At 38.0% G+C, this 72,089-nt stretch overlaps 2 protein-coding genes, 1 non-coding gene and 1 pseudogene across 3 annotated transcripts in view; 1 reads left to right on the plus strand and 3 right to left on the minus strand.

Moving 5' to 3' along the window:
* Positions 1-43,816: 43,816 nt before the first annotated feature.
* LOC129072458 (polyadenylate-binding protein 1-like) lies at positions 43,817-45,900 on the minus strand. Its single transcript, XM_054575938.1, has one exon. The coding sequence runs from the start codon at positions 45,871-45,873 to the stop codon at positions 44,050-44,052; it is 1,824 nt and encodes a 607-aa protein (XP_054431913.1). The 5' UTR covers positions 45,874-45,900; the 3' UTR covers positions 43,817-44,049.
* A 2,335-nt stretch (positions 45,901-48,235) lies between these two features.
* On the plus strand, positions 48,236-55,055 carry LOC129072502 (translationally-controlled tumor protein-like; annotated as a pseudogene).
* Positions 54,219-54,381, minus strand: LOC129072615 (U1 spliceosomal RNA). The gene has a single exon (XR_008529372.1). It is a non-coding gene; the product is annotated as a U1 spliceosomal RNA (small nuclear RNA).
* Positions 55,056-68,375: 13,320 nt separating the features above from the next.
* Positions 68,376-72,089, minus strand: part of CEP44 (centrosomal protein 44) — an 18,429-nt gene continuing 14,715 nt past the window's right edge. The window contains exons 9-12 of the mRNA XM_054575939.1: positions 71,509-71,584; positions 70,170-70,291; positions 69,875-69,912; positions 68,376-69,131 (exon numbers count right to left, since the gene is read on the minus strand). Of these exons, the coding sequence (XP_054431914.1) occupies positions 69,089-69,131; positions 69,875-69,912; positions 70,170-70,291; positions 71,509-71,584 (279 nt within the window). The 3' untranslated portion in view covers positions 68,376-69,088. The remainder of the gene's footprint in view (positions 69,132-69,874; positions 69,913-70,169; positions 70,292-71,508; positions 71,585-72,089) is intronic.

Here is a 72,089-nt window from a genome sequence, read left to right on the forward strand (position 1 = left end):
TCTCTAAAAATAAATAAAGTCGTCTTTTTTTTTTTTTAATTGATGAATAAAAGACAAAGAACTGAAATACAAGATGCCTGGGAAGATAGGCACCTACTGTTTTCACATCAGGAATTGAAAAATTGGGCTGCTGCAACCACATTTTAAAATGCCTCTTATGAAACAGAATAAAAGAAAAGCTAGCTCTGTACACAGAAGCTATACTAAAATTTTGTTAATTAAAACATTTTAAATCTATTGAAAAAAAGAGAAAATCTGGCTTGCACGACCTATCATTTTAACCATTTTAATTATGTAATACATAAGTAACCAGTTTCTAATTAACTTGTACCATGTTGAAGTCATTGAATCCCTTAAAAAGGGATTAATTTTCCTGATTAATTCTTCCTGGCCATGTGGTATGACTAAAGTAACTAGTATGAGAGAAAACATTTGATGATTTGGAAGATTAGCTGCCTTTGTCTTCAATATCCACTTAAGGCAAACATGGGATTGCATAACTTTCACCCATGTGGTGGCCCAGAGTTGTTTGTTGCTTGGGTGTAGCAGCTGATGACTAAAGGACCAGATTATTTAAAGATGCCATTTCATCAGCAATAGATTCCCAACATCAGAGACCATTCCTAACTAAAGCATTCTAGATACCTCTAGAATGTAAAGCTCCTTCTACCTCCTTGGAAATTCAAAGTCACTTAGATAAGAATCCTTCCCATTTCTCCCCTGAGATCCTCTTTAGGTAAATGAATGCACTATTCTTCCCGATCTCTATACTGTCCACCTGCTCATCCGTAGCACCACAGTCCAAGGTCTACACAAGGGGGAAGTTATAAGTGAATTCTTTCTTCCCTCATTCAATGGTAGGGGATGTCTTTTTACCACCTACATGGCCTATGTTGGAAAGGTTTCTCTCCTGAATATCCAGTATTCGAGGTGGCAGTTATGTTGGGTTTTGTAGTCTCCCTTAATGAAGTAGTTCGGCTTAAGACATTTTTAATATCTTCTTTTCTCCTGATTCACAGGGAAGCAGCAAACACATTAGACTGCTAAACTGTCATCCTGACTGATAGAGCAGATGAGTAAGAATTAGACACTTTCTTTCAGGAGTTGAAAGCCCTTGCATTACTCAGAGCCATGCTGACCATTCTTGATAACCCCCTGGAATAGTCCCTAGTTAGTAGAAATCAGATTCTGACCACTAACAATATGGCCTGGAAAATTATAGTGTCAATTCCTAATTATGTCTGGGCAGGAGCTCATCTTAGACAATGTGGTCTTTATGTTGTTTATAAAAACATCTTGGAAAGATAACTCTGCTTTGATAAATTAAACTTTCTACACTGAGGTTTTATAAGTAAATAAGAATACAACTACAGAAATACCAGGGAGCTTTATCAAATGTTATTCATACCCTGGCATCTGAGCTTTGTCCTTATCTTTGATTATAAATTGCTTCAATCTCTATTTCAAAGTATTTATTTGTTAGAATGATAAATTAAGTGGGGCTTTTCCTGTAATGAATGTAATTTTATAACTTGTTCCTGAGGTTGTTGATTAACCAGCTTGTTGTAATCTTAGGAAGTCCTTTTTTGTGTCATTATTATAGATACTCAGGAAGCATATATCAAAGAGTTCTTGCGCTTTAGAAATAATTCTAGGTCAGGTTTGAAGATGTCAACAATACTTAATAGGATGTGTACAATCTCATAATTAACAACCAGTGTTAACAATATCCTTTCCACCTTCAGCTCTACCCGTAACTCCCATGTAGCCCAGACCCAAGCTAAGGTCATCCTGACTCCTAAAGAAATAACAATCTTCATTCAAACTCCCAATTTCATAGCCTCACAGTCCAAGTCTTCTTCAAAACCTATGAACTCTCAAGGACTCATCCAGCCAGACATTTTCCCTTAGAAAGCTGGATTTCTCCCTTAGAAGAATTCTCTTCTCAGCTACTGGGGATACAATGTTCCTGCGATCGTTCAGATGACTCTATTACTCATAAGCCCCTATGTGCCACACTGACTATCCAATAAAGACTTAAAATCCTAGTGAAACATTTTAATAGATAGAGATATAACTGAAATTTATGTATATGTGCATATATAATATTTACATGTATATATATGCACATTTAACATTTATATAGGTATGAACCCATCCTCATTGAATTTTGAAATTCTAAAGGGGTGAAGTTCATAACTGAGTTCAGACCTTTAGTTTAAGGTCAGGTAGAGTAAAATTTTTCTGCAGCCACAACTTTTACAGCTACTGCCTGCTGGTAACGCACAAAAGTGACCAAGTGGGTACTTCTACTACATAGAAGGAAGGAATTCAGAGAGCATGCCAGCCCTGTCTCTGGCCGTGCCATAAAAGCCGAATTTTGCAGTTCTACAGCTCAGAAAACACAGAGGTCCAGCAGCGCAATGTAGCACACATGTGGCCAGCCCCCTGCTCCTCCTCATGGGCTCCAGGCGCCCACCTAGAGCCTTTGCTTTAGTTCTGACCCTGGATCTCTTCTTGGATCCCTTTCACCTCCATCAGTCTTTACCCAAACCTCACTTTGTCAATGACCACAACCCTAACCCCACTGCGAAAACTGACGGTCCCTCCTACCCTCCCCCTGCAGTTCCACTTTCCCTACTATGCTGATCCATCTCTTTTTTATTCTATTAAGTAATCTGCTCATTCACTATGGTTATGATTCATGGATTGTCTCCCCTGCTAGCGTGTGAGCTTCACAAGGGCAGGGATCTGTTATCTACAGAAACCATTCTCTTGGCTTCCTCTTTTAGCTTAACTATTTCCCTCTCTAATCACGACTTCCCGACCTAGCATTTCCTACTCTCTCAGATTACTGACCTGGCTCTTCCTCTAGCGACCAGTCCCTTGATCCCTTTATGCTATCCAGCTCCGTAATACCCTATGGCTTCATCCCCTAACATTCAGCCTGAAACACTGATCAGCAACTTTAAACTGCCTTAATTAGAATCCCAGACACCTTCTATTCTTTCATTTTCAGTTCTGCCCATCCCTAGCCTTGGGAAATTTATTTTCCACAATTCTCCCTTTGGCCCTAAAACACTAAAATAAAAGGCATAAAATTGTGCCTACGAGAGCCACGGAAACATTGGCTGTTTATACTTACCTAGTTGTTAAAACAGTGCCCTCATAGCAGCTCAACCTTCCCATTATTAACTCTGATGACTCTCTCTTCAGCACTTGCTTGGATCCTTTTCCTCAGTCCTCAGCCACTCAGTCTAAGCATCCAGCCTGGGTCTTGCCTGCACATTGACTTGGATAATACATCCTTTGTCATGAGCTCCTCATCTACTTTCACCCACCCTCCACCTCAACCCCTCTCTGAAGACCTCCACCTATAAGGTTCTCTTTGTTTTCAGGTGCCTACTCTTCCTTCACTCCTTATTCAGAGAAAAAGTTTACTCCCTGTCAAAAGATGTCTTTCTTCTGGAATCTCATTCCTTCATATAAATCCCCTTCCTCAAATCTTCAGTGTTTTGCTATTCTCTTCTGCCTACAACCATGCTAACACCACCCTAATTCTACAAACTTTATCTCTTACCCTAATATATCTTTGAACTACCCACACTCCTTGTTTTCTCCTCTTTTCTATCCATTTTCTTATATATAATTTACTCCCCAAGATTTGCCTGCTATACTTTAAGTCTTTCACATAAAAGGATTCATATTGCCAAGTCTCATGGTCTTTTCTCAATACTCACCTGATGCCTATGGCATTTGCCAATTTTAATCAGTCCTTTCTCACCCCGCCTCTTGCTTCAACCTCAGGGACTTCCCTGTTCACCTACTTCACTACCCACTTCATCTTCATGGGTTTTCTTCATGGTTTATCTTCTTCTTCCCATGCCATAAATCAAGATATCTCGTGGAGCTTAATCATCAACCTCCTGTTCTCTGGATTTTTCTCATCCTGGTGAATGGTTCCATCCTTCTCTTGGGAACTGATTATTTCAGACCCAGTTTTGTACTTTCCCAAATCCACTGGTGCATAGTTTTCTGATGTCCTTTCAAGATGAGCTTCCACCATCAACGTATTTTTGTAACCACAGAGATGGGGCGTTGATCTTAGGAATCTTAAACATTTGCAGAGCTTACAAATCTATTCCTTGAGCCATGTTGCTCTCCTAAGTGCATCAGTGGAAGAGATGCTAGGGGTTATCTTATCCAACATTCCCATGTGAAAGGTTGAGAGGTGGAACCCACTGTCACCAGACAATCAGACATGAGAACTCAGGATCCCTAGTGTATTCCATGGTGCTTGGTCAAAAGAGCCTGGGTGAAAGGAATTTATTTTCTCATCCCACTTTTATGACTAACTTATATTGTGACATATGTGCAAATCATTAATTTTTTTTAAGATTTTATTTATTCATTTTTAGAGGGAGGGGAAGAGAGAAAGAAAGAGAGGGAGAGAAACATCAATGTGTGGTTGCCTCTCATGTGTCCCTAATGGGGACCTGGCCTGTAACCCAGGCATGTACCTTGACTAGGAATCGAACCGGCGACACTTTGCTTCACAGGCCGGCACTCAATCCACTGAGCCACATCAGCCAGAGCTCATTAAATTTCTTTGAATCTTATCTTCTACTCTCTCTCAAATAAGAAATGTTAGCACAGTGGTCTCTAAAGTCTCATCAAACACTACTTTTTCACTTTTTTATGATTCCTTTGACACCTACTGCAGGTTATCACCTCAGGATCACTGTCAACAGTGTAAAGCGAAATGATTCATTTTCCTTTTTTGGGAAATGCCAGTTTCTCCTTGGGATTTTCTTGTCCTGGTCGATGGTACCATCATTCTCTCAGGAATTAGCCATTCCAGACCCAGCTTTACACTTCCCCAGATTCACAGCCCATAGTTTTCTGATGTCTCTCCAGGACAAGCACCTGACACCAGCATGTTCTTGTAACTACAGAGGAGACTTGGATCTTCCTTAGAAAAGGGCTCATTAAATGTTATTTCCTTCAGAGCACAGACCAGTCAGTCCATAGAGCACCGTCTGCTTGACCAGTCCCCAGGTTGCTTGAGAGGCACTCTGGACACACCTTGTCCAGTGCCTCTTGCTGTACACCACTAACCTCTCACCTGGGCTCTCTCTCTTTTTGCTGCTCAAGCGTGAGAAGGGATGAGACTGCATGTGAAGTCCAAGCACTTGCACTGGTTTATCCAACCAGGCCCTGAAGCAGAGGAGCAGGCAAGGAGCAGGCTCTGTAACACCAGCTGGCTGGCTCACCCAGAGCCCTAGACATGACCTCGGCTGTCCTGGGACCTAGCTTCCCAAAATGCTGCCTGAGTGTTAGGGAATTAATGGCCTGTGGGATGTGCTTGAATTAATAAGAGGCAGAAGACAGCAAGTGTCTGACAGATAAAACCAACTTTATTCTCCCCTTCCTCCATCAAATAGCTGGAAGTCAAAGTGATCCCATACAGTCTTTCCAGAAAAGTCCATGTGGCTGAGCAATCATCTGTGTTGGTTGTAAAGCAGTGGCCATTTGGTATTTGATGTCCCCCTTGGTCTATCTTTCCATTGTTCTTTCTCTGAGAATTTACATCCAAATAAAATGTTACCAAGTAAGTTTTGCCTCGGGTCTCTACTTTTTAGGAAAACCAGGCTAAAACAGGTACCCAGAAATCCACAACCCCTCTGTTACTTTCAACCCAGTCAATTATAAAAATCACTAAAGTTCTGGTTACTTGTCCTTAAAATGTTTTTATTTCTTCTTTCCTTTGCCTTTTGAAGTCACCACCTTAGTCCCTGCCTTTGTCACCTGACACCTGGAAGACTAGAAAAAAATCTCTTAACTAGTTGTGTTAGTCAGAGTTCTCCAGAGAAGCAAAACTGACAGCATCCCAGTCTACAGGCTGGCAGGCTCAAGACACAGGAGAGTCAGTGTTTCTGTTGGAATAGGAAAGCAGGAAAAATTGATGTCCTAGCTAAATAAAGGCAGTCAGACTGCAGGAAATTTCCTCTTACTTATGGGAGGGTTGGCTTTTTTGTTGTTGTTATTCTCTTCGGGCCTTCAGTTGATTGGGTGATGCCCACCCACATTAGGGAGGGCTTCTGCTTTATTTAGTCAGTCGGCCAATTCAAATGTTAATCGCATCTAGAAAACACCCTCACAGACACACCCAGAATAGTGTTTGACCAAATGTCTGGGCACCTCAGGGTCTGGCCAAGTTAATACATAAAATTCACCATCACAATCATGTTTTCCCCTTTGGTCTCTGACTCTCCAAATCCACTGCACACTATAGGTAGTTTAATCTTCTCAAAATTGGCATTTCCATTTTCTCCAATAGACTTTAACAACTCATTATTACTTATAGTATAATGTCCCAATATCTTTCCGTGGAATACAATATTCTTCGTTTTATTTCTCCTACTAGCTGACACAGCCTAACACTTTATCATTCCTGTACATTTATTCTCTATTCCAGAGATTCTTATTAGATGCTCGTTTTTATTTCGTGAACGAGCTACCCCTCTACATCACTGTACATGTCAACCTTCCTTCTTGACATTGTTTCCCACAGCCTGTGTAAACTCCATAAGGGCAGAAACCTTATTTGTCTTCTGCTCCCCCATGCAATGCGAGGCATTAGTTGTGCATTGTATAATGACCAGACCCCCTGCCTCGAAATCTGTGGACCCAAAGCAGTGGGAAATTAGACACAGAGAAGTGTAACTGCGGCTCAGCACTGACGTCCTCATGCCGTAATGGGGTAGGCCCTGAAGTGCTGCTATGACTCCTTACAACCCATGGCATTGCAGAAGTGTTCGCCTGACTTAGTGGATGCCTTCTTCCCTGTGAGCTGAAAGTCAGGCCTTCCCATGGAGGAGCGAAAGAGGCATAAGGGAGATTCGACTACTCACTTCCACTCTTGATCTCGTGCCATCTCGGACCGTGTGTTTGCTCATAAAGTAGCGATCTGAGGTGAAGGCAACCTAAACCAAGTCTAAACAGTCTTTCTCACCAGTCTTCAAACCTGAACCAAACTACATGGTCTGCAATATTTTCTGTAAGTAATAAATAAGGTTCTGTTAAATAAAGGAGGGAAAATGAATGAATAAAGCCCTTCTCTTCTCTGAAGGAACAAATAACAAATCAAATCACACCTTTTTGATAAAACTTCTTCAACTGCCTTTCTGCTGTAAACCAAAGTGAGCTCTCCATTTCTTTGGCAGTGTTTTATGTACCCTTTACATGGTCCTTAATGATTACAATCCTTTTTTTGAAATTAGTTCTGGAAATATATGTTTTGCCTATGCAACCATATTACAAGCTCATTGAAGATAAATTCATATTTTATACCTCTTTGTTTTCCCAGAGTTAACACAATGTTTGCAAAAAATAAGTTGTCAAACATCTTCCTCCCTCCCCCTCCTCCCTTCCTTCCTTCCTTCCTTTCTTCCCTTCTTCTCTCTTCCTCTCTTTCTTTCATTCAAATAATATCATATAGTTTAAGACAGTGTACGTATTCATCTACAAATTTCACCACACCTGTTCAGGACAGGGGACATGATTTATTTGTCTTTGTATCCTCAACAACTGTTTCGCAGAAGTTAAGTAAACTGGTAATCTTATGCTCACCTTATACGGCACTCATGTGCTATCAGTCAGATGACAACCAGGAACAGCTCCATCCTTACCATTCTGGACAATCTGTACAGCAGAATTCCAGTGTAATAATTCATCTCAAGCATTACTTCATTTCTCTTTGGGTTTTACTCCAGTCATAAAATATTAGAGATGGACAATATTAAATTGTGTCTACTGCCCTCCTTTTAGATTAGGGAACTGAAGCACAGGTTGTTAAATTATTTTGTCCACCATTGGCAAATACAGCAAAATGTTGACTCTATGCATTCAGACTTGTCTTGATTGGCAAGTGACAGAACATTAACGATATTTCATGTCTTGACAGCAAACTATTATGGGGACCTAATGAATATTAATAAAAGCACAATCCTTTTATCAAAAGTGAGCAGTCCCTTGGTTGTGGGGGTTGAGGGGGGAGTCTTATAAATATGACACAGCCAAGTACCACTTGTCTATAATAAGGATTTATATAGAGAAGGAGTAAAAAAAATATTATCTATAATTTGATTATACATAAAAAAAATCATCCTCCTGGCGATTTGATTTTTAAAAATATTTATTTTCAAAACGAAACTACTTTTTCTGATTCAGCCTTCCAGCTGTAGAAAAACAGAAATTATCTTCAAACGTCTGGCTGTGTACCAGTGAACTATTTGGAAAAAGACAACAGGCTATCTAAGCTTGCCACCAGAAAAATACCTTTACGATAAGACATGTTCTGCTACAGTAAACATCAAATAGAACTTTCGGATATTGGGTATTTGTTGTCAATCTTGAATTCAATTTTCTGTCTGAGGTTGGGTCAGAGAGAACAAAACACATTCACTAGGTGTTTCGCAAAGTCAAACACTCTTTTTTAAAAAATAAAATAAAAGTCTTCAGCTGGCCTTCGAATATTTTATCAACTTGAAATTTAGAGACATTTTTCCTCTTTTTTTCCCCTTTTCAACTTCAGATCCTTGCTCTTCTCTACCGGCTACTTCTGCCTCTTCTCAATGACCTTTTCTCTTTTCCATTACTGACAAAGTCTGAAGATGGCTGAACTGACAAATGTTGTTAACAAAAACCTTTAGTAGTTAACAAGTACCAAAAAAGTAATTTGACCCTGAAGCATGGTGACGTGGTTTGAGAAGTTGTTTTTATTTAGCTCAATGGAGGGAGATTGGTTTTGTTTTTGGTTTTTAATAAAATATCTTGAGACATTTTTCCCCATTCCTCCACATCAGAATGTCCAGGCTTTACTATGTAGAGCTAGTTGTCTTATATTTTATTGTTTTTATTTTTTATTTTTATTTATTATTTTATTATTCTTGTTTTTGGGCTTTCCTATAATTATTAACTGGCACATAGTACTGATGACTTCTCTTTTAAATGTAGTGAGCAATATTTTACTATAATATTTTAATTATGCCTATTTATTGCCATAGTTGGATTACCTTAAAAGTAAAACAAGTTCCATCGAATGTCAGATAGGCAGCAAATATACACCTTATGTAAAAATCAAAGAATTCGGAGTCATCTCAACAAGGCAAGAAGCAATCCTCAGTAAGGGAAAGTGAGAGTAGCATTCTTTGCGGTTACAGGTGACCAACAAGGTCATCTAGTGGAACTACACTAGTTTGTAACTTTTAAACCCGAGGCCCATAAAGTTTAAAAGTGGAACTTAAACCTACAAAGTTACTTGCAGGCTGACACAGGGCTGAACTCTGTCCCCTTTACCCTCAGACTGGTAGAATGTTAATCATGACATACCACCCATGACCCTTGCCGCAGTGAGGAAGAAGCAAGCGCCCTGGGTCCCACAGAGAGCGCGGGGACTGGGAAGGTAGCATTCCAGTCCCCCAGAGGAAACTCCAGAGGAACAGTATGTGTCATGATACTGTTGCAGTTTCACTTAGCTTCCAATGTCACAGTAATCCAGTAGATTCCCTTTGAGTAATCTTATGGGCATGCAAATTCCAGCCTCAATTGTGGGAATAAGCTGGGGAAAAAAACCCAACAAAACATTATTATCTACATGGCTTCCAAACATACCCAAATATGGCCTGGCTGTTTGAAAAACATAATAACCAAAAGAAATGTTGGCCAAATAGGAAGTCCATAGAGCTGGTATTTAGCAAAATTCAGTTGGTCCCACATAGGAAATGGGCTTCTTAATTTTTCAGTCCACCCATGCTCAAGCGCTCGTATATATACGCCAGACTACATTTGGGGATTTCTCTGTGCTTCCTCATCTAAAATATCAGAAAATATTAGAGATGGTTATTCAAGCCATGTTCTTATCTACACAGAGATCAGAAGGGAGGCCATTTGTAAGCATTTCCTACAAACAAAAGAACAGAAGTTAGCCATTCCTGGCTCTGACCCCAGGTGACCCCAGTACAGGATTCTCTCTAAAAGTGGCATAAAGCAGGGAGCATGATTTTTTTTTTCTGTAAAAGATCAGATAATAAATATTCTAGGCTTTCAGGGCTATACTGACTCTATTGAAACTACTTAATTTTGCCTGAAAGTGGCCTTAAATACTAAGTAAATCAATGAGCATGGCTGTGTTCCAATTAAACTTTATTCATGGACCCAAAACTTGAATTTCAGATAATTTTCATGAGTCATAAAATGTTATTCTTTTTTAGAATTATTTCAACCATTTAAATATATAAAAACAACTCAGCTCAGTAGCCAGTAAAAATAGGCAGCAGTTACATTTGGCTCATAGGCCATAGTTTGCCAACCCCTTGTTATGGGGACATTTTGTAAAATATTTGGTAATCATTTTCTGTGACATAACCCAAATATCACTAATTGGTATTTTAACAATTCAAATAATCTTAAGCCCCTTTGTGGTTTGAACATACTCAGCCACTTGTATGAGGTTTACAAATTTGTTTTCTAGAGTAATATATAGTAAGAATCAGAGAGTAACCCGCTGGGCCTAGACCTCTGAAATTTGGTGGTTATATTCCACTCTCAGTTCGGAGTTTGTTGATGTACTATGACAATTAAACACATGTAGAGGGCATTCTGAAGAATCAAGCTAATGGTGCATTTTATGGCTCCAGCCAAGCCCTTCTCTCAACAAAACACCCATTTAAAGTCACTTCTATAGTAAATCCTTATCATACATTGTGTGTGGAAGACTAGAAAGAATATAAATGGGGGTATGGTGATGCTAAAGTTAACATATTATCATTTATAAGTTTCTAAATAGGCCAACAGACCATGGATTAATCATTTATAAATCTATTGTTAGCATATAGAACTATAACATAGAACTTAAAATAGCAATCCCCCCAAAATTTTGTTTGAGAATCTTAGAATATAGATATTTATTTTATTTTATATTTTATTTTATTTTTTTACCAATGACTAACACAAGTGGGAAAATGAAAATAAAATCCACCTCTCCAATTTCTGTTCATTCTTTGAACATCTGAAGTGTGGGCTATAAGTGTTTTTTGTTTTTTTTTTAATTCAGATTTGATTGAGCACATATTCTGTCAAGAATCTACTCACTGCAGATACAAAGGTAGATACAGCTTCTTTTCACTCTTCAAGCTGTTCAGAATCTACCTGGAATTCAGTCAGTCCTATGTGAAGTGAGGTCACCAACTGCCCCAAACATCTCCATTTCTCCTGTCCCTCTCTGGTTTAACTGGTCCCACCCCCTATTCCCCCAGCATTTCCCCAGTGCTCTATGAATTCTTTTCCCCAGTGTCTACTACTTGCTATGAATCTCTTACAAATTCCCAAAGCCAATCTTGCAAGGAGGAAGACTCAGCTGGGAAGGATCCGAAGGAACCTAGAGCCAGTTCTAAACCAATGATTAGCATGCACTTCCCATATCCATCCTGAGCACCAAAATAACACCCTAAGGGGAGAAAACACAGAGCAGGTGTTAAGATGCCAAATAAACATTGCTAGCACGTGACTGGTATTTGAAATTGCATATTGATGCAAGTAAGGAATGGGTTTGGCAGATTTAACTCATTTCAAGGTAGGCAAACCTTTACTATAGTTCTAATATAATTCCCACTGGAATGACACCCTAGACTGAAACACATAAAGGATAAAACCCTAGGCATCTTCTTAGGCTTTTCCAAGCCAGGAGTCTATTGTAATTTTGCTCTGATAGCAGCTCCATGCTGGTCCCAGCAGGAGCCTAAGGACTCAACTTTTGAAGTGTCATAAAAGGACTTTTCCTTGCTATGAAGAAATACATAGTTTTCCAGCAGCTATAGAAGGGAAACTTCCCCCCTCTTACTTCCCCTGGAGAACACTTGCACAGAAAACTCTGAACGTCAAAGGGAAAAACAACCCATTATTTTCTAAGTCAACAGTGGGTTTGCTTCTTATTACTAAGGCATCAATGAATGCTTGGGAGAAAAGACGTTACTTTATTTTACTAAAACTGTGGGTAAGGTCAGGTTTAAGTAGAACTGTAAAGTGGAAATTTGCCTTCAGCATCGCCCACCCTCCTCTCTGGGCTTCCCTCCTCCTTTTTGGCACTTAGCACTTGCTGCCCTTCTCCTACCCGACAAAGGACTTTCAGCCGTTAAGAAAGGGATGGCCACTGACGGAGTCCATGCAACTGAAAGTCAAGGTTGACTCTGTCTCTGACAATATTGTACTTAACTTATTCTGGAAAGAAAGAAAAAATGTTTCAAATATATAGAAATGCAGAATAAAATATAACAATCATCCTTTGAAAAAATATAAAAAGATTATTCAACTAAACATAATCTTACCACAGGATTCAGCAATTGTTCTGTACCGTTTGCTGTTTATCTAAAGGAGTTGCAAACCTCTATCCATGTAAAAACCTCTCCATGGATAATTATTGCAATTTATTCATAACTGCCAAAATGTTGACGCAACAAGATACCCTGCAGTAAGTGAATGAAAAATAAGCTGTGGCACATCCTGACAACCAATGTCTAAAAAGAAATAAGCTATGGAAAACATAGAGGAACCTTAAATGCATATTACTAAATGAATCTGAAAAGGCTATATATTATATGATTCCAGCTATATGACACTCTGGGAATAGCAAACCTATGGAGAAAGTAAAAAAAAAAAAAGCAAAACAAAAACAATCAGTTCATGCCAGGGGCTGAGTGTAAGAATGAATAGGTGGAGTTCAGATAATTGGTAGAGTTGTGAAAATACTCTGTGTGGTATTATAATGATGGATACATGTTATACTAGCCATTTGCCCAAACCCATAAAATGTACAATGCCAAGCATAAATTCTAATGTAAACCATGGACTTTGGGTGATTATAATAAGGCAGTACGTTTGTCCGTTGTAACAAATGTACTGCTCTGGCGAGTGATGTTGATAACGTAGGAAGCACGTGTGTAGGTAAACTGTATATGGGAAATCTCCATGCCTTCTGCTCAATTTTGCTGTGAACTTAACACTGCTCTAAAAAATAATAACATAAAGTCTTTTTTAAAAAAGATATATTCAGGGGGTAGGAAGTATAAGGGGACTACATGGTAATGGGAAAAATACAATAAAGGTTAAATTAAAAAAATTTAAAAAGAAAAAATAAATAAAGATAAAGATATATCCCATCTAGGAACCAAAAGTACAAATTACAGCCACTATAACATTTCACACTCATCAGAATGGCAAATGTTAAAAAAGTTGACAAAGCAAGTGTTACCAAGAATGTGGAAAAACAGAGCTCTTACCCACCGCTGCTTGGAGTGTACCTTGGAAAAAAACACTTTAATTCCAATTTTCAAACTCCATTTAGGTTGGAGAGGCACACACTGTCACTCAGGAATTCCACCCTGGAAAAATCTCCCAGAAACCCTGTCAGGCTTGTGCACAAGAGCCATGGTTAGAAAAACTTACATCAGCAGTGGGTGTAATAGCAAGGAATTGGAGACAGGCTAAATGTTCATCAACAAGAGAATGAATAAATATTTTGTGTGTGTGATCTGCTTCAACAATAAAACAAATGACCTAATCCTCCAGGTATTAATATGGTTGATTCTTACAAACATAATAGCAAGTTATAAAAATATGCAGCATAATTTTGTTTATATGAAGTTTAAAGATGTACAAAATTGTTACGTATTTTTAGCAATACTTTTATACATCACAATGCAGTTAGGTAGGAAAAAAATAATTATCAACAGTGTGGATACCTATTTTTCCTAAGGGGAATGATCTGAGTATGCGTAGTCATTGTATTATTTTTATACTGTTTGACATGTTTTGTTTCACGTTATTAATTTTCTCTATTTTGTATATAGGTATGTGTGAAATATATGTGTTTATATATTATTTTCATGATATAGTATTTAAACAATGAATAAATATTTCAAATGTTGGCATTTTGATATGTTTTAAAAACCATTACTATATTTTTAAACCAGAGAAGCTTTTGGCAATAGAATCTGGAAATAAAACCTCCCTTGCCTTTAAATAATACTGTTCATTTTCTCTATCTTTCTGACTTGTAATCAGAGACAAATCTGGACATGTGAATCTTAGTTTTCCACTATGCATTTATAATTACCACCAAACCACTTACACTCTCTCATGGGCTGTAAATGCATTGCCTAAAGCTTATTGCTTAGTGAGTTTACTTTTTAAATTGCTTGTTCTAACTGATCTTCTAAGAGTCAAGGATGCATGAATCTAAAAATGAAATAACCAGATATTCTGTGCTTGAACACTTTCAGGGTGAAGCCAATCCTTCCAATTTTTCACTCATCTTTTCCTTCCCTCCCTCCCCCTCCCCCTCCCTCTCTCTCTCTCTCTCTCTCTCTCTCTCTCTCTCTCTCTCTCTCTCTCTCGCCTTCAGATGGAAAAAGGAATGAAGAAAAGGAAACTAGGCAGCCCTGATCTCCGTCCAGTCCTTCTCCACAATTTCAGTCATTAGCTCATCCACTTTGTATTTGACTGTTGGAGCAAGCTGATTACTAGGTGATTTCGCTTGTTCAGCTCAGAATCTAGCCCCTCAAGTCAACCACAATTCACTGCTAATATACAGGAATTGAAGTTATCTTTCTTATGAAATGTCCCATAAATAATAATCTGTCTTCCCTATAAAGTTATACAAGTTGAAGCTACTTATTATTTTGCTAGATGGTTCATACATCTTATGTTTCCATGAGTCATTTGGTCATTAGCAGTCCATACCTTCTGAACCAAACCGCATGGTGAAACAGGCCCTGGAAACCTAATTAGTGCCACCAGGAGTCTGAAGGTGCATAGTGACCCTCTCCGGATGTCTCGCTGAAGCATTATATTTTTCTATGCTGGAGGTAGGAAAGGAGCTTATACATTTTACTCTTTTATATGATCAGAAGAATGGCAACTGAAGCCAATTCTGTGAAGACACCTAAATTTCTTACAAGTTTCCCAGTTAATCTGAAAGAAGCAGTTCACAATATGTGCAAACATTTAGCTGTTTTTGTAATCCTGTTTACAACTGTGCTGCTGAGTTTGCAACATTTTAAAAAATGAAAAGAATTGGAATATAAAGGGCTTTGAACATAGGGGCTTGCGAAGTGCAGAACGACACATTGATATAATGGGATATTATGCATCCATTTCACATAATGTTTGAGCCCTAACCAACGTGGCTCAGCTGGTTGAGTGTCATCCAGCAAAGAGAAGGTCATGGGTTTGATTTCTGGTCAGGGCACATGCTGGGTTGTGGGCCTGGTCCCCAGTTGGGGCTCATGAGAAAGGCAACAAATAATGTTTCTCCCTCTCTTTCTCCCTCTCTTCCTCTCTCTCTTTTTTTACTAAAAAAAAGTAAAATATTTTTTAAAAAGAGAGAAAGAATGGTGATATGTCTTATTTTAGAATTATTTTGGTGGATTTTCACTTCCTTAAGAGTACATGGCCTTAGACAATGTACTCTGATGCATGTGGTAAACATATTTATCATTTGGATGTTTTTCCATTTCTTTGAATAGATGATTCTCTCACTGAAAAGAGAGGAAAAAAATTTTTTTTAAATAGTGGTTTGATGTCAAAATGGCTTAGCATGTGTGAAAAGTTAGGTCTGTCTTTCCACTAACATTAATTTATTAGTAGCACAGTCATCTCGGCACCTAAGTAATAAAATATATTAGAAATAGAAATTTTTTATCTTTATTTTATTGAAATCTAATTTTTGGGATTCCTTTGCTGTTTTCTTTTTGCTCTAATAACCTTATGTCTCTTCCTTAATCACCCTCTTTTAGTCACACTCATGTTTCTGATTCCCTGCATTTACAAGTACTTCAGGGTTAAAAATAAGATATTCTTCATTTTAAGATATTCTTCATGTTCAAGTATAAACCAATAGCTTAATACTGCACAGGGCCAGGGCACCTTATTTTCTTTGGATCTGTGATGCTCAGCCAGTCCTGTCTCAGAGGCCTGTCAGCCGGTGAGGATGTGGCTCCTGCAGAGAAGATGAGCTGAGAAGGCTCCAGAGGATCGCGTGTCCCTGCCTTTCATGGCCCTGGGGGCTGTGTTACAGCTTCTCTCTCATTGTGTTCTGTGTAGGACAGACTTGGGGAGACCCAGGAAATCTAAAAATGAAGTCATATGGTAGAAAGAATGCGTGGTGGGAAAGAGTGTAGTTAATGTGAAGAAAACAACAGCCTTGTTCTAAACCTCTCTGAACAAGATAATGTGTATATCGGATGTCAAACTGGATACAAGCCACATGAGTATCAGAATCATAGAAGGAAGCCATATATATGTAATGTATGCAGGAGAGCTTTCAGCTATCTCTAGTGTTTTAAAAAACATGAGAGAAATTATGATAGAAAACAGAGAAACTCCATCAATGTAAACAATATGGCAAAGTCTATAGATACTATTAAACTCTTCAAACACATGAAAGGACTCACACAAGCAAAAAACTCTATAAATGTAAACAATGTGGTAAAACTTGGAGTTGTCATCTAGGTTTCCAAATACATGAAAGAACTCACACTGGAGAGAAGCCCTATACACATAATGAATGTGGAAAAACCTTCACATGTTATCCAAAGTTTTGAAGATATGAAAGAAAATTCACTGGAGAGAAGCCCCATAAATGTAAGGAATGTGGTAAAGCCTTCAGGTGGTCTCAGTTTTCAAACACATGAAAGAAATCCCACTAGACAGAAACCCTATGAATGTGAGGAATGTGGGATAGCCTACAGCAGTGATTTTTAACTGGTATGCTGCAAGAATTTTTAAAACACGCAGTACCATGCCCTAGCTGGCGTGGCTCAGTGGATTGAGCGCCGGCCTACAAACTGAAGGATCACCGGTTCGATTCCTGGTCAGGGCACATGCCTCAGTTGCAGACCTGGTCCCTGGTTGGGGGAAAGAGGCAACCAAATCCCTCTCACACTGATGTTTCTCCCCCTCTCTTTCTCCCTCCTTCCCCCTCCCTAAAAGTAAATAAATAAAAATTTAAAAAATACTTTAAAAAACATGCAATACCTGACTCTTTAGTCCAGGGCACTGACCTCTTTTCTCTTATATTGTCACATTAAAAAATGTCAATAGCCAACACAATACCCATCTGGTGTGAATGCTTGAACCATAAATAAAACAGAATTGCTCATATAACAGAATTGCATTTCATTGGTCACATCACATAATAAGTTTATATCTGATTGGTTAATTCTGGGTACCAGGAATCCTTATATACAAGTATAGGCACCTGATTTTTTTAAAAAGGCATTTTGGAGAAAAAAGAGTAGGTAATTACTACTATTTTTTTTGTAAATCAATCAAAATTGTACCTATTTTTTGTCAGATCAGAAAAAATATAATTTTTGATGTGTCACAGAATTTTAGTAATTAGTTTATGTGGGCCATGACATGAAAAAGGTTGAAAGTTGCTGGCCTACAGATATTTAGTGTCTTACAAAGAAACAGAAGGACTCACCCTGGAAAGAAATCCTATGGATGTAAGCAATGTGGGGAAGCCTACAGAGATCACAGTTCCTTAAAAACACAAAATAATGCATACTGTAGAGAGAAGCCTTATTATGTAAACAATGCAGAGAAGCATTTAGTTGTCTCAGTTATCTTGAAAAACATAAAAGAAATCACACTGGAAAGAAATTCTATGAATGTAAAAACTGTAGTGAAGCATTTAGGTATCCCAGAGCTTCAAAATATGAAAAAAATCTCACTGGAGAGAAACCAGTTGAACGTAAACAATGTGGTAAAACCTGCGGTGAGATCCCAGTTCCTTACAAACACGTGAAAGAATACATATTGGAGAGAAACCCTATGAAAGTAAGAAAGGTGGAAGAGCCCTCATTTATCACAAATTTTTAAAGACATGTGAGAATGTCCTCTAGAGAGGAAGCATATATTCGATAGAATTATAGAATTCGGGAAAGGCTTCAATTACTCCAGTTCCTTTACAACACATGAAAGGACTCACTGGATGAAAACTCTGGAATGTACACAGTGTGAAAAAGACCCACACCATTACATGTGAAGACTCTCGTGGAAAAGAAATGGAAATGTAATAACAGGAGAAAGCTTGATAGAAATTAGTCCATGTGTAATGTGCCAGAAAACTTTCAACATAAAAGTGTTCCTATTAATGTTGCATATACATTTTATGTATTGAACCTCTGTTTATAATACATGATTAGACTGTGATTTCTACCAATTTCAGAAGTGAATTTTCATGTAAGATAATTCTGAGAGTTGTCTTTCAACAATGGTACATAGATTAATAAGGTAGTGTTTTTTCCTTAAAACATTTCATAATATTTTCTCTCCATTTTGAAGCCTGTTAGGTTAATGGGTGAATTGAAGTCTATTTTTAAATGCAGTTAGGTTAAATAACTCTTTATAAAGTTTTATTTGTTCTGTGTTAAGGGGCCATTGAAAAAGGGCAATTTGCTATTTGGATTTTCCTAGTGGCCTTGTGGCAGAGGAATAAAATATATCCCCCTGACAAAGCTCCTTTTGGAGGGTAATGGGAATAGGAGCTTTTTTCTCTTTTATAAACTCATAAATAGAATAAATTTTATGTATGGCAAAAAAAAAAAAAAAAAAACTCTTCAAGGACTTTGAAAAAGATTTCATGACCAGCTGCTTCTCAGACTTTCTCCCAACACAGGGAGGGGAAGGAGCGGGAAAGAGAGAGAAACAAAATGAACAAACATGTGAGGGGCAGAGAGAATGAGTTCTGTGTGCAGTAAATTTGGTTAGGACTAAATGTTTTCATAGGGTCTCTAAATATATTCTAGAAGGAAAACAGAAATGAAATTACCTCTTCCCAGCCTCCCCTGCTCCTTTAAGACTAAGTAATATAGAATAGGTATGATAGGCTCTTTGTTACTAGACCTCATATCTAGAGATTAGAGATAAGCCTCATGAATTCCTTCTTTTAACCAATGTGAGGAATGAAGATGAACTTGAATAGAATTCATTATAGTCAGGATAGAAGTAGTTTACTAAAAACAGCCAATTAGGATTCCTCCAGGTAACTTGGACCTGATTTGAAAGAGAAAGGCTTAGCAATTGCAGGGAGGTCTAGAAAAGACTAGACCTCCAGGCTGAGCTGCACCCTTCCTCACCCATTACCAGTTTACTTTGGTTCTCTACTCTCACTTCATACACATAGGTTTTTCCATGCGGGATAAACATGACAGTTTGTGTCTGGGTAGGCTGGAAGCTGGACTTTTTAGAGGTCTTTAAGTTCACAGGTCTTATTTAATAAAACTGAAGAACACCCACCCAAAATGATAGTTTCTCAATAACAGTAAATTAAATTAAGATTTTCCAAACCAGTACTGTTATGCGTTGACTTGTGTAACTCCCCAAGTTCACATATTGAAGTCATTACGCCCAGTCCTCAGAATGCATCCTATTTGAAAATAGTCATTGCAGATGTAATTAGTTGAGGTCATACCGGTGAAAGATGAGCTGCATATCCAATTATCCTGCTGTGTTGTCTGTAAAAGGGGGAAATCTGAACATAGACACACACACAGGAAGAACAGCAGGTAAAAATAAAGACAGAGATTGGCGTGATGCTTTTACAGCTAAGGAATGCCAATGATTGCCAGCAAACCCCGAAAGCTAGGTGAGATGCACGAAATGGATTCTTTCTCACAGCCTCAGGAAGAACCAACTCTATTGACACCAGGGTCTTGGACTTTCAGCCTCCAGAAACTGTGAGACAATAAGTTTCTGTTGTTTTGGTCCCCCAGTCAGTATTGTTTTGTTGTATCAGCTCTAGTACACAAATGCAAGCACTGAAAACAAATAGGCTATTTGGCTGCCTTTACCTTATGTTGTCTACAATACAATCTACATCACAGAGCACAACTACAGATGCTAACAGCTGATAAGAAACATACCCACTGGGTTTCTTTAATTTTGTAATATCTCTTACTGAAATATATGCACCTCTAGCCGCAACATATCCTAGAGACATAAAATGTTGTGGGGTGGGGGGGGGAGTGGGGGAATGGATTTCTAGAATCCTTGCAGGTTAAAAAAGGCAACTTTTTGAGATATTATTAAAATGAAAAACACTTAAGGAAAGAAAAGGTGAAAGGGTTTGAGGAGAGCAGAGTCTGTCTCCATGGTTACTTCACGGTATTTTCACTCTTCCATGCATTTTCCTCCATAGTTTAGGCAAACCCTTTCTTTTAGCTCCTCATCCATCCACTTTTACTCTGCCATTATCATACTCTCACCAGCCTTCTACATCTCCTTTCTTCTCATACTCCCTTCATCTTTCTCCCACTCCTCTCTTACACACTTTTCAACGAATCTCTTTCCAGTGCTGCAGATATAGGTGCCATTAACTTCCATGGGGGCGAAAGTGTGTGCAGAAGTGGATGTGGGGCTAGTTTTGCTGTTCCCATTAAGCTACTGGATTTCAAGTGTGTCAAGAATGTGATGAAGGAGATTTAGGGCTCGGCAGCAAATTTTAACACTCTCACTTTTGCTGGATTTAGGGAAGTAAGAGCAGCAGGAAACCTTAAGCCAGGCTTGAATCAAGCCAAGGAAGATTGGATTAAACCAAGAAGGAAGTGAATGATAGTAGGAATTGAAAAGGATGAGGACTAGAAAGTATCAATTTCAATAATAATTATGATGATAATTAAAATGCACTGAACAGTCATATGCTTAGTATATTGTCTTCCTAAGGACCCAGAACATCAATAAATATTTTTAAAACAATGTTATCATATTTTTAAGATACATATCTGCAACTTCCAGAAAATGATTTGAATGCAGACAATAGATTAGTTTATTTTCTTAATTGCTTTCTAAAATATTTTTAAAATTTTTTATTTATTGATTTTTTAGAGAGAGAAAGAGAGAGAGGAATGTCAATTTGTAGTTCCACTCAATGTTGCATTCATTGGTTGTTTCTTGTATGTGCCCTGACTGGTGAGGGAACCTGCAACCTTGGTGTATCAGGACAACACTCTAACCAGCTGAGCTACCTGGCCAGGGCCTATTTTCCTGGTTGTTCAATAGGCATTTGCTAAAATGTTTTTAAGGAATTGAATCTCCCTAGAGATATTTCTTGTAGAAAACTATTCTACTCATCAGACAAAATGATTTAAAATTCCAGGAATTTTTTCACATGAAATACTTTATGTGCTTTCTCATGCTGATAAACAGGATATTGAACCCATGGCTTCATTTTCAAAATCCATTTCAAAAGTATTTAAGCAGAGAATGATGAACTTAGTGCTAAGTCTTCTGGAACTCATTGACCTCCACCTCCATGTTATCAACTTCTGCCTGGCTACAGCAAGTCACCCACTACAGCCACATTGTGGTTGAGTAGCCATAGTCATAGGGATTTGGGCGGGGCTGTCTGGGAGAGGGGGCTTTTGACCAAGCTGGGAATTCCAGGAAAATTACCAAAAAAGAATAATGTAAATGCCCATTGATTCAACCAATATTTTATAGACACCAACTTTCTGGCAGATTCTCTATAGTGTTTTAAGGATTAAAATGAGTAATATATGCCCCGCTCCAACCTTGCCCTTGAGTAACTGATACTCTAGTTGGAGAATTACAGCCTAGAGAAGAACTAAGAACCTTATAGCACACTCTAAATCAGTCTTCAAAAGTACTTCCAAAAAAACAAAATGTTGAATTTTCTACTCAGGAGCACTGTTTTACATTTCAATTTCTCCTAATTGAAAAATGGCCATTAGAAAGTATGTAGAAAAAGTAAGTTTATTTCTCTGAACATATTAACCCTTTTTAGTTTTTGCTTAGCAAATCTCTAGCCCTTATTATGTACCAAATTTTACTGTAGTCACTTTTTAAAAATTAACCCATTACTTATAATAACAACCCTGTGAAGTATGTATTATTATTTGAATCATTTTATAGATGAGGAAACTGAGTACCAAAACCAGTAAGAAACCTACTCAGGTTTACATAGCCAGCAAGTAGATTACCTTTAAGTAAGGTAATAAAATAAAAGATAAAAATAAATGAACAGTATTAAAACAAAAAGAAAAATCATATTCCATGTTCAGGGTTTAAATTAGATCAGAACAAGAAAAAATTTTAATGCCATGCTAATTAAGATAAAATGTTCTGTCCTTGACATCTTAGAATGTGTGAGAGAGAATAAAATGTGGGAAAATGAAATATTTCCTAAGAAAACAAGGTTATTCTATAATTACCTTCAAACAGGGTAAAGAGCAATCAATTAAACTATGTGAATTTTTCTTGGATTCTTGGATTTCTATTTAAATGTTTGGCCTATGCATCCTCTATAAGGTAAAATATTTAATCACTAGTTTAAGTGGTAAAAATCATTAACCTATATTTATTCATCAGAAAAAAATGGAGATAAAAACAATACCTACATCATACGATTATGAAAGAGTTTATAATGTAATAGTATGACATCCAGGTAGGATACCAGGGTACTAGGAAATTATATTCATCAATTGGTACACTCCTCAAAATAGCCCTCATGCTTTGCTATGAACAAAATACAGCTATAAAAAGAAAGGAAACCTTAACATCTGCACAATTCAAAAGTAAGAGCCAGCATGTAGATAAGTCAATAAACCACTATGTAGTTAGGGACAGCTTCCCAAACTTCCTCAGCCCACCAAAAAAAGGGGGGGGAGGGGTTACTTTTCTCGGATTAGAAAATTGGCTTCCTGATCTTTTTGACATTAGAGGGTTTTTTGTTTATTTTTTTTAATCATGCTTCAAAGCAATATGAAACAAAATCCTCGGGAACTCTGTCTTTTTAGAAAACCTTATGGAATTCATTTATGTACGTCTGACTTCTTGGTGAAATGATTAAATCATTACTACTGGGACCAGAGAGAGGTTGGGCTGTAGAAAAGCAATTGAACAATCGTACCTACAAGGAAAGATCAAGTTTTTAGCTTTATTTCATCTTGTAACAGGAAAAGAAAGCTCTCCACAAGTCTGTCTGATTATGATGTCTCAATAAATAAGCTTTAATTAACAGGCTTTAAGAGTTCTTAATTTCACTGGCCTAGTGCAGGTTTGGAGTCAGGATACAGACTGAGTCTTCTGTTGAAAGAATTTGTGGTTCCCTTGAGCTCATCATCAAAGCAAACTTAATCTAAACCAAGATGCTTCAGGAATTGTTGAGTCACTTGATTCAACCGATAACCATCAGACTCACAGGATTCCCCAAGCAGGGAAATGTATTTTTAATTTCATAAGGCTTAGACTGCTCACCAGATCTTACCATTGGCTATGCAGAAAGATCAATTCATAAATTCAAGTGGCATGTCTACCTTCTTGCTTGCAAACCCTCCTGCCACCTATTTCTGATTCAACCTTCAGCCCTCAGAGGAACGCTGCTGTTGTTCATGGTGTTTCTCTTTCAGGGATTTCAAGTTCCAGGAGAGCAAAGACCATTTTGTTCACTACAGAACCCTTAATTCCCATCATACTGCCCAAGTACCATTTATGTATGTGCATGCTGTGTGTGTGTGGAAATACAGAGCGTTGGTAATATGGATAGAAAGGAAGGAAGTAAACAGAACTACCAATTCTAGAAGACAATAATGATGAGAAAATACTCTCACGTTTGAGTGCTTCTCACATTTTCATGTGCATTAAAAAATCATGTGACAATGCAGGTTCCCTTTGGAACCCGGGGTTTGGGGCTGGGGCTTGTGGGTGGGATTCTATATAGCTAGTGAAAAGTACCAGTACATGCCTCCCCTGAAAATGTCACTTCGGCATAAGGATTATTTTGAGTTAAAGGAATTAAGAATCAAGAGACATAGGAAAATCTCATTACTTCCCCTTAACTGCCTAAAATTCAAGTATAAAGTTTTCCTTTTGTAAAGGAAATTTCCATTTGTAATAATGTTGCTGAACCAAGCAGGAGGAGAGTTACCCCAGGAGACAACCCTTACCATCTGAGATAGTTTTACCTGCTTACTGAAACAATGCTTATTCACCACACGCTTCTTCTCCTCACTTTCCCATGGGTAACAACTCCCCGTACCCAGAAGCCCCAAACCCATTTTCTCAGGATGGTGTATAAGCCTCACTCATCTGGCTGCCTCCTTGAGTCACACACTTTCTTTTCTGAACTCCAGGAAAGAAAGTTGTACGTTCAAACTGTTTTTTCTCTTGTTAATCTGTCCTTATCAGTTTGATTGAGGGCCAGACATTGAATTTAGGAGAGTAGAGGGGAGCTGACTGCTCCCCGACTATACTGACTAGCTCCTTGGTGAGGCCGGTGCTACTGGTCCTCTGACCACACTGAATAGCCTCAGATGCTACCTATACATGGGTAATATAGCAACAAATACCTCAAAACCAGTGCACTATGTAAAAGACAGTAATTTTACTTCATGATAAATGCTGTACTAAGTACATCAGAGAGCTTTTCTCATTTAATCCTCTCCACAACCTAGTAAATATTATTTCATAAATTTAATAATGTAGAGATGAGAAAACTGAGACTCAGAGAAGCCTTGTGGTTTACTCAGGGTCCCACAGCTAGTAGATCTGCCTAACTCGAAGCCTGTATTGGCTCCGAAAGAGAGACTGGGTTCTGAAATGCCAGCATTGTCACACTGCAAAGAGAAAACAGAAAAGAGAAAACAGGGAAAGGCTTTTATGACCCGTTTTTATGACTGTGGTCATATCTCTGGGTCAGAAGGAGATTTTCACTTGGGCTCATTTCTTAATTCAAAGGGCAGTGCTCTCAATGACAAGGGTCAGTTGTGTTTTTTTTTTCTTTTACTATAAATTATTTTATTGTATTAATAAAAATTATATATAGTTAAGGTATATGGCATGATGATTTGATATACATATACATAGTTAAATGATTGCTATTATCAAGCTAATTAACATATCCATTTCCTCACCCCAAAATAGTTACCATTTTTTTCTTTTTTGTGGTAAGACCACCTTAAATCTAACCTCATAGCAAATTCTCATTATTCAATGCAGCATTATTTACTATAGTCACCTGTACATTATCTCTCTAGATTCATTCATCCCACACAACTGCAACCTTGTACCCTTTGACCAGTATGTCCCCATCTCCCCAACCTCCATGCCCCTGGCAACCACCGTTCCACTCTCTGGTTCTCTAAGTTTGATTCCACATATGAGTGAGGTCATGAAGTTTTTTCCTCTGTGTGTCTGCCTTATTTTACTTGGCATAATGTTCTCCAGGTTGATCCATCCATATTGATGCAAATGGCAACATATCTTTCTTTTTTAAGATTGAAGTATATATATATATACTTGAAGTGTGTGTGTGTGTATATATATATATATATATATATATATAGCAATTTCTTTATTCATTCATCTGTCAACAGACACTTAGGTTATTGCTGTATCTTGGTGTTGTGAGTAATGCTGCAATAACATGGGAGTGTAGCTATCTCTTTAAGGTACTAGTTTAATTTCCTTTCAATATATATCCAGAACAGGGATTGCTAAATCATTGGGTAGTTGTAATTTTGTGCTTTTGAGGAACCTCCATAGTGTTTCCCATAATGGCTGTACCAATTTACCTTCCCACCAACAATGTACAGGGTTCCAAAAAGGACTAGGCCTTGAAACGGACAAGTGAGGGCTTAAACCTATGTTCTACCTGCTCCAAGCTGTATGAATTAAGCCATTTCAACTTTCTGAATTTTAGTTTCCCTGTGTATGTAACCATAGAACCAGCTCAGAATGATCCTATCCTGTTTAACGAGACACTGAGTTTCTTTTCAGAGACAACAAACTAAAACTGCAAGTCATGCAGCTGAAGCATGCACAGAGGAGAGAACTTTGATCTTCAGCTGCGCCTGAAACTAAGTCTCGCCCCTCACCGGCCATGGAACCAAAGGACTGGGACATACCCAGAACCTTGAACACTGGAACACTAAGGGAAGCAGAGGGTCCGTTGTCCAGGAAGACCCTGTGTTGAACCCCCTTACCAAAAATGGCCAAGCTTCAAGTTCCTCCAATTAAAGCCTGACCCGCCAGCACTTCCGCATACCTGTTCCCTCTCTATGCTTAAACACCCGCCATCCTTAGCCCTGAATCAGGGAGTCTGGGCTTTTGAGCATTAGTTTCCCGGTCTCAATAAAATAGCCAGTCTTCCTCTGCTGCAATTCTTGATAATTAGTGTTTGTCTCTGCTAGCACCAGGTGGACAAACTGTTCTGTGACATGTGTAAAAGAGATTGCCATCATAGGATTTGAAGATTTGTGATAAAACCCTTTTATAGTGTCTAGTATAGTATCGATCATGTACAAGTTATTGAAACAATTTTGGATCTCTCTTTTTTTCTTGTTACCTTCCCTGATTTCCACTCAGTTGTGAATTTGGTAGCTCAGGAAAGTAACTAGGACTTCAGTATGTGAAACCTAATGCTTCTCAAACGGTTTGGAAACAATCTACTCCTGCATATTCTGTCGCTTTAATGTTGTCCTTAATAAAAATGGATTAATTACCTCTGGCTACTTTGCTGAGAGGGCCAAGATGAGGTTCAATGCCATGTTGTTTAAGACCCAACCTGAGCATTTAAAGATAGTTACTATGTAAACAGCAAGTCATGCCATCAAGTTACTTCTGTATAAAGGAGAACGTTCTGACTTTATTATTATTTTAAAACATTAAGTGCTGAAATTTGCAGCAAAGTTAGTTCCAAAAGGCCTCTCCTTTATGACGCAGTAGATAATTTAGTTTGTGCAAAGATTCAGGCAATTTTTCAGGAATGTGCTGCTTTGGGGTACAGATGCTGAGCACATGAATCAAATTAACTCCTATAGTAAAACATTAATCTAGTCCCCTGGTGCTTTTCCTAAAAGTATTAAAAGGGAGTCACTTAAAAATTGTTGCTAGGAGATTCTGGAGACCAACTTCAAGAAACAAAATGCAACTTCTAGTCATCTGGGTAACGTCAAAGCTTTATTTAAATATGATATTCAACCCTGAAAGTTTTAGTATTTTTCATCTTCATAAAAAGTAACACCTAGATTCTGAGTCCCTGGGCCAAATTCTCTGAATGCCCATCTGTGGCTGTCTCTGTTACATATACTCTCCAAAACATTCACTGGAACCAAGATTTTTTAAGTGGACACATCACAAGCCAAGAACAAAATCAGAAAAAAGTGAGAAGTTGAAAGGGTAAGAATAAAGGGAGGAGAAATGAAAAATACAGTGTATGCAAGATTATCAATGCCTTAATATGTGTCAAGTTTTTGAGAAAAATTAAACTAAGGGGAGACATGGTGAAAAGTATATACCCCAGTGGATTTTTAAGAGTCACTTAATTACTGATCTCTCATCATTAGCCTTGGTAGCCCCCAAGAATTTTCTTCAGGAAACTTTTCAATTTCAAAATCCAAGATCATGTTGGATCAAATTGGTAAACAATCATCCACAAAACCACAAGGGTAAACTGACACTCAACAGTGTTTTCACTGTGTTAAATGATTTTGCCCAGCTGTAGGCTAATGTAAGTATTCTGAACGATTGTGGGTAGGCTAGGCTAAGCCTGAGGTTCGCTAGAGTAGGCATAGGACGTGCATTTTTGGCTTAACAATATTTTCGAGTTACGATGGGTTTACCAGGATGTGACCCCATCTTAAGGATAATGAAAGAAAAATAAAATGGCATAAGCATCACTAAGAGACTCACTTAAAATAGAGTAAGGAGGCTATTAGGCAAGTGGAGCCTGTGCACAGCTTATGCCTCAGTTCTTAGAGTTGCTATTAAATTGCTAAACCTGTTGCTAAATTCATCTCCAGATTGAGCCATAAACATCCAGGACAGCAACTGCTGTGTGGACACATGTGGACTTGACTTCCTTGTCCACATTTGCCTCCCTCATTTGCATTGTGCCTCCCTCATTTGCATTTTGGAACTAACCAATCCCTACTAACCTAGCAAGCAGAACTTCATTTGCATAAAAGAATTACATTTATGATTTTGCCTGTATGAGCCCTGCTTTTCTTTGTTCTGTCCAGTGCAATTTGGGTTTTACTTGAATCTGCAACTCTGAAGTTGCAACTATTTTTGCTCAAATAAAATGTTTTTATTCTTTATCACAGCCTAAGCTTTTTCGGTTAACAGTAAGCTGAGGAGCATCTGAATTTGATTACCATCCCAACCTCACCGTGGATGTCTCATTATGAACATTTCACTCCTCCTTCATGTTTAGCATCCATTAGGTTTAGATGCCATTGTAGAAGGCAGATAAAAAAATGGACTAATTTTTTGTAACAATTATGATACCTGAGTCATGTGGAAATTTGCTTTAAACTATTTTGAGTATTCAAATAAGATTTTGAATGTGCCTCTCCTACATAAGAGTCCCAGACCTAATATTCATTGTTTTATTCCATCTGACATTAGGATGACACAAAAGAGTAACATGAAAACAAACACTTCAGAAATACTCTTGATAACTGACGATGTATAGTTAGAACAAGATACATGAATGTGTTAACCTCACTAACCTCTGTGAAGCATAGGATCTCTTGAACCTTGGTACTAAAGTTTCACTGTACCCCTAGCAAGTAGATTTTATAGAGAATCCAGCAAGTGATGTGGAAATTGTCTTTTGGTTTTATCAAGATGAAAAGATACTGAGTATTTTGAAACTCAGTATCAGAAAAAGAGCAGAATTTTGTTCCTCTGCCTCATATAGTGGATTGCTGTAATCTATATATCCAAGAGAAAGGCTTTTTGCAGACAAGAAATGAGGAACAGCTGAATTTTGTGTGATTATTAGTAGAAGGAAGCAGAAATAAAGGAGTTGCTTGGAATTTCTGAAAGCCATTAAGATTTTGAACCAGAAAATTCCAAATGCCATCACAGAGCTCAGTGCCATTCCTCTAAATTGTTCTTTTCCTCTAAAATTGTTCATTTTCATCCCAGACTGTTAGCCCACAATTTATTTTACAAAGTTTTACTCTGTGCATGGTCTTTCACAATGTGTAATATTGTAGGTGTTATATAAATTTACACCAACACTGACTTTTTTAATGATTGGATTTGCAGTTTAAAAGATCACCAATACCTATCATTACAGATTTTTATTTGCTAAGACTAAAATTACATTTTGGCCTTATTTTCTCAGCTTGACCCCAAGACGCCAAGTGAACAAAAACCCAAACCTCTACCGCCACCCAGTGGTTCCTCTGAATTTTTTCAAATAAAAACAGCTCTGCTGCAGCAAGCTGACTAGCATTTTAAAAATATTTTCTTCTCTTAAATTGCCAGAAAGTTTTAGGTATTTTAATCTGAAACAAATAGAGAGAAAGACTTAAAAAATAAAAAATTATACAGCCCTAGCTGTGGCTCAGTGGATTGAGTGCTGGCCTGAGAACCAAAAAGTTGTTGGTTCAATTCCCAGCCAGGGTTTTGGACCAGGTCCCCAGTTGGGGGTGAGAGGCAACTGATTGATGTATCTCTTGCGCATCCATGTTTCTCTCCCTTTCTTTTTCCCTCCCTTCCCCTCTCTCTAAAAATAAATATTTTTTTAAAAATAAATCATACATGTCTCTTATATGTACATTATCAATGTCATTTTTATTAGAGTAACAAAACGATGAAAGCAATAACAGCCCACTCCCATCTTACTGTGTTTGACATGTGAGTGCATGAACTTTTTATTATGAAATAGATTCATACGGTTGCAAAAAAAAAAAAAAAAGATTCCCATGGAAACACTTCTAAACTGTTTTGAGTGGTTGTACCATTTTGGTTTCCCACCAGGAATGTATGAGAAATACAATTTTTTAGTGTTCTTACCAGCCTTTGGTCTTATCACTGTTTTTTCCATTTCAGCCATCCTGATAGGTGTATAGTGATAGCTCACTGCTTTAACATGCATTTCCCCAATGGCTAATCATGCTGCATATTTTTTCATGTGCTCATTTGCCATCCACATCTTCTCTTTGGGAAGTACCTGTGCATATCTTTTGCCCATTTTCTACCTTTTTTTTACTATTGACTTTTGAGAGTTCCTTAGTCAGCTGAGAGAAGGGGCTTTCCAACGACCTTCATGGTGTAAATCCCAGACAGGCCCTCACTAGCTACAGGAACTTGGAGACTTAGCTACTGAGCATTCCAATTTCTGCATTTTTTAATTTTCAAAATAGAAGTAACAATCCACTTATTACCTTGTGTTGTTGTGAGGCTGAGTAAATTTAAAACACTTAGAACAGCTCTTGGCCATATTAAGAATGCAATAAATGCAGCTATCATTAATCAAACCTGATCCAAAAAGTCTGATAATTCCAGTGACAGCTTGAGCCAAGTCTATCTTTTAAGATAAAATATATTTATCCTAAATCTGGAGCAAGTTCCTTACCTATCTTTATTTCTGTATTGTAAAATAAGATTAGTATGAGGAAAAAATGAGCTAAAGTCTTAGGTTAGGGGCAATGCTCAGTTACATAGTAAATTCTCCTTTAGTAAATACTACTTTTCTAAAATTTAAAATACTATTTATCATAATTTACCATTGTCAACTACAGCGAATGTTTCTGGAGACCTAAAGTATATATAAAGTACTGTGTTAGCTAATAGAGTTAAAAAGCAATTAAGGCAGCTCTCAAGCTGGAATGCATCTTATAGTCTACCAGCAAAATGAGGCCATCCAAAATAGAAGAGGAGGGAAGCTATTGCTCCCAGAGGCTTATGAGACTAACTAGATTCAATATCCCTAATGCCCAAATGTAGCCTGAGTGCTGGCGGATTTCAACCCCAACAACTCTATTGACCCAGTTTTTTAAATCAGGGACAACATTGAGCAAACACATGAAAATTAAGTTTCTCTGATACCCTCAGAGAAAGAAGTGCAGATTAAGGAAATTTTTTTTTTTGCTACAGAAGAACAGAGTTTGATCAACTTAATTATCATACTTAGGCACTGATTATTGACAAAGAAAATTTCATGTGGTGCATTAAAGCACTGTGGTAACACTTCTTATAAAGATAATGATCAAATTTATAATTTTTTTTAATATATGATTATTTTGAAAGAAAAGTAAAAGAGGCTGCTTGTCTACTAAGCTCCTAAAGTCTCTCTTCCCATCCCGGGCTGAAACACATCAGTGGCCCCCACATCCTGCTCCTGCTGACAGCTCACCAGTTTCAGCAGATGGAAAATGACAGCTTGTTAATCCAACCCTCCTCACCTGCAGCAAATACCTCATGTGTCCAGAGAAGCAAGGTGACTCAAAGAAGCCATCTGAGCCCATTATAAGCAAAATCAAAGGCCACACAGAAAGTAGTCACTGGAACAAATCAATAAGTGGCTTAGCAAGTTAAAGATTTTGTTTTTAAGTTGTTCACATTTGTGCAGTAAGTATATAGATTCAACTCGAAAATCAAAGTCTCCTCTTGACTTCATGATATCACTCCATTCTGTTCTAATGATGTGTTGAAAAATAACATATTCTTTTTCCTGTGGATTACTTTGCTGTATATTTAATATTTTGATGATAAATCTTAGAATTGTGAGACATGTATATTAATTTATTTATTTACTTATTTTTTGAATCATGTTCATGCCTTTTCAAAACAGAGAGCCCTAATAACGTAGCTGAGACTTGAATGGCTCACTGAAGCTGAAACATTTCTGACATGAGAACAGGAGAGAGAATTTGCTCATTGTGCAGCACAAAACTTGACCCATCCTAAGACTATCTGGGAAGAACCTGAAATGCCTGTACATCTGATCATTTGGACCAGTGACAACCTGTCTCTTTCTTTCACACTTAAATATAGTTGAACCAGAGGAAATGCAATCATAACCAATTTGGAGGGAGAAAGGATGTAGGAATTGGGTCCAAGATGCTGTTACTCTACAGAAGTGAAGGGGTGTTATTCATTTTTGGCATTTTGACAATAGCTCACACACACACACACACACACACACACACAGTGCCTGTGCAAAGCTTTACAGTGAACAAAGTATTCTTGTGTATATTATTTAACTCCCGCAACCTAAATATGAATGCCAAGAATATATATGCACCAGTAAAATTGAATGTATACTATGACTTTCGGTTTTGTTTTGTTTTCTAGGACGCTCTGAATAATCTGGAAACATCATTCTCTCAGGTAACACATGAAATAATTTTATGCATGCAAGGAAAGAAAAACAGGTAGCAAATGATGTCAAAGTTAACTGAACAGGTCCACTCAAGCAACAGCAATCCACAGAACAAAGTAACCTTTGTTCTACAACCTTACAACTCAGTCATCACTAAAATATTAGGCAAACAGTATATAAATCTATATTCTTGATCTGCTAAAATAAATAGTTCTACCTTCCTGAAAGAGATTCCATTGCCTGAAGATAGCTGTAATTAATAACCCCTTTCTTTAGGTAAAGAATATCACATAAAGTAGTAAATAGCATCAAGTCAATGAGAAAATTAGAAATCTTTTTTTTAAAGATTTTATTTTAGCAAAATGAGAAGGGAGAGAGGGAAACATCAATGTGTGGTTGCCTCTCGTGTACCCCCTACTGGCATGTGTCCTGACTGGGTATCGATCTGGTGACCCTTTGGCAGGCAGTCAATCCACTGAGCCACACCAGCAGGGACAAGTATTAGAAGTCTTAAGAGAAAGAGCAAGGAACTTTGGTAATGTCAAGAAGGTTCAGGAGAATATAGAACCTTAACTCAGTATTGAGAACTGGGTAGAATTTAGATAGTTCAACTGAGAGGAATGAGTAAGATGTCTCAAGTAAAGGAGGATGCATGTATGGGACACTGTTAGGAAACCACTTTGAATGGTGTAGAATGGTCATTATCATGGACAAATAGGCATAAAGTCAGTTGGGGCTAGACAAGCCACAGGGTCCTGGACAAGGGTTAAGGACTTTACATTTTATTTATCCTTTCGAAAATGGGAACTCACTCATGGCTTTTAATAGGAAAGTGAAATAATAAAAGCTATAGTTTGGGAATATTAACCTAACATAGGTCTGCAGGCTAAATTAGGAAGGGGCCAAACTGGAAACAGGAAGACTAGTTAAGAGTCTATAGCAAGGAACCTCACATCTTACTGAATCTTTTTACCAAATTGATGACAGATTATATTAGAATGCAGAAAGATTCTAGATGAATATAAGCATAAAATCATTTTCTCATCAATACTACTTGTGAATGTTGAGTCAGTTTCACAGAATGAGAAACCCCGGATGTCTCCTCATGCCACAGTCAAAACTTCATGGATCTGATCCAGGACGCAACAGAAATAAACCCATTACAGTGCGGAGGTGGATATAGGGGACTAAAAGGTAATGGTTAAAAAATACAATTAAAAAACTTTTTTATAAAAGAAAATAAATGAACCTAGACCTTCTGACAGGACTGGCTTTGACTGGAAAAATTTAGTGATTTTACTAACATGTAAGGATCCATCTTATGGACTCCGTTCTTAAGAGTGTTTAACATGACTTGCTCGAATATTGGCTCCATAATGACTTCTTCCTGCCCCAAGCCCATCTAACGTGAGCATGAATTAGTCATGGCATGTTTTCTTTTTCCCCTGAAGTGTCTTTTTGAGTGTCATGGAGCATTTGGTGTCACTGAAGTTGTATAAACACTTTATTGCAATGCCATCTCTCATGACGATCATGGGTAAAACTTCCCTACGTCAGTAGGGCTAACGCCACTCAGCTGGCTCCGTCTGGAGTTGCTCTGAATGCGAGCCTCTTGCACACTTCCAGTTTTAACTACAGAGACTCTCAGAGGAGGAATCGGGAAGGTGGAGCAAAATTCAGTTAGGGGATCCCAGTTAAAGAAGGGAGGAAATGGCCAAAATGAGATGGAATGTCACTGGACGTGGGAATTAATTTCTTCCCCAAATAAGGTTTTCTGTTTTTCTTTTAAATGACAAGACAACTTTATAGTTGAAGTCACAAAGAACAGAACTGTGCATTATAACTCAAAGCTACCTGTGTGAGACGAGTGGTACAAAAATAGTTTTATGACATATCTCCACTTAAAGAATGCGGTGTCATCATGGTCTCCAGTGGAGTAACTTTATTGTTCTATTCTGAGGACCACGTAGGTGGGAGTAATAGACCCACAAGGATGTCTTTGATTTAGGAAAGGCCGAGTTAATACAGGTAAACAAAGAAGAGCATTATTAGTTTTAAACTGAAGGATTTAAACTGAGGAATTTCATTAGATGTTAAAAATGACCTCCCGCTAATGGAGCCGACTTTAAAACATTGTGAACTCTCTCTTGGTGTCTTTACAAATGGGTGTAGCTCATGTGCCATATGAGATCACCTGACCCGAGGTGACCTAGATAAACCTAGATTGGGCCCCATGTTAAAGCTTGCTGCAGAAGTCCGAAGCTATTCCAAGATTGTTGGCTAATTTCTGGACAGTTTACTATCTCATGACTTCCTCTGCTTCTTGAGCTCTTGTTCCACATGCGCTACTAGGTGCTGCCTCACGCTGACCTGGATATAAAACAGCTCCTTTGTCATGTTTCGCAAAAGTTAAACTGAAGTATTTGTTAGCGTATATGATTTAACTGCTGCTTGAAGAGGTGAGGGGGCAAAAACACATCATTTATTACAGTGTCCTCTTCCCCAGGTTCATTTTTACCACTCACGTCCAGAAGTTTCTCTTCTGGCTCTTTCTCTCTGCAGCACCTGTTTTTCTGTTTTGCTGGCTTGTCTCTCCTTTTCTCCTTGCAACCTTTACTCCATTCTTCTGGACTCTGTCCTTCTCAGTAGCAAAACAACACGTTCTTGTCATGGCTGGAATGGTTCAGTGGATTGAGCTCTGGCCTGCAAACCAAAAAGTTGCTGGTTCAATTCCCAGTTATGGCACATGCCTGGGTTGCAGGCCAAAGTGTTTATCCTCTTTTTCTCTTTCCCTTACCCTCTCTCTAAAAATAAATGAAATCTTAAAAAAAAAATTCCTTCTCTTACCTTACATATAGCGGCTTCCTCTTCCTCTGAAGTCACTAACTGATACACTCTGAGCATTTATTAACTTGTTTTCTGAAAAGAAATAGCTCACAGGAAAGACTTCTGGACCCAATGTTAGTTTAATATTTTCTAGCTGTTGTTATATCTATATTTGAATGAGATGAATCTCATGTGGGCATGTTGAAAATCATTAGGGTGAAACAAAAAATTTCTCACGAGTTTATGAGTATATCATTTAATGTTCAGCAAGTGTAGGGGAGAGAAAACTTGCTTTACCCTCAGTGACTGGAAACCTGTTAATTAAACTAACAAAAGACAGATTAAGAAAAAAAGCATATGATTTTTATTGATGTTAATATTTTTCCATGCACAGGGGACTTCACAGAAAAGAAGTAAAAAAACCCAAAGAAGTGGTTAGACTCAGGGAACTTATATACCATTTTAACAAGAGCCAATAAATTGTAGAGAAGGGACTAGACAGAGGAAACTAGGTTTGGGCTTCTAAGGCTGATAAATTATGTGAAAGTGACTAGACAATATATGAAGGAACTTAATGACAGATAATGGATACCTTAGTAAGGCTTGTGTATGCAGACTCATTGGTGCCTACCCTCCATCTCTGGTGATGGATGAGGGCTGCTCTGCTCCGCTTGGTACACGCAAGGGGAAAATTGACGTCCTGCTTCCAGGTAGAAAGGGTAGGCCAAAGGGCTCTTCTTGCACCTGCTGTTTCTCAATTGTCTTCAGCTCAAAATAATCAATATGTTAAAGTGGCATATTTGAGGGTAGCAAGCTCTCATCTCCATCACATACAAGGGAGACATCTTTATACCTCACTTTATAGATGAGAGCACTAAGGCAATAAAATGTTAGGAAACTTCTCCATGATTCTGGAAAGAAAGGGTAAAGCCTGTAAAAATACTCAGTCCTACTGACTCCTACTCACATGTTTCAGGCTTTTTATGGCAACCAACAGTCAACACAATTTTCTGAACATCAGTAATACAGACATTCAAAACTTGACTACATTCTACCTTGTATTAGTTCCTATGAGTCTTTTCTCCCTGACAAGACAGTAAGTTCTTCCAAGACCAACACTAATTAATGAACTTCTCTTCTATCTCCAAGATTAATAACCAGTCACCATATTTAATAAACAGTTTTGGACTTAATTTAATAAAAACTTTATGCTAATTTTATACTTATGTGAATAAGAGAATAAAACCTCATACAGATCTTGGAATAAATGTGGCTTTGTAGAGATCCTTAAATTAGGAAACAAAATTCGAACAAAATAAATAAACATTTGAGCAATTTATTTGAAAACATCATCCTTCAAAATTAACCATTAGTAAAATGCTGTGAAATGCAGTTTCATCCACATGAATAAGAAAATTCAATTTCCCCCTTAGTGTTGCTGAGGGCTTTCCCAGGACTTCTTTTTTTCAAAGGTCTCGTATTTTGATCCTCCCGTTTAGAGCCTAAAGGATATTGTAGCCCCTCCCCTCCACCTTCCTTCTAAGGTGTTACTGAAGTAAAGCCATTTAGTTAAACAGGATTTAAAAAAGAAATAAAGAGCAAGGAAAGAAAAAGAAAATAAAACCAGGTTTAAGATAACAGCTAAAAAATAACTAACCACTCCTGGTGGTGCCTGATGCCTTCTTTTTTAAATCTTTTTTTTCCTCTCTTTGTTTTGGAAAAGGGAAAGAGGGAATATTTAAGAGAATGGTAAAAATGTTATATCACCAGTTAACAAGAACATTCTTTGGCTTTTATCATTCCTTTTATGTCCCCATATAGTCTTTAAGTTTTCTATTTAAGAATTTATACATTACTGTATACTTATTGATTTAGACATCTTCCTCTACTGGAGTATAATCTCCTAACACAATTGTTATTTTTTTTCCAATTTGTGGAATAATGAATAAAGAAGTATAAATCCTATTTTTTCTCACACTCCCCTTGTTGCCATACAAACGGACCCGTGGGGGCAAGGAGTGTGCCCAGATGTTATCACAGAAACAGCAACACCCTCCTTCCCCGGGACCCCTCGGTTGTGGGTCCTTTGTCTGCCGTCCTTGGAATTATGGCTATGAATGGCAGAGTTTGGTGAAAAGGAAAGGAATTATTTATTCAAAAGTTATACAGGTTTGATTAATGGCTAAATGTCACCCTTAAACCTCAAAATCCCTTTAAAACAATCACCAGCACACGCACCGTCCTGCCTTCCCCCCTTTGCCCAGTTAGGCCGGTCAGGCCAGTCAGGGGTACCGTCCTTCAGAAGAAAAAGAACAGAAGTCCGGGGCTCGGCTAGGCAGGCCTCTCGCGGGTCTCAGCACCATCCACCGCGGCGCCGCGATCTCCAGCTCTTAATCCAACCATGTGGCACCTTCTCATGACCCACTAGCAAGAGTCCTTTCTCCCTTCTTTCTTCCCACGTGGTCTTCACACAGTTTCCCAGAGTCTGTGTCCCTTGTTCTCTCCTGCAGGCCCCCCCGTCTCTCCTCCTCTCTAGTTACATTCTGTAGTAAGTCTTTTAAACCTTCCTGATTAGCTTTGGTGATATGCAAAATAACCCTTTTTGCATATGAGGAGTGAAGCTATCCTGTTATTGACATGCAAAATGACTCTTAATGGCCCTTCTCAAGGCTCCCACCCCCGAGGGCAGGCTGCCCTGGGGTGGGGAGAATACATTTTTCTTGGACACCCCCATCTCTGGACCCCGTTACAAATACCCTTTGGGGGGCCCTGGCTGTGCCCCGTTACACCATCAATCCTATTTTAATGAAATTATTGAAAGCAATTCCTCAGTTTTTCTTCATAATTTATTCTAATATTCAACCAAAGTAGTTGGTTGAATGAATCTGAATGAGTTGGTCTTGAATCATGGTCATTAGCATCTAGCTCCAAATGGAGAGTGTCTGACAATCTTACATGCATACTTCATTTGTGAACATAGACAAGGATTCTATGGAAAGTAACCTCATAGGCGACCTGATCATGAATTCCTCCTAATTGGGCAAGGACATTGTGGGTAGTCATGTCCTTAGCATGTAACTTTTTTTTTGTCATAAAACTCTTCCATAAAATGTTTGTCTTTGCCTTGAGTAAGCTATGCCCTGTTCATTGTTTCTGTGCACCTACGCTAACACACCTTTGAAGTAACCACCCTCAAGAGAGCACGAAGTCTTGTTAAGTGTCCTATAATCCAATTCCTGCCTTGCTTCCCCTCACCTCCCTGTAATCTTCCTTTTGTTCCCTCCTTAATTTCAAATGCATGCAAAAAACTGCAAAACTGTTATTCTAAGCATTTGAGACCTTGCTCCTTCATATATGTTTGTCAGTTTGACTCAGATAAAGTAATAAAAATTCTCTACAAGTTTGGATGTTTCTTGTGTTGGCACATTAAGTTTTATCAACTTATTCCCAAAGAATGACTCTCATTATTTAGTAATAGCTTCTCTCTAATACTCTGGTATGTGCTTTCATAGACACAAAAACTGCCTGCATTGGTTGGATTGCTATTTTAACAATAACTTCCTTAACATGTAGCCCACAGAAATAAAGTGAGCTGTCTAGTTCATTATTCTGATTATGAAAATAATGCTCAGGTTTCCTAGAAAAAATATCCCTGGTGCCAGCCAGGGTACTGAGAACATAGCTGATGACTAATAAAAGATGTGTTGAATGACTAAATGAACAAGTTAAAGCCACGACTGGTCTAAGTGCTAAACATATAGATATTTTTTCATTCATTTAAGCCATCAGCCTTGTCAGCCCTGAAACAGTGATAGGAAGTAGTTCTAAGTCAATCAGAATCCACCCAAAATCTGTGACCAGTTAGTTATGCAGGAGAGGAATGGGTACTTCTCCGAGGCATTTTCCTAAAACAAGACTCAGAACAGAAAGACTTAATGTTAGGATCTTATTTTTGTTTTTCCACTGTCACTAATTTATCATTTTTCTTTGCAGCCAGGTTCTTGAATTTTTAACTCCAGGCTCCTTATCAGTGAACACTTACCAGTAAGTCCCCCTCATGGAAGACCGTGGTTATTAAGTTCCTTCAGAGGAGGAGCGGACTTTCTCCATCTTTCTGCAGGCCACCCAGCTCCTAGGCCATTCAGATGCACCCGGTATGTCTTGCAAACAAGATCACAAGGAGCTCTCTCATTCCCCACCAAGCTTTCTGGGCTCAATTACAAAGGTTGTGGCGCAAGTGGTGAAAACAGCAAGGCTGTTGAGTAGAACATTCACACACATCTTACAACACTAGAGGCAGATGCACCCTCCAAATATCGCTGCCTTTCTGAAAGGCTCCACCATCACTCCCGCAGGAGTTCAGGGAACCTACCCTCTGAGAGGACAACTGGGAAGAAACCAAGGAGAGTGAGATCCTGCTGTTGATTTCTGCGTATCTTTCAGTTTAATGAACTCTTTTCAATACTGGAAGAGATAATTTGATATATGGCTAAATTCTCTTTCGCAAGGCCTTTCCGTAGGGGCTTTCCTTCAGGGGACAAACTGCTACGCTCTTTCCTTCCCACACAGACAACTTTACAGATACGGGATGAAACTGCTCATTCTCTTGCTTCAGAATAATAACAGATATACCACCATAAGAGGCAAAATTTGGAGCAAACATTTGGATAGCTCAGGGAAGACAGATTTATGATAGCTGGTTAACAACTTCTGGCCATTGGGAGAGGCTAAGGAGTTCAAGGGAAGAGCCTTGTTGCAGGATGAGATTCTGCCTGCCTTTGACACAGAAGGCAAGAAGATTCTTCAAAGCCTTAAGGGAGAAAAGTGTTGTATTATATGACCTCAGTGGCCCATTACAGCAAATTGAGGCATATGGGCAACACATCAGCACCTCAAGCAACTGGTCTCCAAATGTATCCTCTTCGTAGATGCACTGGCTCAAAAAGCTTTAGTTTTATGTATTCCTTAAAGAATAGATCCATTGTTATTATCTTGAAATGGAACATCAGAAACACATGAAGTTTTCTATCTAGAGTTCAAAGTATTGTAACAGTTCTGTTTCTTTTCCATAAGAAGCTGCTACAGGTTGACCCTGAGTTTTCTCCACAGTGAAGGAAATTGAACAGTTAAAGATTTTGGAGATTTAGCTCACAACTAAATATCCACATTTACCAGCGTGTCAAGTTGGAATTACAATGTTATTGGAAAATAAACTGCTATAATAGTTAAGAGTGAACTCAGAGTTTTGTCAAAAATCTGTCACTTTCAAAGACAATGAAAATTACATTTAATAAGCCACTGTGCTTCTGGCTTTGCAGATGTGGTTTTTACACATTATATAAAATAAATCTGTGGAAGCAATCAAGAAATATCAAATACTTGGTAATGAGATAAAAAGTCCGTTTAAAAATTATTAGTTGATTTTTTTAGATACTAATCAAAAATGTTTCCACCTACTTTATTGGTAATTAAAATAATCTATTTTGATGTTATTCTTCAATTTCATTTCTCAAGAGGAAAAAAGGCACATGATTCTCTCTGTGAAACTACAATGACCAGTTGAAACTGTATTAAGTTTTTAAACAATTGAGTTAAATTAGGTGCTTTGGTGAAGTTATTTACTAAACAGTTTAACCCTAAGCTACAGGAAGGTAAAGAGACTTGCAGTGAGTCATTAGTAATAACAAAACTACCCCAAACTCATCTACAAATAGCAAATAGCAGGTGTCATTTTGGGTAAACTAATACATACTTTCATATGGAGTAAGCTAAATCCAGGTGTCTTATCAGTGAACACGTGCCAAAAAGTCTCCTTCATGGGGAGATTGTGGTTATTAACATATTAAGATCCTTGAGAGGAGAAACTGTACTTCCTCAATTATTCTGCAGGCCACCTAACAACACCTTGGCCATTCAGATGACCATGGCATTTCTTGGAAACAAAATCATGAGAAGCTCTCTGGAGTAAAGTTTCTCCTCCTCCTCCTCCTCCTCCTCCTCCTTCCTCTCCTCTTCCTCTTCTCCTTTCCCTCCTCCGCTTCCTCTTTCTTCTAAATGTCCATCATAATGAAATCAAATCCAAGAAAAGAAAGAGGGTTCTATTTTAGTAAAAGCGGCCATAAAACAGAGTCCAAACCCTGAGGAGGTAACGATGGAGTCTCCTTTGCCCAGTTCCTTCCCTTCCCCCACACAGTGTGCCTTCACTTGAGGATATAAATCAGACTTTTTTTTTGAGAGAGAGAGAGTTGAACTATCTGCTCTTAAAACAATAGGATTTTTGAATAGCAGATAAAAATCACCTGGAAAATATGTATTTATTGTCAGAATCTTGGGGTCACATAGGAAGTTGTATAAAGGGGCCTAGTGAGACATATAAAAAATAGAATAACATGGGAAGAGCATGAAAAGAATCAACCTGCTTCTCGAATAATTACTGCCATTTTATGGATGCAGGTGGACAAAAGAGCAGTAAGAAATCGATTATTCTGCTATGTGATTAAGACCTTTACAAAGCTGTCATGGTTGCCAAGCTTCTTGATTACCATTTCGGTGCTGGGTAGAAATATTTCATTTCAAAAACATTTTTCAACTGTGTTAAATCCTTGTGTAAGGAGAGAGCAAAAGGAAAAAAAAGAGAGAGACAAACAGCAAACTGGGCCGCTAGGGGGATATAAATGAACAAAGCATAGTCTATATACCTAGGCAACTCACAGTCTTCAGAAGAAAATGGGATACAGAGAGGGAAAGGAAAATGTAGCACGGTAACTGCTGTTACAGGTGTGAACGCAATGCTGGCGGAGGGCAGGGCAAGCGTGTTTCCTGAGGGAGGTCAGAGTCCTCAAAGCCCTTGACAGGGATGTCAAAGGAATAACATCAATTTGCCAAAAAAAGAAAAGAAAAATGCAAATGTGGTATTCCACACGCTGGGAAAGGACAGTCTGAACGCCTGGCACCTGCAGGAACAGAAGCTCCATGAGAAGGGAGCATCAGGTTCAGGAAGGATTCAAACACAGGAGAAGCTGCCACGTCTGGTCACAGCCAGAACAGAAAGGTTCTTCCGGTGGGGAAGTGGTCCTCCAGCGTTAATGCGAATCAGAATCACCTGGAGCCACGATCACTGGGCCACAGAGTTTTGCCTTCAGCAGGTCTCCACGGGGACCCAAGGCTTGGCTTTGCAAGCTCCCAGGAGTGCTGGGGTGCTGATTCTGCTACTGCAGGAGTCACCCTCAGAGATAACCCTGATACAAGGTGCTCTGATTTCCCCCGGAGGGCGCTAAGAGACAGGAATGGAAGACAATAGAGAACTTTATGGGAGAGATATGCACATGACTGGCTTTGGTTTACAGTGGGAGCTATGACTAGAATATAGAAATCTGGTAACAACAAGAAAATTAATCAGGGTTTATTAAGCATTCTAATTGTGATAGAAATGAGAGCTTCCTATCCAAGTAGGAAGTGCGAGAAAGAGGAATGGCCTGGTGCAATGCCATTCCTCTTTCACCAGATGGTCTCACAAGTCTTTTTGACAAAGGACTGGCATACAGTGTTAAATGGTAGTCAGGGGTTATAGAGGATGCAGAACAAAAAGTTGTTAGGATTTGGCCTACTTTTACTACTTCCTTAAGGAAGAGAATAAAAGCCAAGCTCTAATCAGTTGAGCAGCTCATGGGAGTTAAGAAAGTGGGCACATCAAGTGTGTTGTAAGAAATGTGAACCAATGTCGCCTCGGTGCATTTAAGAAAATTTTTTTAAAAGGGAAACAAAAAGATAAATAAATGAGTATGCAAACAAAAAAATGTGATAATAAAGGAAGGAAGGATACAGGAACTTGGTAAGTGGTTGGATCAAGACAAACTGGTGGTGGTTTGAGGATAAGAAGGATTTTTAGCATGTTTGGAGACAAACGCCAGTGGAAAGACACAAAATTCTTGAAATTAGATACGACTGACTGATAAAGGAAGAACTGAGAAATACCAGTCAGAGGATGTTCCTTTTTCTACCCTTTTCATATCAATAGCTAAATCTTCATCATTAAGGACACGTTTTTGCTTGTGTCTGGGATGCGAATCTCGGGTTACAAATTAAGTTGTACTTCACTCCTTTATTTTCTTCTAATCAATCCTAACTTCAATTTCCAAGCCCCACCCCTCTGGGCTACTGTGAAACTTACCAGTGTTGTCAGTCTATCCCTGGCCAACCCAGAGAGAGACTTTAGCTCTGGGTCACATGGAGTGATACCAAGGACGTCTGGCCATCTGCAACCGTCCTGGCAATGACCAGAGTTGTCCCTTGACCCTATATGGCTGTGTGTGACTCCTTCGGCTTTGGCAGATCTTCGGGGCTTTTACACCTCCTTGGGAATCTATTGTGACAGTTACTAAGGTGCCCCTGCTGGATGCTCTGCAGTCGCTGTCCTCTTGGGAGTCCCAGCTTTTCAGCCCCTTCCACTAAGCATGTAAATACCTCTGTTCTCAGGATCCACAGGCCCCCTCTTCTCCTTCAGCTTTGGGGACCTTCTGTGTACCCCAGAGGAGCATTTGTTCCTGTATGTTTTTCTAAGGCACTGTCTTCAAATTATACACCCCCTCTTCCTGCTTACTTCAAAACCTAAGGCCTCTGAACATCTGAGGCTTTGAAACAATGTAAGAACGATTTCAAGCCAGTTCCACTTTCTGTCCTGCCCATTACTCTACAGTGTCTGGACCCAGAGGGGGTCTGCTTTAGGCTTGCCGGTAGCATGTGGGTTCTTGACCTCATGCAGGAAAGATTTCACAACAGGAGCCCAGGTGATTTTGAGAGTATGTTTATTAAAGGTGGGGAAAGTGAAACAAAGGACGGGCTTAAGACAGAAGAAGGAACAGAGGAACAGGAAAGAGCCTAGGCACTGGCTGCTTTGGCTCTCTAAGAAATAGAAGTCACAGTAAAAGAAGTGAGCTCACTGGGAAATCAGAAAAAAAAAAAAAAGAGGGCCTTGGAGAAGGTATGCCAGTGGCACTGTTAACTCCTTCCTGGCCAGCCTCCTAAGCCTGGTGGGCTTGTAGTACAGCTACAGCTTCATCAACTTTCGAACGGAGAGACTCTGGAGACGCAAGCATATGAAGAAGTTCTGAATTCTCGATCTCCAACAACATGCCAGTGATTTTACCAGCAAAAGTAGGGTGCATGGCTTGAATTAGAGAAAAGAGCCGTTCCCCCAACATTTGCTTTTGCTCTTGAGGAGGGACAGATGCCAACATGGGAGCAGTCAAAGGCTCCTGATCTTGTAGGTGAACAGGGAGTTGCGGCATGGTAACTTGTGGCTGTGTGTTAAGATGTGGACCACTGCGAACTCCTGCAGCATGCTTGTACTGTGGAACAGCGCCGACAACAGCAGCAGCTGCTGCTGCAGGGCGTGAACCCTTTGTCTTTGCTGATGTGTTAGCAACCTGCTGTGTCGCTATGATTCGTAGAACCTGTGAAGAAGCTGGTCTCATGGTACTACACGGTGGTCCAGGAGCAGCTGGGCGGACAGCCCTGGGCATATTTTGGAATGGACGATGTCTGGCACCCTGAGCAGTCCAGCGAGGACTTGGTCTTCTTTGAGCAATCTGGCTAGGCAGATAGTATGCAGCACGCCTCTGAGTCAGTGGGTCAGCTGCTTGCTGGTAGGGGTTGAGTTTGGGGTTGAGCATCGCTCTCGCACTTGCCAGTCTCTGCCTATACATGTTAGTGAGGAGAGCCTGGTGCTCTTCTTTGCACTGAGCTAAAGCTACATGCCACGGCTTGGTAGCCACAATTCTACCATTCATTTCTGTAGCTGCTTTAGTGGCTTCTTTTGGTGAGGAGAAACATACAAAACCAAACCCTTTGCTGTGACCGCCCTTCACCATCACCTTTGCACTAGTGATAGTACCAAATGAAGAAAATTCTTTTCGGAGACGTTCATCATCAATATCATCATCAAGATTGCCCACATAAAGGTTAACACCCTGGTATCTGGTGATCCTATTTTGCCTCTTCTGTTCAAATATGCGCTTAAGTTCTGCCTGCCGTTCCACTTTTTTCTGAGCTTGGCAAACGTAGATTTGTTTTCCACTGAGTTCCTTTCCATTCATCTCATCCACAGCTTTCTGTGCATCTTCATGCCTTTCGAAGCATACAAATCCAAAACCCTTGGATTTTCCACTTTCATCAGCTATCACTTTCATATTTAAGGCAGGTCCAAACTTGCCAAAGAGATCCTTAAGGTGCTCATCATCCATGTCTTCTCCCAAATTCTTGATGCAAATGTTGGTGAACTTGTTTGCACTAGCCCCAAGTTCTCTTTCTCGTTCTTTGGGAGCTTTAAATAGTCCAACAAATACTTTGCGATCATTTAGAAGCACCCCATTCATTTTTTCAATAGCCCTTTCAGCTGCTTCCTGTGTTTCAAAATGTACAAATCCGTAACACTTGGAACGAGTTTCGTCACAAACCACCTTACATGAAAGGATGTTACCAAAAGCAGAAAATGTATCATACAGTGCTTTTTTGTTCATGGATTTGTTCAAATTTTTAATGAATACGTTGCCCACTCCACTTTTGCCAAGCGGTGGATCTCGCTGACACCACATGATGCGAAGTGGCTTGCCCTTCACAATATCAAAATTCATGGTGTCCAAAGCACGCTCCGCGTCCGCCTGCTGCTGGAAGCTCACATACCCGAAGCCCAGGGAGCGGCGGGTGATCTTGTCTCTGCAGACCCGGACGGCGCGGATGGGTCCGGCCGAGCTGAACTTCTCGTAGAGCATCATCTCCGTCACGTCGGGGTGTAGGTCCCCGACGTAGAGCGTGGACGTGGGGTAGCTGGGGGCGCTGGGGTTCATCTCCGCGAGGCTGCCCGCAGGGCCACAGGTCACGACCTTTCCGCAAGAAGAGGAGAGCTAGTGCTGCGACGGGGCCAGGGCTGCAAAGGGGAAGGGGAAAGACGGGGAGGAGGAGGGAGGAGAGTGGGGTGGGGGGAAGGGAAGGAGGAGGAGGGGAGGAGGGGAGAAGGGGAGGAGGAGGGGGGAAGGGGAGGAGGAGGGTGGGGAGGGCAGGAGAAGAGCGGTGGGGGCGGGAAGGGGGGGGGCAAGCGCCGCGGTACACAAATCAACCGGAGTATAAAGCTACTTACTCAACAGCCGCAGAGCGGGGTCGATCCCCTGCCGGTGGTCGCTGGCTGTCGGCTGCAGCGGGGGAGCGAGGGTGGCGGTCTCTTCTCGGTCCGAGCAGCGAGGAGGCCTCGGTCTCTTCGTTCCTTCTTGGAGCTGCTGCGCGGGCCGCGGAGGGGTCGGTCTCGGCTGCTTCACCGGGTTATTTGATAAAAAGGAAGAAAAACAAAAAGTCTACGGCGGGGGAGACGCGGCTGTCTTGTAACTTGTGGGAGCGGTTAAAAGATATTTTAAGATTTTGTTTTTTGGAGTTTTTTAAAAATAAATGTGTGTTCCAAGCCCAGAGTACACACTCTGCCCTCTCTGCACTTACCGCCCTGGGTGAAGGCTGGTTAGTTTCATTTCTAAAGAATGTCATCAAGAGATTAGTTTCATTTTTAGAGACCGTCAGCAAGAACGTCATCGAAGAGAAACTGGACCTAGGCGGTTCTGCTGGGGGGTGGGGGGGGGAACCACTTTGTGATTCCTTAGAAGATTGTAAATTGCTCAAGTTTTTTGGCCTTGTTTAATTATTTTGTCTCAGTTTCCCTTATTCCACTCGTCAAGGAGTTTCTGTAGGTTCTTCCCATCCTGCCTCACCCCTAAATTATTTGAATGTTGCAGTCCTGGCTGGGGGACAGAAAGAAAGCAAAACATGAAAGGGAGCTATTCAGACACATGCGCATACAAATACATTATGTGTCAGCATGTATAGCATAGTTTTTATATGTATTGGCTCATTTAGTCTTCACACGATAGAGTATGATTTCCATTTTATAAGTGAGAAGGAGGTGGCTTAGGGAGATTAAGTTATTTGTTCAGGTTTCAAAAACTAGTACATAAGTAGAACTAAGAATGAAACTGGAAAAAACCAAACAAACCAAAATCCCAGCCCTGACTGGTATGGTTCAGTCTGTTGGACTCATCCGGAACCACGGCATGTTGGGTTGACCAAGTCAGGACACATGCCTGGGTTGCCTGCCAGGTCCCCTACTGGGGGCGTGGGGACCTGCAAGAGGTAACCCATTGATGTTTCTCTTGCACATGATGTTTCTTCCCTCTCTTTCTCCTTCCCTTCCTTTCTCTTTAAAAAATAAAATCTTTAAAAAGAAAAGAAAAACACACAAAAGAATTCAACGACAACAGAAAATCCTATCACCAAATCCATCCAAATTAATCACTTCACCAACCTCTGCCTGATGATAAGGTTTCTAAAGATATAGCAAGATGGGACTTCTACCCAGATCTACAAAATAACAAGGAGTTTCACAAAGGTGTGCCATTTATGTACAGTTATGAGGAATTTAAAGACACGATTTAGCTGTGTTTGCTAGAGAAATATATACATGTGAACTTTAACATGAATGTAGCGTCAAATATTTATTTTATGATTACCGTATTAACTTTAGACTTTTTGAGAACATGATTAATACTTCTATCTCACCCCACCATATGTCTAACACATTTCCTATAAAGAGTAAATAATAAACAGAAATTAATATCCCCACCCATAAATAGGTCTGGGCAGTTACTCAGTGAGGCTCACCCAGTGGGGGCTAGGTGTTGGCAGGGAGGAGGCAGACCAAGTATCCTGGGAAAGCAGGGTTCTTCAAAACTTGCTGCCAGGAAATGTGCTTATCTTGAGACACTAGTACATACCTTCTTATTTTAGGGGCACTCTGAACTTTTATTATAGTCTAGTAGGGTAGGCAGTCTAGTTCCTAACCCAAAGAAAGGCAGGGATAAAATGGGAAAGCGCAGAAGATTGTAATGACCCTTTAGGAAAAGGAATTTGAATATATGTATCAGATTTTTTTTTAAATTTTATTTTCTTTGATTCAATAATTCTACTTCTGAACTTGTAACCCTCACGGTCTTTTGATGTGTCAAACTGGCTAAGCTACAGTTCCCAGTTATTCACAAACACTTATCTAGGTGTTACTGTGAAGGTATTTTTGTAGATGTGATTAAAGTCCATAATCATTTGACTGTGAGTAAAAGAGATTATCCTTTGAATAAGTCCCACAGACTTATTCAATCAGTTAAAAGGCCTCAAATGCAGCTGAGCCCTCCCAAAAGAAGAAATCCTGCTTGCGGAACAGCAGTTTCAGCCCACTGCAGAGAGTTCCAGACTGCTCTGTCTGGCAGCCTTCCCACCAGATCCCACACTTGCCTCGCTGGCTTTCAGAAGCAGGTGAGTCAGTTCCTTGCCATGAATTTCTTAATATACATCTCCTACCAGTTCTGCTTCTCTGGTGAACCCTGGCTGATACTCTAAAGTAAAAAAACACAATCTGAAATTTGTGAAAATGTCATGTAGTAAGGTGTTCATGAGAGCATTTTTGTAACAGCAAACAAGTGTGCAGTATTACAGCATTAAAGTAATAATGGCACAGTCACTTGGAATATTTAATTATATGCGTGAAATTTTGATAAACTTGTTTGATTTTATATTTAAAATGCAGGATATAAACTGTATACAGTATGGTTACAGTTATGTCAAAATGAACTTTAAAAAACCCAGAAGAGAACTTGTATTATAAAGGTTGTCTTCGGGAGACAGAAATATTTATTATATTTTAAACTAAAAAAATGAATTAAGTTTTAATCCGAAAAAAAATTAGCCATTTATGTTAATGATGCACATTCCTTCACAATTAAGAACATTTCCAAGTATAATTCAAGAACTGCTTTTAAATTCAATGGTGATTTTTTCAAAGGAACCTGTGCTTTAAGATTTTATGCAATGATAATATATTCCTACATAATACATAAACTTCAACAACTGTGCAAACCTAGTGAGCTATTCGATTCCAGGACCAAATGGCATTCATGCCATGAAGCCAGAAATCATTGCAAATGAACAAATGAGCACCAAGCATTTTCAAATACTTTAGGTACTAAACCCTAACAACTTGCCTTTATTCTAGTCACATGTTACGATACATTACACAGAGTGCTAGCAAATGTTTCATGTAATTAGTGCAATCAGGAAAATAAGTACATAAAAAGCATAGATAATTGTTATGATTCTGCTTGGTGAACCGTTGTCTGAAATCAGCTTTTGAGATTGATATTTTCCTATCAAAATGAACCATCATTTTAGCAGTTGTTGTAATAAGTCTATATTTTAGCACAGATCTGCTTCTATGCAAAATAATAATAATAATAACAGTAATTAACTGATGCTCCTGATAACCCCATCCCTTCTTCACTGTCGCCACTCCCTCGCCTCCCGCTCCTGTGCATCCTGGCAGCTCTGTGCATGTGTATCTTAACATTTCGGCCTGCTCTTAAGCTGTCTTTGAAAATCAACAGTTTTCGTCAGAAAAGGAGTCAGAAAAAAATGATAGGTGGAATCAAGGCTATAGATCCATGAGATAATTTAAGAAGTCAAATGACTATGATGTATGTGTAGAAAAAAGGTATGAAATGCATTTTTGTCTTCAAGGGTTTGTCCAATGAGGATAATAAAATTAGCCTTAGCTGCCACATTCAGTTACTTACCATCTAACTTACTATCGTTTCTCTCTTTTTTTTTAATTTAAATAATTTAATTGTGGTAAAATTCAAATAATGCAAAACAACATTTTAACCATTTTTAATACAGTTCAATGGCATTACGTTCATTCACATTGTTGTGCTACCATCACCATATTATCACTTCTTAAACATATTTTCTACATACATTTAAACAGACACTAAATTGAAAGCAAATACCTCTAGAGCAGAAACCATTGCTTTATGTTATTTTATGTTTTATGTTGTCCGAGAACCCATCTTTCCTCATATATCATGAATACCTTTATTGTGAAAGTATGTACATGTATTCATAGGAATATTGGTATTTCAATAGGTCAATTTAAAAAATATATATCTTAAAGGCACAAGAATGTGGATACCAAATATGAGGTCAGTGGGTATCCTTTTCTGCTTGCCTTGTGTCTTTGGATCCTGGAGGGACTCCAGATCCTCAGATTTGAAAGGAGTCAAACTTTGGAAGATTCTGAGATCATACAGCAGGGGTTAGGCTAGTCATGTCCTCAAACGCATGTGCGTCCCCCTCCCCCAGCACTCCTGGGGGTACCAGCCCCTTTGAAAAAACATCCTGAGGAGGCGTGCTCTGTAGTCAGTAATCCTGAACTCCATGAGATCATAATCATAATTTCATACAGAAATTTTGGAAGAAGTCAATAAACTTTGGCAATGTGTTGTGGGCATGTGAGCTTGTTAGAGAAAACATGTAGTGATTGTGAAGAGCTGATGACAATTCTGGATCCTCTTCTTTGAGGCATCTGTTTTCATTTATATTCAGTTGTTCATCTGCTATTCATTCTGGAAGGTTTATTAGTAGCTTAGACATATTTAAGCAGTTGAAGAGTTGAATCTACATAGAAAGTTAATCTAGCCGATGGTCAGAAAAGATTAAGGCAATTCCCCCTTTAATTTTAGCCTTATTACTTTTATTTGTATTGAAACTCATTATGGATAATAATGTTAGTTTGTGAGGCAAGGGGCCATTCAGTTCTATGATCCTCAACCTGGAGTTCTTATGTCCTGTGCCACGGGCTAAACGTGGGCTTTTACCTTGGAGCATCAGATAAACTTGCTCATATGTAAAGAATTACATTTTATATTAAGGCAAGTGAGTTTATTAAATAGAATGCAAAATTTGTTTTTAAACAAATCACTTGCACCGCTTCAGGCTACACCCTTCTATTGCTAGAGCTACCCTTTGACATTTCTCAACTGCTTCCCATTCGTTTATTCACTCTTAAACAAAACACCAAAGGCACAGGACATGAAAGAAAATAATCGGTAAATTGGACTTCATTAAAATGAAAACATTTGTTCTTTAAAACAAAACGCCATCAAGAAAAATGAAAACTCAAGCCAAGAACTGGGAGAAAATCTGTACAATATATATGTCAGGCGAAAAACTTGTATCCAGAATATATAAAGAACTCTTAAAATTTAATAATAAGGGGACAAACAACTCAAAAAAATGCCAAACTCTTTTCCCCAGGTGGCTGTACAATTCCTGCCAGCAGTGTATGAGAGTTTAGTTACTAACTCTATGATATTTGGCAAGTCAGGACACCTCTCTCCAATTCAAAAAAAGTAGTAGAATGCAAAAATATTCACAATGAAAGTCCTTCAGAGGAGCAATTTCCCTACTCTTTGACACCTAGGGGACTTTGTGACTTTCTTGAGCAACAGAATACGCTAGAAATAAGATGGTTGTGCTATTTCCAAGCCTGGGCCTCAAATGGTCTCCAGCTTCCATTCTGGAGCTTTTGGAACTCGAGACAACCACATGGACTAGCAGGCTGGAGAATGAGAGACTTTGTAGAGAGGCCCTGTTGTCACGGCTAAGTCCTTTATAGATCAGTAAGGCTCCAACGGACTCACCAGCTCATCACAAGTTCACAGAACTCTGCCAAATCATCCAAACCTGGTCAAGACTAACAACCTTCCAATGAAACCCCTCCCCCAAATCCTTGTCTGCAGAATCACGAGTTCCATTCAGGGTTGATATTTTAAGCCACCAATTTTGGAGGTAGTTTGTTAATCACAATAGATCACTGATATCGATGATATCCATCTATCATTAGGAGCATGGGATAACACAAGTATCTACCTAATGGGATTGTTAGGAGATTTAAATGAGATAATGTATGTAATCTAGTCTATGCCCAGTTAGAGTGAGTACTCAGATATGTTAGCAATGATTCTTGTTATTGTTATTATTAAAGATTATCTCGTGGGGGGAGGGGCTTTTTTCAAAAGTCCAGCACTTCCTGTGGCTAATGCACTCTCTCTTAGCCTGTAAAACTTCCCACTTTGAAAAACACGCTGATGTCACCGGCTCCAGGGCAGCACTCCTACTGCACCAGCCAAAAATTACTGCTCCTGACAAGAAAGGTGGAGGAGCTTCTCCAGATGCTGGGTGTTAAATGTTAACGTGTTCCTTGTAAAGAGAGGAAGAAACTTTATTGTTCTTCTCCTTAGCCGTCTATCAGCTCATATTCTATCAGATTAAGTAAGCTTTTTGTCTTGTGTGGTATCAAGTTGGACCACATAGAGGGAAGGAGGGGAGTGTGGAAATAACATTCAGGAGACAGAGATCCCAGGAGGACCACATAGAGCAAACTTGAGCAGAATACCTCGCTGATTATTGTTAGGACATTAGCTGGGTCTCTTAACTACAGTCTGTTAAATGCTACTATAGACAATGCTGCTCATTTGAATATGATATTTAGAATTTTATTCCAATGCATTTTCTCTTCAAGACCTAAAAAATAAAAGATACATTTCTAAAAAATATATTCCTCAACCTATAAAGGCTGATAAAACATTAGTTCCTTTTAATCTTTCCTAAATATGTTTTTGCATAATTTTCCAATTTTGTACAAAGTCTTTCTCAGCAGTGCAGTAACTGTTACACTAACAAGTGTTAATGTAGTTCCTGTCTTTCCCCAAAAGGACTATAAAACTGCAAGACTTTTAAGACTTAAGGCATGGATATAAATATTCAATGCAGGTGTTTCTAAATCACCTTCCACAGTCTCAGACGATGCTACACTTGAATGGCTCTGGCAGAATGTCTTAGGGTGTCGTCTGTATTTGTATAAAGTTATGTTACATCCAGAATAAATGCATAAAATAAAGCAAAGCCTGCTGACATATTTATTTTCAGGATAGTTCTGTCACATGAACTCTATAATCATATTTGAAAATCCAGCTGTGGAAAGGTATGCATACTAGATAAATGGCTATTGGTCACTTGCCAGACCACAAAATTGAACTGTATATAGTAAAGAAAAATTCTAAACCAATGTTAGAGCAATTCATCCTTTTAAGTTAAAATCATCAACGAAGCACCTAATTTCTGTCAATATCAGTATAACAATCCTTTTTATGCCTATTAAAAATAAAAAAGATTACAACATTTTTCTGAAATTCCCCTAAAGGTGATATTTTCCCTGGCTTTTAAAAGTCTCATCTTATCTAAAGTGTTTATATAAATATAAATGTCCTCTGTGCACAATGTAATCTATTTTCCATTTTCAGTAAATTCCACAGAACTCTGCCTTCCACAAGAAGGACTCAATGTGGATTGTTTCTACTAACGAATGCGCTTGGTAGAGAGGAATGTCTCCATGTGCTCTAGACTTCAATTTCAGGAAGGCAATAGGTTCAATTCCAAGCATCATTTCCCTCCAATTAGGAACAAAATTGTGTTTATTACTCCAAAAAATACACTGCTTGAGCCACAATGTATGTATATGCTCAACTCAATTTCTATTTAGGCTGAGGTTCCATATACTGAGCAAACATCTGAACCAGAACAGTAAGTGGGCGTGATTAGTGCCTATGTTGTCGGAGATCTTCATGTGAAGGCAGTTCACATGTGAAGCACATAAAATTTCTGCCACTTGGAGACCCAGACCATTTGGGGAGATGTTTCTGTTTTAAATATGCTCATAAAAGTTAAAGTAAAATTTATTTGATGAAAATGATGTGAAAAAAATTATATGTTAGCAATCTGAGGAGTCAATAAATGCAGTGAGTGGAGCCAAGGCCTATTACATATGGCCCATGGAAATGTGTTTATAAGATGTGGCTGATGCAATTAATAGAATGAATCTAGCATGTTGCCAATGTTGCATGTTCAAAGACTAAGAAAATTCTATCATTATTTTCCTTTTTTCCATTGCCATTGCTTTCTCCTGCTCCACTGAAACGAATGATATCGTTCGGCTGAGAATGTATAATCAACACAGGAGTTGGGATCTTAGATACAAGGAACTTTATTTTCTCCTGATTTGCCTGGTTTACATGGAACACTGAGCCTTTAGACTACCAGCCCTATAGAAAAACTATCTTTCCTTGTCCTGTCCATCTCTTTCCCTGATTTCCCTGATTCTTTCCAACGTTTGACCCTTTCACTATGCTGGATAAGCAACACTTTCCCTACGTGGGTCGAAGCAAGGATGGGCGACTTTGGTACTTCTGTAACATTTGGATATTTTTCCCAGGGGAGGGCGCAAACGCAGTGCCCCCTACCACAAACGATGCAGTGGAGTTTCCCACATTTGGGGAAATCGCAAGGGTCAGCACATCCAGAGTGCAATGGATAAGCCTCATTCTGGGAACACCACCTTTGTGATCACGGTATCTTCCTTGCTGGGTAAGTATGGTTTTTTTCCTCTCTTTAAAGACAAGAAATAGCTTTCCTGCTGACGCCCCCTCTGCCCCTCCCCCTCCCCCTCCGCCTTTCCCCCTGCCCCTGCCATCACTTTATTTGGCAGGACCGTGGCTGGCTCTGAACTCAGTCATCTACCGGGACTTCAGCAGCCATGATGAAATGTCCTCTGATATCTATAAAACTCTGGAGATCACAGACAGGCCATATCTAGAGGTAGAGGGGAGGATGGTCAGTAGGACAGAGGTGCCTTTGATGTCTCGCTCATTGGTGGCAATGCCTCGCTGAGGGCCTGGAGGGTGTGAAGGTTCTGAAAGTACAGTAGTCACAGCTGTGGATACTGTAAGGCACTCCCATTTGCAGGAAACCAGCTTCACAAAAGAAGCCTATAGGAGCTACATCACAGATTACAGGAAATCAAAGAGGAACTTGAAGAACCCAGACCAGAAAGACTAAAACCTTTTATGGCAGGGGCCGCAGAACAAATCAAGCATGTCCTTGCTAATTTTGAAACTACCGGTTCTTGATGGGCGAGAACATGCATCCAGGTGGCGTGGTTGCCCTGCGGGACTGCTGGGAAGGTGCTGCGACCCCGTGGATGATTTTCTTTATGGATGGCTTAGAAATGGAAAAATGCTGCTGCTTTTTATCCACACACCAGGACTAGGACAAATGGAACTGGTGTTATCCTGAGCCCTTCATTTATTCTGACCTTGATTTATTTGGAGCAGGGGCATTGTTTTTAAGAAAAGCACATCATGTAGGTTGTTTAAAAATAAAATGCATTTAAACTCTTTGAGAGAATGTCTCTTAGTTTAATATCTATTTATCCTGTATAGTGTTTCTGGAGAAACTAGAGCCTGGTTGCACGTCACTATGATAAAGGATAAGAATCTCTTCAAATAACTTCTACAGTGAAAACTACTTCTGGGCTGGAATATAAAAAACAGGATCAAAAGTCTTAGTTCTGAGTTGAAATAAAGGGAAAGACCATGCTCACAGCACAGCCAACAATTGAAGTGGATTCCTTACACATTTCATCACCTACAAACGGAAGCAGTTAACTGGAAGAGATTACCAAAAGAATCAAAAAGACACTAATACAGTTGGGTGGGGAGTCAATAAAATATTTAAGTTAATGAAATGGGCTTTCTATGTCAAGAAAGCGCATATTTTCCCACTTCCATAGCTCCCATTTATCATGACAATAAAGGAATATGAAAGCTATAAACCCACGTGAAGAGTATGGGCCTGGGGCTCTCAGCAGAGGTTTTTACAAATTTCTCGAATATGGAAATCAGATGGGTAAGTGGTGCCTATGCAGCAGGAAGGAAAAACCGTAGGTTAGGGTATATGCACTGAAGAAGCTGAAGCTGAGGAGGGAGCCAGCTTCCCAGGCAGGACGCTGGAGAGCCTCTGGACTGAATGAGTGAATGCTGGTCTTGCTGCACTCTTGATGTTTAGAGTATCAGAGAACAGCAAGAAAAGGAAGACATGAGATCCAAGAAATAGGAATTAAACACAGGAGAGGCCAAGGAAGATTCCCTGATGAACAGCACAGAATAAGCCTAGAGAGCAGGCAGCCCAGGTTGGAACAAGAAGATGGAGTCCTCCATGTGTGCGGAGACTCTGGCAAGAAAACACAAAATGATGCTCAAATAATGTATAAACATATTGGTAGGATAGGGAGATAGGAATTAGCGTGCTATTTCTTCCTCTTCCATAACAGTCCAGAGATAATGCCTAAAGTAGATGGAACAAACAAAACCTATAACCACATTATTTAGAAATAGTTAGACACCAGAAGGAACAGTTAAAATAATTTTTTCCCCTCTTGGGGGTGTGAGGCTCAGGCAAAGAGCTATGGGGATCAGAAACCTCTGTAATTATCTTACTTTACTGTTAAAAAAAAATTAATGCAGGTTTTTTTCAGTTACCATTTAGTCTCTTTATACCCCCTTTCCCCAGCAATCACCACTCTGTGGTCCACGTCCATGAGTCCTTTTTCCCTTTTGCTCAATCCCTTCACCCCCTCACCTCCCCGCCCCCTGAGCTGTCAGCCTGCTCTCCGTCTATGAGTCTGTCTCTGTTTTCCTTGTTAGTTCAGTTTGTTCATTAGATTCCACATATGAGTAAAATCATACGATATTTGTCTTGCATTTAGCAAAATATTCTCCAGGTCCATCCATACTGTCTCAAAGAATAAACTATGTTTTTTTTACGGCTGAACAGCACTTCATTGTGTAAATGTCCCATAGATGTATGATCCACTGATGGACATAATTGTCTTTAATAAAAAAGTTAGGAGTAAATATAATGATGAAATAATAAAATTTATGTACTAATTAAGAGAGATTTAAAAATATGTATTCAATTTTTATATTGGTGGTCAGTGTATAGTTAAGCAAAAACTCTTATAGAACAGTATAACTATTATGGATATAAAGTCAGAAATAGGTATCAATAAGCTTAATCATTGCATACCCTAAACACATATCTTAAGGAAATAATAACATTATCAAAGAGTTACATGTAAGGATATTTATCATGGCACTTTCTATGTTTAGGAACTTTATAAACCAGCAATATACACAATAGAGAAATTATTTAAAAGACTGTGGTGTTAATACCTGGCATGCTGAGTGTGTTAAACTTCTAAAAGGATATTTGTAGCTATTTCAAAATCCAGATTTTGCTTTTAGAAGCATATTTAATCACATGGGAAATGCTCGTGAGTTCCATAAAAAGTAAAAGTTATACCTAAAATAGAATCTCCATTTTTAAATAACCCACACAATCCACATACATACACACACATGGAAAAAAAGGGAAAAATTATATACACCAAAATATTAACAAAAGTTATTTCTGGGTGTAATTTGCTCTTTGTACTTCTAAGAAATTTCAAAATGAAAATAAAATGAACTTGTGTTACTTTACATGTTTTAAAAAATGAATTTTATATGTTCAGAATAAAAACAAGATTGTATATACTTACGAAGTTATTTTAACAGGAAGTATAAAAGCTGAAACTATAATAAGTTTTCTTATCTAAAAAATTTGAGTTTACATGTTCCTTTTGACCTAAGGGTAGAGGATGTTATTTGTAACTCATCTAAACTCATGTTTAAAAATTTAACAAGACAGTTCAGTAGTCTATTTTTACCATAAATCTATCTTGAGCAAGAATGTTGATAACCTGAGGTTAACTTATATTCATTAGCATTTTTCTTTACTAAATCAGAGAACAACATAATCCAAACAGTTTTATCTGTTTTCTAAACCCTACCCCTTATATCCCCCCCCCAAAAAAGTCATGGACTACCTTTTGAACTTTCCCCCTTCAGTTTCTCATAGCATAAAGTTTTTAGTTCCCATGAGTGAAGTACATTCTTAAAGCTATAAAGTGTGAGAACATTACCCTGGAAGCAAAACTTTATTGTTAAACTATCAAATATATTTTAACATTGACTACTTTATAACATTTATAACTTTGAAGGTATATCAAAACAATTTAAAAACACATCTCCGTTAACTTTAACTTTTATAACTTAAAAATCAACTAAAACCGCACTAAAAGGGGCAAAGCTAACAACTTTTAAAAAATTATGTTTAACTCTTGTTAAAAATGTATTTTGTGTGTGTGTTGGACCAACGTGCTTTTCTGTGTACTTTCCTACTCATCCTGATTCATGTTCCTAATAAAATGAGAAAGTATAATTGTCATAACTTTTTATATCCTAATCTTAAATGATAATGGCTTGTAGTAAATTTTTCTATGTAACTTTATGTAACAGATTTTAAAAGCCTTTTTAATTCATATTGTTAAATGACAGTTTCGCCCTAAAAAGTTTTGATACCTTCTATGTAGAATTTAATTAGAGTTATATAATAATATCTTTTACATGTATCAAATTATTATGGTTAAAGTCATATTAAATAATTCTTTGCCATGATAAAAGAATTAAAGAAATGTTTGATTTTTTTCTCTAAAGTACAATTTCTTGGATATATCATTATACCCAAAAGGCCACTAGTAACAACAGCAGCATATTGACCCATGCAAATGAAAATCCACAGGTAATCCTGGCTTGGAAAGGAGATTCCACTGGCATTTCACCGTCTTACCTTTTGAGATACTGGTTTCTTCTTTGGGGTTCTATGTGGCCATTTTTCACTCAGGCACAAATAACTGCATCAATTCTAGTTTCACATCCTCATACTACACTGTACAGCATAAGAGAGAGTCTCTTCTGGTAAGCTACTGTGGAAAAAGAAATGAGTTTCTTTTTCCCCAAGGACCAAGCTCCTAGCCTATAGTTGCCTACTCATCTTTTAATCAGTGTCTGGGAATAAGAAGAATGAGTGAGTCCATACTTGAATTCACTTCTGTCTAAAACCACAGAGCTCAGAATAGGAAGGCATTGTTGCCACTAGGAAACCTGGGTAAATTCCATAAATGAATGGAAGTGCAAGACTGGACAGCAAATAAGTGCCTATTATATCAATCACAATTATATAGGTTATTTCATATTAATAATTGTTATGCTCCCTCACTCTTCGGAGAAAACAATGAGGACAAAAAACAATTCTGCATTCTTTAATTTTATGAGCAAAATGAACAATATAACATGCTTTTGACTTGACTATAGGTCCCAGGTCCCAGGCTGATGAATCCTCACACCCTGCCTTTTAATATCATTGGAAGAACAGAGGACATAGAGATGGTCCCAGTACACATCAACGATGATCTTAGGTAGTATTAAGAACAAAGGTTGTATTTGAGACTCTTAAAAGAACTTTGTGAAAATACTGCCAGAAAATTAAGGCAAATACTAAATTGTTATTTGGGTTGAGTTGGGGACATTGTACTAAAGTCACATAAATCACATATGAAGAGCCTTTCCAACAAATCAATGTATTTAGTTAATTCGGAATTCTAGGTTGAAGATTATTTATCCTATTGGACCCATTGACTTTCCGCAGAAACACTGTTGATATTCTGTGGTGACTATAATCCATTCAAGACAGAAACATCCTTTCTTTTCCTTTCCTCACCCAGCAAGTCAACAAGTGATCCAGGATCTGTGGTGTTTCTGTTTTCCGTCTCTCCTTCATCTCCAATGCTATTTCTTTACCTTGAGCTCCATTTCTCTTCTGGACACCGATGGTTCCTTAATCAGTCCTCCTGCCTCTAGCTTTGTCCTCTTCTAATTCCCCTTCTAAAACACCACCAGAGTCATCTTTATAAAATGAAATTCTTGTCCTCATGGCTTTCCATTGTTTTGCAAGGTCAAGCTCTTTAGGATGATACACAAGATTCTACCTCTTCAGACTCATTTCTTACCAATGGTCCCTGCCAATTTTTTGGCAATTTCATGCAATGCTATTATGTGTACTATGAACATTCTTATCTATTCTCTAAGTACTTGTGAGAGAATTCATCTGAGGTATATGCCATAGTGTGTTGCTAGTTCTTAGGATATACACATCTTCATCTTTATAAGGTTTTTCCAAATTATGCAAAGTGGTTGTACTGACTGCACTCCTGCCAAAAGTATTTAAGACTTCCTGTTTACAATCTTAACAAAACTTAATATGGTTTGACTTCTTAAATTTTATAAATATAGTGGATATCTTGTCAATATATTTCCATGTATATATTTCTCATTCAGGATTCCTTTTCTTAGCAATTCTTAATGTCTTTTGTACTTTATTGTATTGTTCTTATTTATTTAAAGACATTCTTTGCATATTCTGAATACTAATCTGTTGATTATTTCTACTAAAAAAATCTTGACCTTCTTGCTACTTGGAAGCTTCCACTGCTCCCAGTGCTCTCAGGGGTGCTGTTGACCCCCCTAATATTGAAAGCATTTTCTCAGACAGGTCCAGACAGCAGTCCCTCAGCATACACGCCTGGACTTTGTAGGCATGGTGGGGGCGGGGTGGTCACGAGCCCCAGTGGCATCTCTGCCACAGAATCGTGGCTACCCACACTGGCCTTAGCTTCAACGGCCAATTCTCATAGCCTTCAGGTTTGGAATTCCCACGTGGCCCCAACTTAGTTTTCTCCTTTGCCTCCTCCTTTGTGAGATTTCTGTGGTCTGTGTGTCTATGGTTCACTTTACTCATCAAATTGATGAGTCAATAAATTCCCTTTCATGCTTAAGCCAATTTAAATGACTTGTGCAATAGATGGGGGAGGCTGGGGATATCTCCAACTACCTACTGGCCTCACTGGCAGGGTTGCCTTCTGTGCGAACAACCAGTCCTCCAGGAAGCTACCATCCTTCCAGCCAGTAACTTAAGTATTTAATTTTAAATACCAAATATATCTATTTTTAAGTTTTTCAATTACAGTTGACATTCAATATTTAGTTTCAGGTGTATTTTTTTTCTCTTATGGTTTGTGCATTTTATGTTCTGAGAATTACCTAAAAATCAATAACCAGGTATTCTAAAACTAGGTGCTGAATAATCCATTTCCCCCCTTCTGAACAGTAACACAGTGTTTATCATACATTTTATCATATAGAAAGTCTGTTTGGGAGCGCTCTACTCTGCTTAAATAGCCGATTTGTCTGCCTTACACTACAACAATTGTGTAATAATTCTAATTACTCTTATAATTACTACTTTTATAATTTTACAAACCTTATAGGATCAGTCCCCACCTTGTTTCTCTTCCTCAACATTGTCTATTATCTTTGGGTCTCTTTTTTAATCTATATTATATTAACTTGGAATTAATTATAATGAAATTCTAAACCAGGTGAGAATGAACAAGCTTTGTTCAGTCTTCCTAACAAGAAGATGGTATGCCTCTCCATTAATTTGTTTTCTTTAATGTCTTCACTTTATTTTTTAAATTATATTTAAATATAAATATAAAATATATTTATATTTAAAATTATAATGTATAAGCATTATAATTTTACACATGAGGGTCACATACAACTTAAATTTTTTATTTATTTATTGATTTTACAGAGAGGAAGAGGGGAGAGAGAGTGTGTGAGTGAGTGAGAGAGACAGAGAGAGAGAAACACCAATTTGTTGTTCCACCTACCTATGAATTTGTTGGTTGTTTCTTGTATGTGCCCAGACCAGGGATCAAACCCACAACCTTGCTGTATCAGGACAGTGCTCTAACCAAATAAGCTACTCAGCCAGGGGCACATACAATTTTTATTACATTTGGTCCTGTGTCCCATGTAATATCTATTTCTTTTATATATTTTTTTAAAGTAAATTTCAATTCATGGCTCCTTTATAGACATAGTTGATTTTTATATATTGATGTAATATCCTCAAAATCTAAATATTTGTAGTTTATTTTGGCTATTCTACATAGCCTTTCTCATTGCTTTTATGAACACTAGAACACTAATCTTTTTTTGAACACACATTTTCACTTCTCTTGGTAAACCTAGGAGTCAGATGGCTGGGTCATATGACAAAGTTATGTTTTACTTTATGAGAAACTGCTAAACTCATTGAGTTATGACTTAAGTTGGTGAAACTGTATTGTCTGTAAATTATTTCACAATAAGGCTGATGAAAAATCAGGGGGGAAAAAACCTCAAGGCCTTAGATTCTTACTATCAGCAAATGACTTCAGGGAAGCTGCTGTTTCAAGCAAACTTAATACCCTGAATTTGTACTTCCTCTTTTGTCCCGTAGGAATTTCCTTTAATTTCTTGTGATAAATATTGTATTTTCTCTAGAATATTTGATTTGTTGCAGGAATTTTTTTTATATCTGGTGTGCCATATTGCTGTAAGCTACGATCTCTTATTCTCTAAAACTTCACTGGCTTTTAGTGCTTTAAATGAGACCTAGGCTCCTTTTAGTGTAAACTTTTAAAAATATGGTAGTTCATAAAATTTCTGCCCCATTTTATTGGGAGAAACTCATTGTATTAAGGCTCAAAAATACTAATGCTTACAGTATAGAGAACAATGTTAAAAGTTACCAACTTGGAAATTAATGCTACATACTATATTCCATTTAAATATATCAGCAGTCTAGCAATTATCCGAATTTGAAACAAAACAGATTCTACGCTGGTCTGCTCAGGCTTAAACAGAAGATGAGGCCGAGGGTAGGCAGACCGATGCGGGGAAGCTTGTGAGCTTTGGGGCTCTCCCCGCCGTCCTCTCTCACTCTCCTCAGACCCAGGCCATCCCCTGACAAGGCTTCCTAAATGTCTACTCAAAACTTAACGTGCATTTTTGCCTCCCACATTTTTACACCTTTCAAAATGGGTTGTATGTAACAAAATTTTTAAAAGATCATATATCACTGAATGTGAATGTGAATGTAAAATACGGATGCCTAATAATTACTTTTTTCCCTAATAATTACTTTCTATGTATTCAAAAAGGTGACTCTGTGACATAATATTGAACAGTTCACATGTATGCAGAAGACTGCCCATTACACTTTAGGTGGCGCAACTAAGGTTAAAAAAAAAGAAACCTAGGAAACTTCTCAGCATATATGCAGACATTTTACAAAGACAGAAAGTACTGGTATGGCCTGTACATGCCTAGTGAAGGATCATTACAGATGAGACACCAATAAGGAATCTGTACAAAATTTATACCTAATTTGGGAAAAAAATGTTTTAATACTTTATAATTCAACAGAATTAAAAAAAGTCATTTAACTGAATACATCCAAAACCCTAATGTTATTTACTTAAAAGGGGAAAGAGTCCAAGATACTGAACATGGATTATAAAAAGTTGTATTTAGATGAAAGCAATCAAAAAGATTAATTTGAATGCTTAGACCCATGCTGATTATGATGATAAAGCAATAGGTACATAAATGTAAACTAGTCCTTCTTAAAAATCTGACTCACTAAGGCAGGGGAGGGGCTCAAGATTTTGTATTTCTATTTAAGATTCCACTTCAGAACCAATTAGGCAAGGTACTAGATTAAAAATTCTAAGTGTAGAACCTTCCCCAACTCAAAGCAGATACTAAGTCAAAGATGAGCCTTGAATTGACCTTCTTATTTGAGAAGGTAGCCTTAAACGGGAAGAAATGCATTCTCTCCCATCCCATTTCCCTCCCTCTCCACTGTCACCTTACCCTGAGTCACCCTTGCTGTCTCTTTGTCAGGTTGTCAAGTAGCCTCCTGAGCCGTTTCTCTGCCTCTAGCCTTGCCACCTCCAGTTCATCTTCCATACAGCACTAAAAGAAGTCTTTCAAAAACCATGATATTCAGCCGCTTAAATTTTTCAATAAATAAACTGCATGCTGCCCCTGGGGCCTGTGTAAGCTGGCCTAGCCCCTGTGATCTCTCCCTCCAACCACACACACTCAGCAGCTAGACTTAGTGCGTGTCTTTCAACTTGAGCCTTTGTTCCTGCTAGCCCTTTTGCTTAAACATTCTTCCCTGGCTATCCCTATTCACCCTTTAGGATTTAGATTTGAATTACTTCCTCTTAGAAGGCTTTCCTCCACCCCAGATTACTCAGATGCACCGCATTCCCTTTTAGTACTTATTAGAACTTGTGGCTTATTTAACTGCCGTTGCCATGCAGCAGTCGGCTCTGGGAGAACAGGAGCCATGATTATCTTGTTCTCTGCCTATAACCAGTGCCTGACACACTGACTGGTGCCTAGTTGACACTTCAGTCAACTTTCAATCTAGATTCATCTATTAACATACCGATGAAGTATTATGCCGCTTTTCTAGAACACATGCTGATTTCTTTCTTTCTTTCTTTCTTTCTTTCTTTCGTCAATACACTCTTTCCATTAAAAGCATATAGGATGACTGGCCAGACTGCAGCTTTCAACTTGATATATATTATTTATCTGGAAACTTGATATAATTTATAACTTAATTATAATTTGATATTCATTCAGCCAACAATGAAGTACCAGTTAGTTTGTAATGAATGAAGGAAAAAAATAAACAAATGCTAGGCAGTAGTAGACATGGGAAGAATGACTGAAGATCCAAAGGCAGAATATTGGAGGTGAGTCATATAAAGAAATAAGAGCCATGAAATCGGTGTAAAAGTCAAAAGTATAAACGAGGCACTAAAGCAGAAAAGAGACAGGAGCATACAATTTGGCTTGGGTGGTTGAGCTGAGGAAAGCCTTTCCAAAGAAGCCAGTTTCTTAGAGCGTAAGTAAAAATTTGCAAGATGGAAAGTCATTTCCAACAAAAGGTAAAGTGAGCAAAAGCATGATTTATGAGAAAACTACGTATACAGAGTTACAGAAGTGTAGAAGCTGCTGCTGGGAAAACAGATGAGACTTTAGAGAAATGGGCTTGTTCTCCAGGGTAAGACGTTTGGGCTTTGCTCAAGAGAAATAAGAACTCTTAAAGATGCTTTGTAAGCAGCAGAAAAGCATAATCAAAGGAACATTGCAAGACTCTAAGTAGGGAGGTCAGGGACTAGTGCAAGCCAAGAATGAGAAGAGGGAACGCAGTGCCATGGGAGAGGAGGTGAATGGATGCAATGGGAGTGTCAAGAACAGGACTTGGTCGGGAGCAGTCATTCTCTCCGGTTGTGTGGGATCGACAGCAAAGGTCACTAAAACAAAAAACCACCTGAATTGCAACTTATAAAAGGAATGCTTCCTTATCAAAGTGGGGGGTGAGAAAAATGGAGTCAGTAATGACTCTAAAAATGATCATTCCTGGCTGCATTCTAATTTGAATAATTTTACAGCTATAACTACCAGTAACTAGTCCATGGTGTATTTTAGAACTTTTTTTCATAAATATCCTAACAGAGATACATTCTTAGAGAATCTGAGACGTTTCAGTGACAGCAAGATAATAAAAGTAGAAACATTGCCTACTGAGGCCCCAGAAAGAAAAAAATTTACTCAGGTAAATTTTACTGGTGAATTACAAAAGTGAAAAGTGAGTGGTTGGAGTAGATAAGGGAGCTTACAGTCCCATTCATAGAAACGACAAAAGGCATTTAAGAAACAGGTGTAGAATAATCCTAGTAGGTATCCACAAGTGTGTTTCAGGATTTCAGTACCAGCCAATTGAAGAGTTACACCCAGTGATTTAATAAATTGATTGTACTCTAAGTACGTATCATCAACTTAAATGAACTGAAGAATTGGATCTACAAATTAGGACTCATTCCAAAATATTCAGCTTTCCCATCACTCTAATTCCCACTGCTCAACTTTCCTGGGCAATTAATATTGTGATTCTCTCCTTTTTCTTAATACCCATCATAATATAAAATTCAAATAATTTATGCATTTGGTTTGGGATACTTTAAATTAAATACTCTGTTCTTAATTTTAAAGTGCTGAGTTGAGCCCTGGCTGGCATGGCTCAGTGGATTGAGTGCTGGCCTATGAACCAAATGGTTGCTGGTTCAATTCCCAGTCAGGACACATGCCTGGGTTGTAGGCCAGGTCCCCAGTCCAGGGCATGTGAGAGGCAACACACATTGATGTCTTTCTCCTCCTCTTTCTCCCTCCTCCCTCTCTATAAAGAAATAAATAAAATCTTAAAGTGCTGATTTGAATATTTTGAACTTAAAAAGTTTTAATCCAATTAAAATTTCCTAATGATTTAGTGAACTTCAGAGAGGAAAATAAAACGTACACACTATATAGTCTCTCCATTCCTGTATTAAAGAAAAATCATCATAAAATGAACATGCACTTCCCCTCCCAAAGAAAGGCGCATGTTCTTAGTGCTGCTACTGCTTCCTAGTACTGCCTTTCCAGCTCTCTTCGCTTTTTGAGTAGTATAAGGAACCTGCCATTTTCACTAGAAGCATTAAGGCTCAAGTAACACAACAATTAAAAGTTTTGATTTTGTAGGTTAACTTTAAAGTTTCACACTAACCCCACCTCATCACCTTCTCTACATCCTTCAGCTTGAAAGAAAGAGCACAAACCTGGGGATTGTTAAAAAGTAAAAATTAAATCTATAATGTTATTTGAACTCAAAAAGTGTTGTAGTTTGTAAAATTGACAAGGTTCTTTTACTTTTTAATGTTTCCCCAAGTGCTTGTCAATTATATAAAGTTGTGAGTAATGAATGGCATAAAACGCAGTTCCAAAGTCTTTAATTTTTATTTTTCAGGGACTATATTACATGTTAAAACATTGCATACTAGAGTAAAACAAGCAAAAAAAAAAAAATATAGAAGTGCTTTTCCCCACTTACTAGTCCTTAGCGGGAACATTTGAGATCTTGCTCCCTGGCCATGTCGTCAGTTTGGCTCAAATAAACTTAAAAAAAATAGTCCTTTGCTTTGCTGAGAATTTTCACATGGCTGATGTTACCCCTTTTTAATCTGTTCTCATATCTTCCCTTATGCATTCTTTAGAGTGTTCCTGTATGACCTCTATCCAGACCCACTCAGCATGTAGGGCAGAGAAGGCAGCAACAGCTGCCGGTGCCTTTCTGGTAAGTATAATGAATACTTGTCATCCAGCTTATGAGACAATTAAGGGGATAGAGGTAGTGAAAATTCTAGTTAACTACAGGTTTAGTTACGGAGCTCCAAGTAATCTCTCCAGGATTTTCGTCTCACTTTCTTAAGATCTTCAAGTTAATCAAAAGGGAATGATGTATGGTTACAAGCTACTTACCAAATTGCCTGAGAGAAGGCTTAACTTTTTCTGAAGTTTTTAAAAGAGAAAAATGAGTAATATGGGTATCCAATAACTTCAGCTAAATCAAATTTGCTTTCCTTTTTCCCAAAGATTATGCTGTCAAAACAGTAGATTAAGATTCTAAGTGTATATATATTGTGTTACCATGAGGTGATTTTATTAGTAAGTGTTTAAGTTGTTAGATAACAGTGTAATAAAATTTGGATTCCAAATTTCTATTTGGTGACATAAGACAACTTTTACTATATTTTCATTTGATATTTATTATTTGCACACTATATGTAAATTGAGATAATAAAAATGTTTCGGCCCTGGCTGGTGTGGCTCAGTGGAATGAGTGCCAGCCTGCAAACCAAAAGGTCACCGGTTTGATTCCTGGTCAGGGCACATGCCTGGGTGGCAGGCCAGGTCCCCGGCTGGGGGTGTGCAAGAGGCAGCTGATTGATGTTTCTCTCACTCTCTTTCTCCCTCCCTTCCCCTCTAAAATAAATAAATCTTTTAAAAAAAATTTCAAATCATCTAATTGTGTGTAAATGTACTGCGTATAAAGAAAAAAGGAAATATTGAGTGTTAAGTATAATTAAAAATTTAAAAATTAGTAAAAAAGAAAAAAGGAGAGGAAGAGACAAAGGAGCCTTTTTCTTTTGTCTTTGCACAAGAAAATTTTAACAATGTCTCTTTTTAAAAAAGTTGAAGTTTTGAATTGAGATTTTCAAAAGGAAAAATATGATTCTGTTGTACGGAAAATCACTTGTTTTAGTTAAAGATAAAATACTTTTTGTGGCATATGAACCACAAGGTGGTGCTATAATTCCATGCTGGTACTGATATTTTAGAAGTTAATTGATAAGAGTATTTAAGCTCTTGATTTTGATACATTTTTTAATTGAAAATATAAAGCTAATTGGATTTGTTTTAGAAATATTTACTGAAACTCTACTAAATGTGAGATTTCATGTGAATTTCAAAAGCCTGTAATTTTAAAGTCTAATTACTAAGCATGTATTAGAATACTAAAAATGCTTTCTTAAAAGTTGTTTCTACTTAGAATTTTAACTTAATGTTAGTGTTTCATATGTGACATATTCCAAAGTACACATATATCATATAAACAGATGGATAAGTGATATACTATCAGATTAACTACTAAACAATAATAAAAAAGAAAAGTACTCTTATTTTTCCTCCCAAATAATGGAATCAATTTTCTTGAAAATTATCCAGGATGATTATTATATTTTTATTTATAAAGTTAAAAAATTAATAATTTATTTATTAATTTAAAGTAAATTTCTTTTCTCTTGATTTAACTTTATCTAAGACATTTTCTCTCTCCAGAAAAATATACTACTTCCCATCACTTAAAAAAAACCCAAACCCCTCACTGTGTAGCTTGTAATAGTGGACGGCCACCATCCATGTCTCTGCTGCTGGTTCTGAGACGTGTTACAGAGCAGGGCCCTGAAATCCTCAACACGCCCTCCACAGTGAACTTCCCGGCCTCCTTCTTGACACAAAAGGAGAATCATACCGGCACTTTCTCAAGGTTAACTGAAAATGTGTTGCTGTCTTTTCACTAAGCATGAAGTCGTATTTTTGTTTTATTTAATTTTCAATGAGGATTTTTAACTTTTCATTACGACATATTCATCAGTACAGATGGCAAACGGTATGTACGACAGCCTCCTGGGTACAATATGCAAGTCCCAGCTGGAGTGTTTCCAGCAGGATGTAAACTGTGGTCCTGAAGCCTGTACTTTAAAAAACACATTACTTAGCACACTGCCAACAAATGTCAACACGAAAGTACAGTGCTGTAATGACTTCACTTGTAAAAGAAATGTACTGGTACAAGAGTTTTCCTAGGAAAAGTAAAACAGAATAAAACTATATAATTACAGCACAAAAATATTTAAGTATTCAATATTGAATGAAAAAGCTCATCTACCAAATGGAATTAAGATTCCTAATAAAAATTTTGCAGTATATTAAAATTTATGAGAATTCTTAAAATATACAACATGTACAGCAGCCAACATCCTGGAAAAGTTCATGTAGACAAATTCTATATTTAGTGACTTGAACCTTTTAGTAACTCTGCAGTTTCTTCAAACCTGAAAAATAATAAATAATACATTAAGTAAATAAATATCATAATGAGGCATAGGTTTTAAGTTGCTAAAATTATGCTTTTGAGCCTAAAATAATTTCAATATTTATCTTATTTTAGAGGTACAGTTACTGTTAATAAATTAAGTGTACCATAGTTAGAAGGGAGGAATAACAATTAGAGTCAATCAATAGTCTTTATTTCTTGGAGCCAAGTTATTTCAGTACTTCTCAAATTTCAAAAAATGTTATCGTTTTTAAAGTAGTAGGCTACCTGATAACTTAAAAATAATTTCATATTTCCTTTCAACTGCTCTTTAAATATAAGTATCATTCTTAGTATTAACTTACCAATACCTTTCTGAAAAACTCTAGCAATACTTTAACAATGCTTAAAATGTCTGCAAACCATACATCTACATATATTATATAATATTTTGATGTCAGTTATCAAAAATAGATAATCCTCTAGATTAACTATCAACCAAAAATATCTCTGCACTCTTTAATCCACAATTAATTATATTAACGATGTTTTACATCACTTGTTGGAAACCAAAACAGTGACTCATCTCACAAACACATAACTGTAGGTGGATTTATTATCCACTTGAGTCCTGAAGGAAATTCCACACCTGATCGAGAGACCTTTAAGGTTTGAAACACATATGCACATTCTATGTATACTGTAATCCAATACAATTCCCTATAGAGAAATGAATTTCTGTTGCCCCTTTCTGTTACTTACATTTTTTTCATCCTTTCCATTTTCTGGATTGTTGTTTCCTTTAATTTAAAAATCACAAATTTAGGCAATTTCTCAAAGTAACTCATCATCAAAAACAGATCGTGAACATATAATACACAGTCTAAAACATTGCATCAAGTACTGTTGACTTATTACAAAGAATTTTTATGAGAGATTAAGATTTACACAGTTTCACTACTTTTCTTGCCTAGGGGATCTAGAACTAAATCTAATGCTTGCTTGTTCTTCTGACCTTAGAAAGGAAATCCTCTAAGCAGTTGCAAGTTTTTCTTACCTCTGAAATATCTTTCAAACCACAGTAATTACCAGTTGAGGTTCTGGAGGTCGAATCTATTGATACTGAACTATAACCGGAGGACAGAGGAATACTTGCTTCCCTCTCTTTGCTTTTTCTCCCTGTGGAGAAATTAATTTTTAAGTTTTTTCTTTTCACAATGGAGTCAAATTTCTAAATATTTTATGTATATATGAAATAAAAATAAACATTTTAACACTTAATCTTTCCTAGTATAAACACAGATGAGTTTTTAATATTCTCCTAGGATAATGACTTACATATAAAGACTTAGATGTTAAAATTTGGCCAATGATTACAAAAGGCAATACTATCTTTATCATGATAGCCATCGATTATTTGAATAAATAGGCAAGCTAATTTATTTTTAAATGTGAACTACTAACTCATGGTAAATCTACCCACAACTGAATCAATTACAGAATATCACAGATGAGATATGCTCCTGTCAAATCAAGTAATTAACTGGCTTGAGGACCATTCGGCTGCAATGTCCCCCCGCCCCCCAAATTAAAAGAACACTTGTTTAAAGAGTTTTATTGTAAGCCTACACAACCTCAATTAGGGAACAAAGTATTATCACATGAGGACTGAAAACACCTAAAGATACTTTTACTTTCCTTTTACTTTCATCTCTCGTACGGCGTCTTTTGCCTGCTTTTCTGGCCTATTTGCTCCACGCCTCTGCTCACTCTTCAGCATGGCCTTGCCCAGCCCAGGCGCAACATCATTTGATGTTATTACCCTTGGTGTCCTAGTTCAAAATTTCCAAGGGAGGGAGACAAAATGATTTGGCTCAACACCTTTTGTGTTGGTGTTCCCGGGATTAGGTGTCTGCTCTTGATCCAATTGTTTGAGCTCAGGGGTCAAGATCACATGGCACACCTTTAAAGACTAGCTACATCCCATGCATTGAGCAGACTGTGGACTGTTTACAGGTTGCTGACAAATGCATTTTCTTCTTTTATATATATTACTTACATATGAAAAGATACTACTTAAGTTTAAATTAGAAACTTGGAGAACCATTTTTATTACCTTATAGCACTTAGTAATTAAAAGGGTAAAACATCTTTAACAGTTTGCAATTTTGTACACTAGAATTTATTAAACCACTATGTCATGTAAAATAGGTAAGCTGGCTTCTTTAGCAACCCTTGGCTTCAGCAGTCTGTAAGTTCAATGCTTTCTTTGTTCCTAGGAGCTTTGCAGTTTCTAAAATATAAGTCTTGGGAATATTAAAATTCCCAAATACCTATAAAAATTATTTTCCTAAACTCCTAACTATACCACTAATACTAATACCATAAGAACTTACCAGGTTTCAGAATATCCATATCACTACTAGAAGAATAGTCTTCATTCATCTCATTATATTCTATATATTCATCATTCTGGAATAATATAGTTTAGTATTTAGAACAAAATGAAAAGGAAAATGTTCTTATTTTATATTATTATTGCTAAGCATAAAATACACAGATGACATGACAAATGTTTAACTATTTTTAAGTATTTTACTTATGAAGCAATACATAAATATTCCTATCTTTAAAATGTGAAACCAGATAGTAACCTTCTGGAATCTACTAACTTTACTTTTTAGGAAGGAAAGATAGATTAGGATTAGAAACTGAAATCCTGAGTAAATCAAGAAACAATTTCTCAGATTTGGTAAGGCAATGGAAAATTTGGTAACTGTCTCTATAAAATTTACAAGTCGATTAAAGAAAATGAGTGAGAGAAGGAAGTTCTAATTTTAATTTTTCCTCTCCCGCCAACTTTTCTTCACCCTGTAAAACAAGCCATTCGTGCTATTATAGAATATAAAATAATTTCATGGCCACAACAGCAATAAAATAGGCTGTGTCTAAAAGGACTTCATCCCCACCACACATT

Source organism: Pteronotus mesoamericanus, unplaced genomic scaffold (assembly GCF_021234165.1).
Source record: "Pteronotus mesoamericanus isolate MK-2021 breed Mesoamerican mustached bat unplaced genomic scaffold, CSHL_Meso_final contig_32, whole genome shotgun sequence".
Lineage (NCBI taxonomy): Eukaryota > Metazoa > Chordata > Mammalia > Chiroptera > Mormoopidae > Pteronotus > Pteronotus mesoamericanus.

Excerpts from the sequence above, each read along its gene's own strand:
- LOC129072458 (XM_054575938.1), bottom strand. The coding sequence starts at position 45,873 with ATGAACCCCAGCGCCCCCAGCTACCCCACGTCCACGCTCTACGTCGGG.